Source organism: Camelus bactrianus, chromosome 25 (assembly GCF_048773025.1).
Source record: "Camelus bactrianus isolate YW-2024 breed Bactrian camel chromosome 25, ASM4877302v1, whole genome shotgun sequence".
NCBI classification, from domain to species: Eukaryota; Metazoa; Chordata; class Mammalia; order Artiodactyla; family Camelidae; genus Camelus; species Camelus bactrianus.
Genome location: NC_133563.1, coordinates 8,949,757 through 9,021,845, shown reverse-complemented (window position 1 = coordinate 9,021,845; position 72,089 = coordinate 8,949,757). Strand labels below are relative to the sequence as shown.

Here is a 72,089-nt window from a genome sequence, read left to right as displayed (position 1 = left end):
CACATGTGTGCATGTGCACATAAAAGCACATTCTTGCCAAACCTGAATATGCCTTTAAAAATACAAAAAGTAAGTGTAAAAATGTAGCCTAGGCAACCCCCACTAAGTCAGTTCGAGGATGACGTGTGTCTGTGTTATGGACAGAGCAGTGGCCAGCAGAAGGGCGAACGAGGGCTTCCTGAGCCTTCAGCTCTGCCAGACTAAGGTGAGAGGCATTGGGCACCAGGACTGTGGCGTGTTCTGAAAAGATGGGTCAGGGAATCACACTAACATTGGGAAGGGGTGGGAGCAAGAACGTCGGCTGGGGCAGGCTTTCAGTCATGCTGATACCCCACTAACCAGTGAGAGATGGCTGGGGTGGGGCAGAGGGGCGGGCTAGAGAATGAATGCTGAAGTGGGGTGTGTGACCTTTGTCAGTTCTCACAGGACACTTCTGCGGACATATATGGGACTCACAGGTGTGTGGGATAGCCAAGTGTTCAGCTTTACCCCAGTAAAGTGGTGAGGTGTCTATTCCACTTTCATCTGGAATGCAGAACTAAGGAAAGCACTTCTTAAGAAAAGATTTAATTATTGGCATGAGCATAAGAAACATATCAGAACTTGCTCCCTCCCTCTCTGTCTCTCAAACTTCTTACTTCCTCATTATTCCTGTTGATCTAGATGATGAGATTTATTATTTTACATGCCTGGTACAGAGTAGTTGTTCAACTGATATTCAATAATTGAATGAAAAAAAGCATTTCAACTTCAGGGGGAGGGGTAAGTTGGAAGTTTGGGACTGGTAGATGCTAACTACTGTATGTAAAATAGATAAACTACAGGATCGGACTGTGTAGCACAGGGAACTATATTCAATACCTTGTAATAGTCTATGTTGAAAAAGAATATGAAAAGAAATATATATGTATAACTGAATCACTATGCTGTACACCAGAAATTAACACAACATTGTAAATCGACTTCAATTAAAAAAAAAAATCTTTTCAGAAATATACTGGGAAGCAACCTGATAAAGGATGTTGAGTTAAGACCGTGACGGATCAGCAAAAGGAAGGCAGCGGGGAGACAGTCTGCAGAGCATAGATTCCTTTCCTTCCTGGCCTTCTGTCTCCACTCTTTCATTTGGGCCTTACTCCACTGCTACCTCACCTGCCAAGAGCTTCTAACCCCTTGGGAAATGGATGTCGGTGCTACATGACCAGGAATTGTCCCAGACTCTGATGCCCTGGAATGTCCAAAGCTAGACTTCCCAAGTCATTCCATGCCTGCCTGGACTAACAGGGGACAATGAAGACTCAGCGTCATGTAGGAATTCCAGCGTGATGATGTGCGGGAATCTTACATCCCTGGTCAAACCCAAGTGAACTTCCCAGACAGCAGGACGAAGTGGTCTGGAGGTTGGATCTTAGAGTCAGGCTGCCTGGGTTTGCATCCTGGCTCACCCACTCACTAACTGGGGGTCCTTGAGCAAGGTCTTAACCATTCTGAGCCTTATTGAACCCATCTGGATATGGGTTTAATCATAGTATGGACCTGTATGATCAGGCCTCCCAGGATAGCTGCTCTCTTGCTCTCTGTAATCCCCTGCTTGACCAGTCCTTGCTTCACCTCCACCCTACTCACCTGACTGACCTTCCTACTTAATCATAGAGTCCCCAGCCCCAGGTAGTGATAATCTTTAGATCAGAACATCTCCACCATGATAGCTTATCAAAGGGGCTGTGAGGGGCATGCCCCTCTGCTGGTTTCTTTGGTAACCCATGAGCCAACCTGAGTCAGTTCATCCTGTAACTGGTAACCTCCCCCACTCTCCGACAGCATAGACTGCTACCAAGTCCTGCCTGCCCTCTGACGCGCATGGTGGGGAGTCACTCCCAGACCTTGCTTCAGGCATGTGAGATCTGCATCCATTAAACCACTGATGTCTCTGTAGCTGACTTTAACCCTTTCTTCAGTCTTAAGTTTGGGCACATCCAGGGCTTATAGGCTTGTGGGGTGCAGCCCAACGGGACCTTATTGAGCTACTGTGAGGACTAAAGGAGAAAATCCATGTAAAACCTCTTAGTGTGATGTCTGGAATGCAGGATGTATTCAACAACAGTTAACTATTCTATTTCCAGATTCCTGCTGCATGGTCTTTTATCCACGTGTCCCAGGTGACATGATGTGGCTCCATCACGGTTACATTGATTCATCCACCCGTTCTTTGAACAACCCTTCCAGGGGATCCATGATTCTTTAAGTCAGTTGTCAGGCACAAACTGTAGGATACACTGAATCAGACATGGATCCTGCCTTCAGACAATTTATGATAGGAGTGACCAAAGTGTAAGATAGAAATGGAAAGTCTCTTAAAAGAGATATGAATGGCTTCCAGATGGGAAAAGGAGTCATTTCAGCTGGGCCTTGATAGATGGGCAGCTTTTGGAAATGAGTGGAGGTAAGGGTGGGGGTGAGAACTTTTAGTGCAGAAGGCAAGGGAGGAGACTTCCTAGAGTGAAGAAGGCAGGAGAAGCTGTGCTTGGCTAAGAATTTCCAAGGAAATCGGTTGGAAGGTGGGTTGCAGCCAGTTAAAGGGCATGGGCATGTGTGTATTTACTCAGCCTCCTCTTCAGAGCCTCTTCTAAGCCCCCATGTCTGTTTCTCATGACCAGGGTCCCTGGCCACAGGTGAGGTCATTGGGGTGGGCACCTGACCCAAGTGCAGATGACAGACTGGCTGGTAACCTAAAGAACAAAATCAACTAGGCTAAGTCTTCTTTCTCCAGAACCTGAATAAAAATTGTTCTGGTTACTCCTGCTGCATCATAAGTTATCCAAAAATGTGGCTGCTTTTGCTCTGCCATGGCCGAACTGAGCAACTGTAACAGAGATCAAATTGGTCTAAGAGCCTAAAATATTTATTACCATTTGACTTTTTAGAGAAAGTTTACCACCTGGGCTCTAGGAAGACCAGTCCAGGAGCTGTGTGTAGGATGGACTGGCAACCAAGAGAGTGGAGGCTAGAAGATGCATCGAGAGGCCACTGTCAGGATTGGGCAGTGGGGAACGGAGAGGGAGAGAAAAAGATAAAAGATGTGTCGCAGGTTAGTCAACAGGTCTGGGAGCTGTTTGTATAAGGAGAACTTGGAGAAGTTGAAGCCCACATTTCCAAATGGTTGTTCAAGATGTACTTTACAGATATCCAGCAACAGGTATGGTACCAAGGAAAAGTAGAGACCTGCCTTAGTATTTCCCACCAGACCTAGGGGAAGACAGATATAAATACATATGCACCCATGACCCAGAGCTCTGCTCTGGACTGATTCTGGGATCAGATATTAGCCACAAAATAAAAGTGAAAAATCAGTCCATGCAAATGATGTTAATCTCAAAATTTCTCAGATACTTTTCTTTCTTTTTTTAATGGAAGTATAGTTGATTTATATATAATTGTGTTAGTTTTAGGTATACAACGAAGTGATTCAGTTATACATATATATTTTCTTTTTCAAATTCTTTTCCATTATAGGTTATTACAAGATACGGAATATAGTTCCCTGTGCTATACAGTAGGGTCTTGTTGTTTACCTATTTTATATATAGTAGTTTGTATTTGCTAATCCCAAACTCCTAATTTATCCCTCCCCTCTTCCCTCTTTGGTAACCATAAGTTTGTCTTCTATGTCCATGAGTCTCTTTCTGTTTTGTAAATCAGTGCATTTGTACTCAGATATATTTCTTATATTTCTCAAATGCCATGAAAGGAGGACATGTGGCCCCTCTCCCCACCTACACGGCTACACTGAGTGGCCTGTAGTCCTCCTCCCAAGACATTCTCACAGCTCTAACAGCCTTCTCAGTCCTCAGCCTCTCTTCACCCTCCTTTCCACCTCTTTTCTGAAATCTCCAACACAAAAGCCCCACTGGGTTTGGCAAGGCCTCAGGGAAGGCCAGGAACTGGGCAGACCTGGATGGAATCCTCTTTAGTGGACTGAAGAACAGCCATGGACTAACACTTAGTCTCATCAAAATGTTTTTTTTTTTTTCCTTTCCCATTATTTTTTGTTGTTGTTAAAATGTATACTTTATTCTTTACAGAAATGTTAGGTTCACAGCAAAATTGAGCAGAAGGTATGGAGATTTCCCATATACACATAGCCCCCTCCCTTATCAACATCCCCTCCAGAATGGTACTGTAAGTAGATAGGGCAGGAGGTCCCCAGAGAAAGAGAACCCCATGGCTTTCTTGACGTAAGAGAAGCCATTTTGGCCTAAGCCATTTTGTGATCTAAGCCTGGCCACAAGGCTTGTCCTTGAACAGGTCTCAGTAGTTAATGATCTTAAGGGAACAAAAAATGCAGGAACCATTGACTGTTATCAGGGAAGAGAAATAACAATGACAAAGATAATGTATCTGTTGTAAAGACTCCCAGTTCTGTTTCAGTGGTAAGGATTAGCCTGGAGCACTCGACCTCCAGATCCACTGGAACCTAAGGGAAGATGATGTTGACCTTTTCTGGCCCTCAGGTCTTCAACTAAAACTCCCACTCTGTCGACTTCTGCCCCAGTTCTATGCCGAATTGTCCTCTCCTCAAGCCCCTTCATGAATACGTATGTATCCTTAACTTAAAACTTCCCCAGTTTTGCTGTTCTGGGAGAGATGCTTCCGGAAAGATCCCCAGTGTTCTCCTTACTTACTGCAAGTAATGAATCCTTCCTTCTCCCTGTCTTTGGCTTGGTTGTGTCTTTTGGCTCAACACCCACCAAGAGGTAAACCCCATTTTTCCGTTAACAGTACGTTTGTTACAATTGATGAACCTACATCGATACATCATGGTCACCCAAAGTCCATGACTTACATTAGGGTTCATTCTTGGTGGTGTTCATTCTATGGGTCTGGACAAAAGTGTAATGACAGGTATCCATCATTACAATATCATACAGAGTAGTTTCACTGCCCTAAAAATCCTCTGTGCTCTTTCCATTCGTCTATTCCTCTACCCCCAACCCATGGCAACCACTGATCTTTTACTGTCCCCATAGTTTTGCTTTTTCCAGAATGTCATATAGTTGGAATCATACTGTATATAGGCTTTCACACTGGTTTCTTTCACTTAGTAGCATGCATTTATGGTTTCTCCATGTCTTTTCATGTCTTGATAGCTCATTTCTTTTTGGCAATGAATAGTGTTCTCTTGTCTAAGTGTGCCAAAGTTTATTGTTCCACTCACCTACATTCAAATACATTATTGCTAATATTATGAACAAACTATTATCTATTCTATCGATTAAGAATAAAAAAGTTTTTATTTTACCTTTCACTTACTCCTTCTTCTATGTTCTTCCTTTACGTAGATCCACGTTTCTAACTTACATCATTTTCCTTCTCTCTAAAGAACTTCTTTCAACATTTCTTGCAAGGCAGACCCCTGGCAATTGCCTCAATGTATTTTGTTTGTCTGAGAAAGTATTTCTCCTTCACTTTTGACAGATAATTTCACAGGGGTATAGAATTGTAGGTTGGTGGATTTCTTTTTCTCAACACTTTAAAAATATTTCACTCCATTCTGCCCTTGTTTCCATGGGTTCTAAGAAGAAGTCAGACATAATTCTTATTTTCGCTTCCCTATAGGTTAGTTTTTTTCCCTTTGTTTTCAGAATTTTTTATCGTTGATATTCTCTAGTTTGAAAATGACATGCTTCGGTGTAGATTTCTTTGCTATTTATTCTGCTTCATGTTCTCTGAGCTTCTTGGAACTGTGGTTTGGGGTCTAACATTAATTTGGGGGAAATTCTCAGTCATTATTGTTTAAATATTTCTTCTGTCCCTTCCTCTTTCTTCTCCTTCTGGTATTCCCATTACATATGTTATACTTTTTGTAGGTGTTCCATAGTTCTCAGATACTCTGCTCTGTTTTGTGTGTGTGTGTGTGTGTGTGTGTGTGTGTGTGTGTGTGTTTTATTTGTTTGCTTGCTTTTTAGTTTTGGAGGTTTCTATTGAAGTATCCTCAAGCTGAGATATTCTTTCCTCAGCCATGTCTATTAAGCCCATCAAAGGCATTCTTCATTTCTGCTATGCTTTTGTTTTATTTTGTTTTGTTTCCTATTACAGTGTTTTAGATTTCTAGCATTTCTTTTTTACTCTTTCTTAGAATTTCATCTCTCTGTTTCCCCATCTGTTCTTGCATGCTGACTACTTTATCCATTAAAGCCCTTAGCATATTAATAATAATTGTGTTAAATTCTCAGTCTGATAATTCCAACATCTCTGCCATAACTCAGCCTGGTTCTGATGCTTACTCTGTTTCTTCAAGCAGTATTTTTATTTTTTTATCATGTTTTTTAATTTTCTCTTGATAGCCAGACATGATGCACTACCTAAAAGGAACTGCTGTATCAGTCTTCGAGTGAACCTATGCCTCTGAATTGTGAACTTCACAAGTGCTTCTCAGCACTTCCATCACTTTAGGTGGGATAGGATGGCTGGAGGGGGCTTGAGTTGGTTATTTCCCTTCTCCTCTATGGAAGGCTAGAGCCAGCTGGAGTTGGGTGTTCCTCTTCCCCAGGTCAGCAAGGATCTGATTAAAACCTCAGCAGGTGAGTCTCTGGTTAAATAATTTCTCCTGGGAGTAGAACTTGTTAAGAATAATGCTCTGAAATATTTCAAAATGGTTTCTTTTCCCCTTGCGCTGCCAGAAGCATGAGGGAATTTTTCTGTAATAGAGAATCTGGTAGAGGTCCAGGAAGTAAAACTCACGAAAGTGTAGGGATACCCTGATGACTGGGTTTCCCTGGAATGTTTAATTCTCAGAGTGGTCCATGTTGAGCCTCCAGCATCAAGTCATCAATTACAGTTCTGATTTCCTTAACGTGGCCTTAGTTCCCACAGAGGGTTCTGCTTTGGTAAGTTGTGATTCTCTGTATTCACCTGTCACTCCCTCCAATTTGGAGGGCAGTGATTTGCCCTGTGACATAACTTCTATTATGGATCTAACAAGAGTTGCTAATTTTTCAGTGTGTCCAGCTTTTTACATGTTGCTAGGATGGAGTGGTGACTTTTAAGCTCCTTACATGCCAGACTAGTAACTGGAAATTCCATCCAAATGTTTTGAAATATAGAAAGATACCTAATATGTATTGAGTACCTGTCCTAACTCAAGTGCTTTACTTGATTCATTGTTTCATTTTCTCCTTTCAACAATCCTACGAGGAAGGTGTGATTCTCCCCATTTTGCAGATAAGAAGGTGAGATTTGGAGAAGGGGGGCACTTGCTCAGGTGTTCACAACTAGTACATGGTCTCCCTCACTCCAAATCCCATCTGCTTCCAGCTATGTTCTTGTTCTGGAAATAAAGGAGGAATAAAGGGCAGAAATAACTGAAGCAAAAAACCATTTTTCATGTTTGTAAAACCAGCTCATACTGTAATATTTATGGATCAAGGACCCTTTGTGTGATTAGATTCTAAAGAGACCAGTGTTGGGAAAGCCCCAGGGATTGAGTTTTCAGTACACTGCTTGGTACACATAGACTGGGCATTTAATAAATTCTTGTCAAGTGAATGAATGAATGGGTGTTCCATTCTGTGTGTTGTATGTCATCAAAGAATTCTTTCAGTGGGACTGGAACCATGCTAAGTGCTTTGCATTCTTTATCTCATGTAATCCTCTTAACAACATAAGGAAAGTGCAGTTATTTCCCCCATTTTTCCTGTGGAGGAACCAGAGACTTAGACAAAGTAAATAACCTGCTCAAGGTCATATAATTAGTAATTGTAGAGGTGGGGCTCAGCCCAGACCCGTCAGGCTGTCCAGTTCATGCTGTACACCTGGGCTTTCCTGCCCCCTGAGAGGAGGGTGGGAGGGTCTTACTCCACACCCTCACCTGGGGCTGGCAGGCATCCCGGCTGATGCTCCCACTAAGTGCCTCACATCCAGGACAGACACAGACCTTACCTCCCCCAGATGCCATCTCTCACCACACACTGCTGAGGGTGTTTTAAAGCTTCCCCTAGACCCAGGCCATGAGCCCACAAACCAGCAAAACTAGAGAATCTGGCTGAACAGACTTGCAGTGTGACCCAGGAAAGCATGGTGACAAGTAGAGTCTTGAGGTCCCTGCCTGAAAATGGACATGATACCTGCTCTGGCTTCTCCTTTCTACCCTAGAGCATCAGATGGATGGAGCACAGGATTAAAAGAAAGTCAAGCTACAGAGACCTGAGCTAGAGTCATCTTTATCATTTGCTGGCTGTGTCATCCTGGGAAAGCTCCTTAAAAAATAAAATTACTGGCCAATATCACTTATGAACATAGATGCAAATATCCCCAACAAAATACTACCAAACAGAATTCAACAATACATAAAGGATCACACACCATGATCAAGTGGGATTTATCTCAGGGATGCAAGGATGGTTCAGCATCTATAAATAAGTCAATGTGATATACCAGATTAACAAACTGAAAAATAACAATCATGCAGTCATCTCAATAGATGCAGAAAAGGCTTTTGACAAAATTTGACATCTATTTACGATAAAACTGTCAACAAAGTGGGTATAGAGGAAACACACCATAACATCATAAAGGCCATATATGACAAGCCCAAAGCTTAACATTATACTCAGTGGTGAAAAACTGAAAGCATCTCCTCTAAAATCAGAAACAAGACAAGGATGCCTGCCGTTGCCACTTTCATTCAACATAATTTTGGCAGTCCTAGTCACAGCAGTCAGATAAGAAAAAGAAATAAAAGGAATCCAAATTGGAAAGAAAGAAGTAAAACTGTCACTATCTGCAGATACCATAATGCTACTCATAGAAAATCCTAAAGATGTCACAAAAAAACTACTAGAACTCATCAATGAATTTGGTAAAATTTCAGGATACAGAATTAATATGCAGGGGGGAGGGTATAGCTCAGTGGGAGAGTGTGTGCTTAGCATGCATGAGGTCCTGGATTCAATCCCCAGCACCTCCATTAAAAATAAATAAATAAACCTAATTAACCCCCCCAAAAGGTTAAAAAATTAATATACAGAAACCTGTTGCATTTCTATACACTAACAATGATCTATCAGAAAGAAAAGTTAGGGAAACTATCTCATATACAATTGCATCATAAAGAATAAACTACCTAGGAATAAATCTAATGAAGGAGGTAAAGGACTTGTTTTTGGAAAACTGTAAGACATTGATAAAAGACATTGAAGGTGACACAAACAGATGGAAAGATATGTCATGTTCATGGAGTGGAAGAATTAATATTGTTAAAATGACCATACTACACAAGGTAATCTACAAATTCCATGCAATCCCTATCAAAATACCAATGTCATTTTTCACAGAACTAGAACAAATAATTCTAAAATTTGTATGGAAACACAAAAGACTCCAAATAGCGAAAACAACTTTGAGAAAGAAGAACAAAGCTGGAGGTTACAGCCTTAATTTCAAATTATGTTATAAATCTACAGTAATCAAAACAATGTGGTACTGGCCCCAAAACAGCCACATAGATCAATGGAACAAAATAGAGAGACCAGAAATAAACCCATGCTTATATGGGCAATTAATCTACCACAGAAGAGGCAAGAACATACAATGGGAAAAAGACAGCCTCTTCAATAAATGGTATTGAGAAAACTGGATAGCTGCATGCAAAGGAATCAAACTGGATTTCTCTCTTGCACAAAAATAAATTTAAAATGGATTAAAGTCTTAAATGTAAGACCTGAAACCATAAAACTTCTAGAAGAAAACACAAGCTCTTTGACATCACTCTTAGTAATATTTTTTGCATATGTCTCCTCAGGCAAAGGAAATAAAAGCAAAAATAAACAAATGAGACTAAACTAAAAACTTTCACACAGTGAAGGAAACCCTCAACAAAACAAAAATGCCACCTGCTGAATGGGAGAAGATATTTCAAATGATATATCTGATAAGGAGTTAATATTCAAAATACAGAAAGAACTCATATAACTCAACATCAAAAAGATAACAGCACGATTTAAAATGGTTATAAGATCTGAGTAGACATTTTTTCAGAGAAGACATACAGATGGCCAACAGGCACATTAAAAGATGCTCAATATTACTAATCATTAGGGAAATATCAAAACCACAATGCGATATCACCTCAACCCTGTCAAAATGGATATTATCAAAAAGACAACAAATAAGAAGTGTTGGCGAGGATGTGGAGAAAAGGGAACCCTTGTACACTGTTGGTGGGAATATAAGTTGGTGCAGCCATTATGGAAAAAAGTGTGGAGAGTCCTCTAAAAATTAGAAATAGAAGTACCGTATGATTCAGCAATTCCATTCCTGGGTATTTATCTGAAGAAGATGAGAACTCTAATTAGAAAAGATATATGCACCCTTATGTTCATAGCAGCATTATTTATGTTAGCCAAGATATGGAAGCAACCCAAGTGCCCATCAATACACGAATGGTTAAAGAAAATGTGTATATATATATACAATAGAATATTACTCATCCACAAAAAGGAACTAAGTCTTGTCAGGTGCAACAACATGGATAGACCTAGAGGGAATTATGCTAAATAAAATGTCAGACATAGGAAGACAAATACTATATGATTTCACTTATATGTGGAATCTAAAAAATAAAACAAATGAACAAACATAACAAAACAAAAAAAGAGTTATAGATATAGAGAACAAACAGGTAGCTGGGGAATGGGGAAGGACGAGTGAGGTGAGGGAGATTAAGAGGTACAAACCTCCAGTTGCAAAACAAATGAGTCACGGGTATGAAATGTACAGTGTGGAGAATATAGTCAATAATTATGTAATATCTTTGTATGGTGACAGATCAGAACTAGATTTATCATGATGATCATTCTGAAATGCATAGAAATAACAAATCACTGTGTAGTGTATCAGGAGGTAATATAGTGTTGTAGGTCAATTATACTTCAAAAACAAAGAAGCAGACTCATAGAAAAAGAGATCATAGTTGTGGTTATCAGAGTCAGGAGGTTTGGATAGGAAGAATTGGATGAAGGCAGTCAAAAGGTCCAAACTTCCCATTATAAGATAAATGAATACCAAGGATATAACATATAACATGATACATATAATTAACACTGCTGTATGTTTTGTATAAAAGTTGTTGAGAGTAAATCTGGAGTTGTCATCATGAGGAAAAAAATTTTTTTTAATTTGTTTAATTTTGTATCTATATGAGATGATGGATGGTCACTAAACTTGTGGTAATCGTTTCATGAAGTATGCGAGTCAAATCTTTATGCTGCATGCCTTAAATTTACACAGTGCTGTATGTCAATTATATCTCAATAAACCTAGAAGGAAAAAAAGCTTAATGTAAGACTTAGGGCTCTGTATGGAGCTAGTACGGTGCATGATATGGAATTCTCCATCTCCCTCCCCACCCAAGGCTTGCTCCTTTGAGAAAATTTTCTCCTATTTTCTCTTGATAAGAAGCAAGATCAACCAGGGCTATCACTTGATGTTGAAACATGGCTCTGAGGACCAGCATTCTGTTAGATCCCTGGATAATAATCAAGGATCCCTCCAGGATCTTAGTCCAAAGACAGTTGCCAAATGTCTCATGGCAAGTCAACGTTTAGCATCATATTTGTAATTAAATGTGTATGGATGTGTGTGGGTACAAACTATAGCAGCAACAGTGGCAGCAGGATTCCTTTTCACTCCCCTCTGCCAATTATCTATGACTGAATCTCTCATACCACTTCAGAGCAAAACACAAATAAAACAAAATCTCATCACCTGTTTATAAGTACTTTATTTTTACTTTTAGGTCATAATATTCCTTCTATTACTAGGAATTTGAAGATGGTTGGTTGAACTACATGTTAAGAACCAATGTAAGAATCTCAAATTTGTATTTATCATTTGCTCAAAAAATATTTTGCATTAATAGCTAGTAAAACACCACACTAATACTATCAGCCCTCAACACGGACATCCAAGTATTAATACTTGATTGTGGGGAGGGATAGTTACTGGCTCAGAAGAGTGGTCAGGAGAGGAGGTTATCTCATGAACAAGCACCTCCTTTGGAGTACTCTCTAAGAGTACTAATATTTTTGCAACCTTAGACTGTTATTCTAGGACCTTATCTAAGATTCATCAGCATCGTAGAATTTGCCAAGGGGGCAAGAATCTTGGGAGACCATTTGAGAATTCTGCCTACCACTCAGATGTCAGTGCCCACATATTCTTTAAACTACTCACTTCCTCTCCTCAAAGTTACGGGCATTGGTTCTGAGCCTAGGCAGACAAACAAAAATGATATCGTGTAAGTACAATGAAAAACGTAGGCACAAAGTAGAAAGAAAAAGTGGTCTCCTAAGCACAGGTGCTGAGGGGCTATTTAAGGGAAGCTTCAGAAAGTGGTATTTCAGCTGGATGGTTAGGGGAAAAACCCATGTCTTCTCATTTTTGTCTTCACTGCCTGGCACAGTCTTAAGGTACACGGCAGACAACTGTTGAATATTTGTTGAATGACGTTGTAGATGTCTTCTAGGTGAAGATGGGGAAAGAGCATTCTAGGTAGAGGGAAGTTCATGTAGAGAAGCCCAGAGGCTCAAAGCCAGCCACTATGCTCAAGGATCAGTGAGAAGTATCAGATTATCTAAACATGCAAGGCAAGATATGGCAAGAGAAGAGGCAGTCAGTGGGGCCAGAACATGGGAGGCCTTGAGTACAGTACTAAGGAGGTAGGACTTTATTTTGTAAATGAAGAGGAACACTTGAAGAGCTTTCAGGAAGTGAAAAAAAAAAAATCAGGTTTGTATTTGAGAAAGTTAGCTCCAGTGGAGAGCACAATGTGAAGGCTGGTTTGAGGTGAGGGTTAGGATGGATGGGAGTAAGGTCAACCCAGGGCTGTACACATTCGTGCCTAGGGGTCTTGTGGTGCAGGTAGTGGAGGCAGGGTGCTACACTAAGACAATGGTAGTGGGACAGAGAAGGGAAATGGCTCCCAAAGCTGGCTGGGGAGCAGAGTTGACTGAAGAGCTCGGCTAACTGGATTTGAGGAATGGTGTCATCCTGGAAGATGACCTGAGGATGACTCTGGTTAGGAGATGAGTAAGTGATGAGGCCATCCATTGCCCTTGACGTCTAATAGAAGGAACAGGTTTGAGGATGAGGATGGAAGGAAGAAGGGCAGCTGTGGATAACAAGTACCCTTTGGGACATGTTGAATTTTGAGATGCCTGTGGAAAATCCCAACAGAGAATCCAAGAGGAGGCCGTTGAGTTCTTCACTCTGGAGCTTAACAGGGATGGATACACATCGGGGTCTCCAGCTTCTGGGTGAGCAGGAAAGTCATAGCATTGGATAATCATGGAGGAATGGTGTGTAGAGTAAGAAAATAAGGAAGTTGAATATAAAACCATGAGTCACCAAGTCTACAGTGTCGAGGACAAAAAACATGAGCTGGAATCAAAGGCAAGAGAAGAGAGGCTGTGAGGGGAACTGTGAGTCTGGGAATACGTAGTCACCATAGAACATAAACAAAGAAACGAGGGACTGCTTCACTGTCGAATAAACTGTGCCTGTGAAATTCTTTGCTGCTATTTATTTCACTGGCTTGAGTTTTGGGGAAAAAAAGAAAAGGGAGGACAAGACCCCCCACACCATGTATAATTTAAACACAAAACTCCAAGTAAATTAGCTCGTGGAACAGATTGTCATAGGTTTCTTTATTGGATTAAGAAATACTTGTTTTCACTGAGGTCTATTCTTTTGAAGACAAAAAGAACTCTGAGTTAAAATGTATTATTCTCCTTTGATCTCTGTAATTAAGAGATTTTATCCAAGTAGTCATCTGCCCTTAATGAAAAATCAGTGGGTTCCCGAGACTTTCCATGGTTTGTTTTCTCATAACTTGAAGAACAAAAGCATATCTTTCATAAGATCATTAGGGGTAAACAGGATTTCACAAGAAGAGAGATCACTGTGGGAAAAATAAAAATTTAAAAGGGGGCAGATCCGTTTTCTATTTAGTTTTTCTTTGCCCATGTCAGACTCCACCAAATAACCTGAACAAATGCAATTTGTATTTGCTCTGCGCCACCAAAGTTTGGACGTGCTTCAAACGTATCCGAAGAAGGACAATATACTTACGTGAAAAAATATATAAAGACGAAGTTAACCAAGCGTGTGTAAATTCACCACAATCTCACCTCATTATCCAGAAAGGATGGCCAGTGACGGTAACTAAGTGGAGGCCAAGTCCAGCTGAAACGCAGATATTCGAGTGCCAAAAAAGAAACGTCTCTGCTTTTCTCCTCTACTCCCTGGAATCTGATGTCTTGCTAAGTAGCTGGCTAGGTATCTGCATTCTTGGTGACTTGGAGGAGACAGGAGCCATGGCAAAGCAGCAATAACACACGTGGACACACACATGTACCTCACTTCTCTCCTCTACAACCCCCTGAAACAGGCTTTTTAACTTCAGTTAGAATGATGACCCTTTAAGTCCTAGAATGAGACGGAGGACGTTTATTGACATCATCCTCTTTTTCTGCTATTCAGCTAGCAGGCGGCTCTGCGCCTGGGTTCACATCAGCAGATGGGGGAAGGCTTGGTGAGAACCTTGAACACTGAGGCCAAGGACATGGTGAAGAGAGACCCGACCTAAGGAAAGAGGAAGGAGCTAAAAAGAAACAGCAGCAGGGGTAGGAGCAGCAAGGGGGGACGCCACCAGCTCCTGGAGCCCGTGTGAACAGAAAGCTGAGGCCGGTGTCCATTAATCAGAGCAGAAGTGGAACCAAAGAAGAAAGTACATGAAATTGGAAAAAAATAGAAAGGCCAAGGTCTTTTCTTAACGAGAATAGGAAGGTTACACACTCCCCTCCTGCTCTCCCCAAAGATGACTGGAGTTTCGTTTTGTTTTGCTAACCTCCTTGAGAAGGTGTTCTGATATGCTCTCTAGCCTATCCGTTCATAAGAAAAATCTATTCATCATTCCCAGTGAAAGTGAAACTGAATGTCAGCAATACCTGGTTTCTCGGGTGGAAGTGCAGTCGAGCAGTTCTGAGTGCTTTATCTCTTGCCACGTGAAGGTTTGAAGTTCAAGCAGAGGTTAAATATGCACTGGTCCAAGTACAATCAGACTGAGTTCAAACGCTGGCTCCGTCACTTACAGTGTGACCTTGGATAGGCTCTTAATAGATCTAAACCTTAGTTTTCTCGTCTGTGTAGTGGGAATAGTAATACTCCAGATCCATAATCCCTTTTTAGCAATTCTGAAATCCAAAGGGCTCTGAAGAACTGATTTTTTTAAGTTTGCAAAGAAATTCATTTGACAGCAAAACCTGACCTGAACGAATGTGAGACTTTATGAACTTTTATTTATCCCAGTAAGCATGATTATCCATATGTTTGCTGCAGAAATATTCGCCTGTTTAATGATGAGTGGGGATGTTACGAGTAATCCAGTACATGCACAGATTCGTCTCTCACAAGTAGGAACATTTCTGAATTCTGGAGCACACCAGGGATCCCGACGCAATCTGGACAAGGGACTGGGGACCCGTTCTTTAGGGTTGTTGGAAGTACTAAGGGAGATGATGGGTGTGAGGTGCTTGTGACAATGGCTGGCAATGTAAATGCTCCGGAAATACGAGCTAGTATGTATTATTAGAAACTATTCGAATTAGGAGTGTCTACGCTTGTTCTTGTCGCCCTGGAACTCACCCAGGGGAAGCATCAGACTCTGAAGCTCTGACTCCCCTTCCACAGCCCTGTTACTGATGAGCCCATACTTTTGGGGAAAAGAACCTCCCCAGAAGGCTATGCACATGCTCCTGCTGAGGCTGTCAAACTGAGACTTAAAGCGTAAAGCCCTGAAAGAAGTTCCAAATGCACAGTATTTGAGGATCCCAAGGATGGGGAATGAATGAAGGACTGAAACTGGACATACTCCTTCCCAAAGGTGGGGTGGCCTGGTGGAAGGAGGCTTGACTTTGGAGCCAGAGAGACCGCAGTCCTAGCGCCGCCCTCCCGAGTGATGGGAACTGCTGGGTCTCAGTTTCTTCCTGTGTAAAGTGGGCTAACAGTACTTACTTGAAAGTTTCATCGTGACAGAAGAGCATTCTGCATGGGGCCTGGTATATGGAAGGGGCTCAGCAAGGGACAGGCAGGCAGACACATTATCCTGGGCGACAAGAAAACCAAAGTGCCTACTAAGTACAGCTCTGCCTTGCCCTAAATCCCTCCCCGAGGAAAAGCCTTATGTTTCCTGCAAAAGTGAGGCTAAGAGGCCAAGCAGAGGGGCTCTCTGTGAAGGGTTCTAAGCCTACAGTGGTGGGAGGTGAGCCCAGGTTCTTTTCTCCAGACAAGACAGTCACTGTGTTCCTTTGGGGGCCTCTGACTCTGTGGGAAAGCCATGCACAAGGTCAGGTTGGAAACTGCAAGGTGATTTGTGGATACATGGGTAGTCAATAAGGCTCATTTACTCCCTGAATCCAGTTTTTGGCTGGATCACTAAGTCCCAGTTTGACTCCTTATAAAAGAAGTAATTCTCAAGTGTACTTGAGGGGGAAGGGGGCTGTTTCAAATTGAATCCTTTCATGAAGGAGACCTTTCACCCACATTATCACCTTGTCCTCAGATGCCCAAATCAGGACTAACACAAAGAGTAAACAGATATTCATTACAGAGGTGGCCTTGAGATTACCCTCAGCCAATGCCTGGTTTTCTACAGTTAGAGACTTCGACCTACGTAATCATATTTTCTTCAGATCTGAGCCATAGGACTTGAGAAATGCCAAGCCTAAGACATCATCAATCTCTGGGCTTTCCTAAGCACTCCATTCCTTTTTCCTGCCCATTGTGCCTGGAGGTAAGGCTCTCCCCGTCTCCCACCCTCATATGGACCTCAGAGCTCCAGCCCCTCTTTCCAGGTGAGTCACGGCAGCAATGAGAACACACCTTCGCCATGCCTGCCTCCCAAGTGCAGCATGAAGAGGCTTCCTGGACCATCCTTTGAATGATGGCTCCCCGTGAACTCACTCCCATCTTTTCAGAGCAGTGTGGCTCAACAGGCAGACCAGCCAGCAAAGCTGGGCGGCAGCGGAAGGGATGGAGAGTGAACATGGGAGTGACAAAAGGAAATTTTTAAGAAATAATTTGACATTTGATTGATTTCTTAAAGCATCATAGTATAAAATAAATGTCCGTGAGTCCATACTGATGTAGGATAAATAACTGAATAAATAAATAAATGTAGGAGAAAGTGCAGCACTTCCATACAAAGGAATTCCACTTAATAAATGTAGAAAGAATGAAGAAAATAGAAAATCACTGTCAGAACACCACAGTAATAACTGCCGCAGGCAAGACGCATGATGGAGGCTAAAATTAGCAGGCAGAAGTTTGAAGATAAACAGGATATTTGCATTGCCTCAAAGTGTTTCTACCATCATACTTACTAATTACAAAGAGAAAAATCGGAACCTTACAGTGGAGAAATCTGGCAGACACCGCCCTGACCAAGTGACCGAGGCTAGCGTCACCAGTATTAAGACACATCTGCATGCGTTCCCCCCGAATACCTTGAACTGAGAATGGTAGACCTGCCAAAAATGCACAATTTCAATTTACTCATGAAAAACATTGAACAACCACAAATTAAAGGAAATTCTACAAAATAACTGACCAACGCTCTTCCAAAGTGTCAGAGTCATGATAGACAAAGGAAAAGAGAGAGATGTCATAGATTAGAGCCAACTAGACAGGACAGCTAAATGCAGCGTGCGCCCCTGGATCGGAGATGGGAACAGAAGAAGGACATGAGTGGAAAAACTGGTGAAATCTGAACAAAGTGGTTTAGTTAACAGTACTGCACTTGTGTTAATTTCTGAATTTTGGTCACTGTACTGTGGTTCTGCTAGATGTTAACATTAGGGAAAGCTGGGTGAAGCCTCTGTAAGCTGGGGAACTCTCTATATTATTTGTGCAAATTTTCTGTTGCACAATTTAATAAAATTATGTCAAAGTAAGTTTTTTTTAAAGCATAAAATAATGGGACTGTTGTATGACTTCCTTGCATTGCTAAATGCTTTAGTGTTAGTCCCATTGTGAATTACATACTGGGAGGGAAGATGAGGCACTAGAGTCATTTCAGGGCTCAGGGCCTCTAAGTACCACTTGGAGCAAATTGGCTTTGTCCCCAGGAAGTCACCAGGCAGCTCTGTTCCTCACCCAAGCCCTTTTCTTCCCTCCTTGGATGCTGATGGAACTTAGAAACACCTGCTACTGCACCACCACACGCTCCTCCTGGACAGTTCTAGGAGCTTGGGGCCCTGACTCTCAGGGTGTGGCCATACTTTACGGTGTCAGTAGGACAATCCCACCAGAACAGGCCATTCAGCCTTAACTCCAGAGACAGAGCAGGCATGCTATGGCAGGGTCATTTCCTTGGGGTAATAATAGGCCTTATTTTGCAGGTTGTAAGAATTGCATGAGGCAATACACGCTAGAACGTGGGTGGACCTTGAAAACATTATGCTAAGGGAAATGAGCCAGACACAAAAGGACAAATCCTATATGATTCCACTTATATGAGGTGCCTAAAATAGGCAAATTCTAGCAAAAGAAACTAGAATAGTGGTTACAGGAACTAGGGGGAGGGGGAGATGAGCTATTGTTTCATGGGTACAGAGTTTCTCTTGAGATGATGAAGAAGTTCTGAGGCTGGAGAACAGAGATAGTTGCACAACATTATGAATGTACTTAATGCCACTGAATGGCACACTGAAAAATGGTTAAGGTGGTAAATTTTACATTTTATGTATATCTTACCACAACCAAAAATGCTTAAAAATTAAAGGAATTCAATGAGATGATTAAAACCTTCTATAAAGCCCCAGCCCATAGTGGACATGGATACCATTAGCTTCTTCCTTACTAAACTTTTAGAACATAGAACTATTATGCAGTTGTTCCATGTGATTTTTGGCCATAACAGCCCCCTATGATTTTTATAATTAACCACATTCTTAACTGCACTATGGCCTGATTTTCAACGTTTATTTTTTATTCTAATGCGACGTTAAGACCAAATGATGAATTTAAAAAAACATTAGGCTCAAGTGTCTGTTTAGAATAACAGATAAAAACTGAAACTGACTAGCTGATTCCCAGTACGACTGTGAGGGAGTCTGGCCATGGCTTTAATTAAATCATGTTCCTACCCAGGTTTGCCCGATTATCCCTGATCCTCTTCCCACCTGTACTGCCACTTCTGCCGTCACTCCCACCACTTCCAGCCGAGGACCCCAAGCCACCTGCAGCCATCATTTCATATCTAGGCTCACAGCCTAGGTTTGGCATTGCTGTGACTGTAGCTGAAGTTGAAAATCACTCTTAGAGTCAGTGTTGTCAGGACATCATACTACTGCTGAGGGTGTGGCTAAACCCTGCTATGATGTTGACACACAGCTGGCGTTTATCACCCTTGTCACTCAGCCCTGGTTTTGTGACAAGGCTCCCCGCTGCCCAGTGAGATGTCATGTTCAGCCTTTTGTTAAATGAGAATTATGTGCAGGGTCCTGGCCTTGGACGCCAGGGTGAGACACTGTCTTGCAGAATACTTCTTTCTGATGGTTTTCTGTGATGGAACATTGTAGTGTTCCATATTTTAGTTTTGGTTTTGTAATCACTGATTATATAATGAATTCTGGTTCTGTGCCTGCAAAATCGGCCTGCACAGTTAAAGACACAGGGGAGGATACAGCTGCTTTAGAACACACAGAAATAGAGACTCTGTGTCCGTATGTCCCATCGCTTCCACCACCACCCCTGCTAATCTCCTGAAAGATCAGTCTCACTTTATATCACAATTTGGTGGCAATGGCAGTGCCATAGCATTACCCCGTTACTTTTTGCACAGAGTCGCGGATCCTAGTTTTGAAGTTTGCAATTTTGTAAAACATCAGCTACCTCTAGTGGGGCTAACTCCATCTGCCTTACTCACATCTAAGTGCTTGAAAGTCTGTGCCCTTGACTTCAAGATTCAAGTTTCCAACTCCCAGTTAAAGTCCAGTGGCAGATAAACAATGAATACTTTTTTTAGGGTAAGTATGTCCCATGCAAAACTTGGGACATACTTATGCTTAAAAAAAAAAAAGGATTCATTATTTGTCTGAAATGCAAATGCAGTGGGGCAGCCTCCTGTTTTTATTTGCTAAACCTGGCAACTCTACTCAAGATCAGACTCTGGTCATTGTCCTATTCTCTAGATCTGTCCTTGTGAGACTCCGATAATTCATTCTGCCAAGAAGCTTGAGACAGCATGAGGCAAAGGAAGAATCTTAATCACACTTGGTTTTTTGTTCTTATCGAGTCCCAAGTGTCACAGATATGCATTCAATTCATAAATAAATTAAAACCTTTCATTTGGACGGCTGAAGTTCAGTTCATTTTATCCTGAAACTTTAGCAAGACTAGATTCCATTGAAAGGAAAGATGATGTAAAGAGGAAAGAATGTTCTAGAGATCCAGAGACTTGGTCACTCATCCCAGGCCAAGTGGCTATGGTTGTGGCACTCTTTCTTTAGTCTCTGTTTGAAAACTTTAAGAGTTAGATTAAATGACCTCTAAAATCCCTTCCCAGGGCTAATTATTCTGTAATTCTGGCTTCAAAAGTTCCAAAACTTCCGAGGTACATTATTGAAAAATCACAATATTAGATTAAAAATTTTTTTGAACATCTGGAATTTTTTTATTTATGATGAAATTTTCTAATAAGTTGCTTACCAAATTTCTGAGAAGAGTACATATCTTGACTTCCTCAGCACTCTTGCTATTACATTAAATATTTTGTGCAAACTCTACTTAATTAGTATCCAGCTACAAGATTTGCCTGTCAGATTGCTCTAATAGAATTTTCCACATGTCTCTCGTTCTTAAATGACCTTGGTAAAATCCAGCATTCTAAATTAGAGCTCTAACAAGAACTCAGGTCATTAGCAGTTACTCTAAAGAGAGATCAATATGATCTTGGGTAAATGAAGATATTTTACAGAAACGTTCTTCATCGAGATACAAAATACATGTTAAGGAAAAAGCACTTTTTGAGCACAGAACTCGTTCTTTTCAAGTAGATTCAACAAACGTATTGATCATTTGACCATCCCACACACTCCTCTGGCTCCAACCCCATTTATATGTGTCCACGTTTTATTTCTCTCCTGAGTTTCAGAACCAAATTTCTAACTCCATACTAGAATTCTCCACCTAAATGTCCCACAGGCACCTCAAACTCAGTAAACCTAAAATAAAGTACCTACTGTCTTCCCCCCACAACCTGCTCTATTGCTCTCCTCAAACTCAATTCATGGTATTATTATCCACCATCATTATTAGCACAAGCTAGAAATCTGGTAATTACCTCCACCCTTAATCAACAGGTTACGAAGTCCACTCAGTCCTGCCTCCTCAGGGCCTCTCGACGCTGTGTCCATTCTGAGAGCGCTGCCTTAGTGCAAGTCCTCTCGCCTGGACTACTGCAGTAGGAGTCCTCGGAACCTTTCCCCCGCCATCTGCACAAAGGCAGAGTGATAGTTCTAAAAAAAAGGCTCAGATCACCCTAACCCTCCTTCACAATAGCCCTCCACCGCCTGGAGAAGAGGCTCCGGACTCTTTCACATGCTAAATGTGACCTTTCGATTTCTGGCCACAGCTGCTTACTCCAACTTCATCTCCCTCAGAACTCAACACCCCACAACTTGCCACTTCCCCAGTCCGTTATCTCCTTCTAGGCCTTGCCTATGCTGATCCCTTTACAGAAATACCCCTCCCCCCTCTTCCCCAGCCGGCCGGTTCCTACTCATCTTTCAAGATCTCGTTCAAGGGTCCCCTGTGGGCTAGCTTCTCTGCCTAGTACCCTCCCTGACTCCGCCGTGCAACCAGTTAGTGCCTCCTTCCCCACAATAACCCTGTGCTTTTCAATTACACACTTTTCATCTGCTCCCTCTACTAAACTGAAAGCTCTTCGAAGATGAGGCTGTGGTTTATTTTGCTTTGCATCCACAGGGCCTAGAGAAGGGCTTGGAACAAGGCAAGTGTTCTATAAACATTATTTGGGGGGAGGGGGGATGAATGGATAAATGAAATAAAAAAGAGGTGGCCTTTTTAGATAGGTATTGTGCTAAGTGCTTTATCTCACTTGTTTCCTATAACAACTTTACAGAGGAGGATACTACTACCACCTTCATTTTATACATTAAGAAACCAAGAGTTTAAGTAACTTACCTAAGTCCACATATAATAAGTGATAGAGCCCACACGTGGCATTTGTTCCTCCAGATTCTCTCCATTGTCAACTAGATGGGCATGTTGACGAGCAGAGGAGAGGCAGACATCAAGAGGCTGTGAGAGATTGAATAATGTGTCTCTCAATTATTAGAAACTCACTACTAATTAAATAATCTCTGAATCCCACTTAAATTCCAGGCTTCTTAGTCTTTACTTTTACTTTTTACATGTTCTATTATTATGAAATATTTGTTATTACAGAAAAGTGCATAAAACACATGTATGGTTTAAGAATAATTGTTACGTGTGTAATCTCCACCCGTATCAAGAATAGAACTGCCAGGGCCTCAGAACCTGCCCCCCGACCCCAGCCCTTTCTCTCTTCCTGAGCACAGGGGGAATGGTCATCCTGACTTCTGTGATAATCATTGCCTTGCTTTTATTTGTTGCTTGGCCATGTAGATAGAATATATAACTGTATAGCTGTGTATTCCAAGTGTTCTACTGCTGTTGTAACAAACTGCCACCAACTCAGTGGCTCCCACGTGTCCTACAGTTCTAAGGATCGGAAGTCCGGCCTGGGTCTTCAGGGCTGTGTTCTCTCTGGAGGCGCTAGGGGAGAATCGGTCCTCTTACCTCGCTCAGTTCTAAAGGCTGCCTGCACTCCTGGGCTTGGGGCCCCCTCCTCCGTCTTCAAAGTCAGCAGCACGGCCTCTTCTCTCTTCTCTGCCATTTGCTTGCTTCTGTTCTCTTCTCTCTGTGCCTCTGACTCTCCTACCTCCCTCTTAAAAAGGACCCTTGTGATTGCACTGGGCTCAGCTAGATAATGCAGAATAATCTCAATACCTCAAGATTCTTAATTGTATTTGCAAAGTTCCATTTTCCTTGTAAGGTGACATATTCACCGGTTCCAGGGATGAGGATATGGGCATCTTTGGGGGCCATTAACCAGTTTTTCACAGCCTCTAAATAATTTCCTTGAGTTATACCTGGTTTTGAACTTTATATATATGGAGTCATATGGTACCTATTATTTTGCTCGTATAATCCATTTCCACTTAATGTAATTATTTCTATATTGGAGTTTAAAACCACTGTCTCATTTGTATTTGTCCTATGTATTATGTATTGCCTTTCTTTTCTTGCCTTCTCGGATTATTCAAAAAAAATTTTTTTAATCATCTCATTCTTTTCCTTCGACTGGTATGAAAATTATATACTTTTTATTTTGTAGTTATTATTCTAGAATTAATATGCATTCTAAACTTAAAGTCTGAAATTAATCAATGCCTTTACCCTCTCCCACATAATTCAAAGAACTTAAAACATTTCAATTCCCTTTATCCTTCCTGACATGTTATTTTTATCAGATATTTTAATTGTGTCTTGTTTTTATTGTTGTAAGTTTTGCCCTTCAAGACATTATTATTATTGTTTTACGCAGTTAATGTTCACTTAGATGTATCCGTATATTTATCAATTTCTTTCCTCTTTCTTCTTCTATCTCAGATCTTCCCTTTAAGATCACTTTTATTCTGCCTAAAGGAAGGTCTTAAATTAGAGTGTGCTAATGGCAAACTTTCATCTTTGAAGTGTCTAAAAATAACTTTGTTTTGCTCTCACTCTTGGAAGATACTTTTGCTGGATGTAGAATCTACGTTGGCAATGATTTGAGTTTATAAACCACTGATTTGTATATGTGTATCAACCATTGATGGTTTTATTCCACTGGCTTCTGTTTTCTTCGTTACTTCCTCTGTTACTATTGAGAATGCAGCTGTTGTCTAGTTGCCACTACTTTGTGTGGTTTTTTTTAAATTTTTTATTGAAGTATAGTTAATGCACAGTATTATATAAGTTTCAGGCATACAATATAGTGATTCACAATTTTAAGGGTTATACTCCAGCTTATACTTCCTATAAAAATATTGGCTATATTCCTCGTGTTGTACAATATATCCGTGTAGCTTATTTTTTATTTTATTTTATTTTTTAACATTTTTATTGATTTATAATCATTTTACAATGTTGTGTCAAATTCCAGTGTAGAGCACAATTTTTCAGTTATACATGAACATATATATATATTCATTGTCACATTTTTTTCTCTGTGAGCTACCATAAGATCTTGTATATATTTCCCTGTGCTATACAGTATAAGCTTGTGTATCTATTCTCTGTGTAGCTTATTTTATACCTAATAATTTGTACCTCTTAATCATCAACCCCTATATTGCCCCTCCCTGCTTCCTCTCACCACTGGTAACTACTGGTTTGTTCTCTGTATCTGTGAGTCTGCTTCTTTTGTTATATCCACTGGTTTGTTGTATTTTTAGATGCCACATATAAGTGATATCATACAGTATTTGTATTTCTGTGTTTCTTATTTCACTTAGCATAATATCCTCCAGGTTCATCCATGTTGCTGCAAATGGCAAAATTTCTTTCTTTTTTATGGCTGAGTGGTATTCCATTGTGTGTATATACCACAGCTTCTTTATCCAGTCATTTGTCGATGCTTGCAGTTAGGTTGCTTCCATATCTTGGCAATTATAAATAATGCTGCAGTGAACATTGGAGTGCATGTATCTTTTCAAATTGTGTTTTTGTTTTGGGATTTTTTTGTATATATACCGAGGAGTGGAATTACTGGGTCATATGGTAGTTCTATTTTTAGTTTTTTGAGAACCCACCATACTGTTTTCTACAGTGGTTGCACCAATTTATATTCCCACCAACAGTGTACAAGGGTTCCCTTTTCTCCACATCCTGGCCAACATTTGTTATTTGTGTTCTTTTTGATGTTAGCCATTCTGGTAAGTATGAGATGATAACTCACTGTAGTTTTTATTTGCATTTCCCTGGTGATTAGCAATGTTTAACATCTTTTCACGTGCCTCTTGGTCATCTTCATTTCTTTGGGAAAATGTCTATTCAGTTCTTCTGTCCTTATTTTAATCAGGTTGTTTGTTTTTTTGATGATGAGTTGTATGTGCTATTTATATATGTTGGGTATTAACCCCTAATTGATCTTATCATTTGCAAATCTTTCCTCCCATTCAGTAAGTTGTCTTTTCATTTTGTTGATGGTTTCGTTTGCTGTGCAAAAGCTTTTAAGTTTAATTAGGCCCCATTTGTTTATTTTTGCTTTTATTTCCTTTGCTTTAAGAGATAGATCCAAAAAATATTGCTACAATTTATGTCAAAGAGTGTTCTGCCTATGTTTTCCTCTAGGATTTTTATGGTTTCCAGTCTTACATTTAGGTCTTTAATCCATCTTGAGTTTATTTTTGTATATGGTGTTAGAGTTTGTTCTAATTTCACTGTTTTACATGCAGCTGTCCAGTTTTCCCAGCACCACTTATTGAAGAGACTGTCTTTCTCCACTGTACCTTCTTGCCTTCCTGTCATAGACTAATTTACTGAGTATATGAGTTTATTTCTGGGCTCACTAGTCTGTTCTACTAATCTATGTGCCTGTTTTTGTGCCAGTACCATACCAGTGCAATTACTGTAGCTTTGTAGTATAGTCTGAAGTCAGGGAGCATGATTCCTCCAGCTCTGTTCCTCTTTTTCAAGATTGTTTTTGATTTTGGGGATCTTTTTTGTTTCCATGCAAATTTTTCAAGTATTTGTTCTAGTTCTGTGAAAAATGCCATTGGTATTTTGATAAGGATTCCACTGAACCTGTAGATTGCTTTGGAGAGTATGGTCATTTTAACAACATTAATTCTTCCCGTCCAAGAACACAGTGTATCTTTCCATCTGTTTGTCTCATTTTCAATTTCTTTCATCAGTGTCTTATAGTTCTCCGAGTACAGGTCTTTTACCTCCTTAGGTAGGTTTATTCCTAGGTATTTTATTCTTTTTGATGCAATGGTAAATGGAATTGTTTCCCTAATTTCTCTTTCTGATAGTTTGTTGTTAGTGTATAGAAATGCAACCGATTTCTGTATATTATTTTGTATTCTGCAAGTTTACCAAATTCATTGATAAGCTTTAATAGTTTTCTGGTGGCATTTTTAGGATTTTCTATCATGTCATCTGCAAATAGTGGCAGTTTTATATCTTCCTTTCCAATTTGGGTTCCTTTTATTTCTTATCTAATTGCTGTGGCTATGATAGTCATTGCTGTGGCTATGATAGTCATTGCTGCTTTGGAGATCGTCTTTTTCTCTGGTTGATTTTAAAATCTTATTTCTCTTTGGTTTGTTAGAGTTTCACAATGATGAGTCTAGGTGTAGATTTCTTTTTGTTTTCCCTGCTTATCATTCTTGCATCTGTAGATTGATATCTCCGATCAGTTCTGAAAAATTCTTAGCCGTTATCTCTTTAAAATTATTTTTATCCAAACCCTTCTCTCTTCTCCTTCTGAAAGTCTGATTCAGTGATTGCTACACATTTTACTGCTTCCCTGTCTTTTAACCTTTCTTTCACATTTTCTATATTGTTGTTTCTCTATACTATACTCTGAATAATTTCTTCTGATCTATATTTCACTTCTCTAATTTTTCTTTTTAGTTGTGTCTAAACTGTTTAACCATATCTATTGAGTTTTTAACTTGGGTTGTTGCATTTTTTAATTTAGAGACATTCTATTTGGTTACTTATAAAATCTGCTAAATCACTTTTTATCATACCCTTTTCTATACATATATTTTCTATTTTTCCTTTGAATTTAGTAAGCATAGTTGCTTTTATGGATTGTCTAGCAATTTCAAAATCTGCAGTCTTTGGAGGTCTCTTTCTTCCAGTTCTCATTCTTGATGGCTTACTTCCTTGTAGGCTTAGTCTTTTTTTTTTTCTGTACATTGTTTATTGTCCTTGAGATTTTGTTTGGAAAGATTCTTTAAAGCCTAGGGTGACATTAATTTTCTCCAGAAAGAACTTTTATTTGCCTGTGATAGGCACACAGGGACACTTTAAACTAAATCACTTTAAACTAAATTTACAACTTGAGAGGGTTTAATATATTATGGTTTCCTTTTCTTTTTGTTTTTTGTTTCTGTTTTTGTTTTTCATCATCCAACTGATACAGATTTGGAAGCTGTGAAAGTACCAACTTGCAGTTATAACTTCTCAGGGCAGTTCACTGCTTTTACCACTTTCCCTGCTCATCATAAGGGCAACTTTTCTTGTGATCTCCTGGGCCTGAGGGAAGAGGCACATTTACTTTTGTTTCACCCTTACCCTGAGAGTTTTACCTGTGTTAGTGAGGGGAGGAGCAGACCCTAGGCTTTGATTCTGTCCTCCTTGTCCTCAGAAGCCCTCTGAACCAAAGTTCAAGTTTGCCCTAATTGACAAATGTCCTTAAACAGCTTTAAGGTGACACAACTTTCAGAGACTTTTTCTTCTCTCTGATTTTGGACTTTAACTTCTTACTATCTTGCCAGATCTTTGATGCTTATAAGAAGTTATAATTTTTTTTTAAGTTAGTGTTTTTGGTTGTTTCTAGTAGGAAGTTGGTCTGATTTGTATCCTTCCTTATTCCTGGAGATGGAAGCCCTTCCCTCATCTTCCTAGGCTTGTTTGTTTTTTTTTTAATTGGTATATTTTATTCTTACTCACTTTTTTGTTTTTTGTTTGTTTTTGTTTGTTTTGGGGGGGAGTAATTAAGTTTGTTTGTTTGTTTGTTTTAACAGAGGCACTGGGGATGGAACCCAAGACCTTGTGTATGTTACTTGCTCTCTACCACTGAGCTGTACCCTCCCTGCTTCTTAGGCTTGGTTAAACTATATGCTTAGAAACTAAAAATCAACATGATCTACTCTAAGCAAATTAACATATGAAAAAGCAAGCATATTTTTTAAGTCTCCTATACTTCAGGAAAAGAATCATTGCAAGGTTCCCTTCAATAGAAGACAAAAACTGAATTCCATACAAATTTTCAGGAACACATCTGAAATTTTCTAAGAAATGTTTTCCAAAAAAACAAAAATTAAGTAATTTTCTAACCACTACTAGATTATTTTAAAATTGTAATAGTTTATCCAGAAATTACTTTTCCAGCAAACTCGACCACCCAAGAATCCAAGAGTAAAAGTAAATAAAATGACTCTACATAGTCCAATTAGATGGCAAAAGGGTTGTCACATTATTTAATGTACTTTATTCATCAGAAAGTCTTAAAGGCCTCATTCAGAGTTGATTAACTCTTATTTTATACACAGTTCAAAGAAACCTCACTCTGGTTTTTCTAGCCCACAAATCCTTAGGAAGAACAACTTGAAAGAAAACACGCATTTTGAAAAGCAGGCTTATTGTAAGAGCCAGGAATGGTTTCTGACAATTCCACGAGTGGAGGGTAGACTGGACTGTAAAAGCCTGTCCAAAAAGGTCAAGAAGAGGCATGAAGCAGACATTTAGCCTAACGTTCTACAGAAGCCCGTGGGAGGCTCGTTGCACCATCCCCAGCTTAGTGGACGAACATCTACGCTCGTGGTGCTGACCCTGCAGCAACATCCAGAGATGCGGTGTCTTCAGTACATCTTCTCTATTTATTAAACTAAAAATTACTTCTATGGTAATTTTTTTCATGTTTAGAGAATCTCACTCACCAGCAGGGTCTGATAAATAAGCATTTCTATATGATAGCCTCTTAAAATCTAATTTCCCTCTAAGACTGAGTTCAGAAAATTCAGAGCTTATGAATACCCTCCATGTACCTTTAAGTCCTTTAACTTTCAGTCTAGCAGTTGAAAGAAGAGGTGTTTTTCTCAGTGTCACTGAGCTCTGAAATAGAAACTTAAGAGAAATCAACTAGAATGGCCACGTTTGAGAGAAAGAGTCAAAATGGAGGGGGTTGGCTTTACTCCAGAGCAGCCTCACCTTGGGCAGGTTACATAGGTTCACAAAAGAGAACTTCATAGGTGCAAAATGGAACTGCCAAGATCTTTAAGTGGTAGGTAGTTACCAGGGTTCAAAGGGTGCATGGGGAAGGAGAGGTAAAGGAAGTGGGAGGAAAGAAAACGCTCCCCAGACATCCCACCACGAACAATGCCCTCTCTGCCTCCTGATGAAACTTAGAAGACACGGCTCTCAACGTCACACATTGATTTTGGATCCCACTGAAAGGCGGGCCTGTTTCTGTGGTACAGGAGAATCATTGCTTGAGAAGTTTCAGGCTTTGCTGATCCCACGAGAGGAAATGCTGAGTTTTAGTATCATTCTCATTATTACATCACTAGTATCATTCTAGAGTCTCATGAGCCGGAAAACACAGACACCTGCTTATTGCAAGATGCTGGCTTCTCTGTATCCTTCCAGTGTAATTCCCTGTACCTTCCCTTTAGTATTTATCCTATCAACTTAACTTTTTCAGTGCTTAATTTGTATTTGTGGGTTATTTTCTTTTTTTTTTTTTGAATTCTGTAAGTGGAGCTAAGAACTGAACTATAGTGGGAGCAAAGGACTTCTGTCCTGTTTAAAACTGGCAAATAGGTTTCATTTTGCAAGACAATTCTGGTTGGTTGGGTGGAAAGCCATATTTTGAAGAATATCAAAACTGCTTCCAGGTTCAGGAGGAAAGAGCTCTGAGATCCATGAGTAATGTCTGCTCCAGCACAGGACTGGGACTACAGTGTGCCTGTCAGATATTTGTTATCCCTGGCTTAGTTCAACAAATATTCATTGACTGCCTAGTATATGCCAAGTAGTGTGCAAAGTGCAGGCTCTTTGTTTATTGGTTTTGTATTGTTTTTGTTTTAAATAAAGAAGACATTGTTCCTTTATTTATCGTGATAAATGGCAGACACATGAAAATTTAGCGCAGAATAGTAATGAAAGCATATCAAGGTCCAGGGAGTCAGAGAGAAAGAAATGGGGTGAGCACATCAGGGAAGGAAGGGGTCTGGGAGAAGGAGACACATCAGCAATTTCAGAAGGCTGGATGGGCTCAGCTTTGGTCTGAATCCCCCGCTTCCTACCTCAACCACTTGCAAATGGCAGAGCACCACTATATGACCAGTTTCTGGACAGATTTCCTGTAAGCATTCTAATAAGTAGCCCATATAACTTTTCTCTCCATCGTGTACAGCCTTCATCTCATTATCAGTGAATCCCAGCTGAATGCCACAAGGGGATGGACTGCCGCCCTGTGAGCTTCTGAAGGAGCCAAGGTAGGACCACACAGAAAGCGCACCAATGGATTTAGGCTTTCAAAGCACACATGCTAACAGTGACAGGAGTGGCCCATAACCAAGAACAGTTATTTCTAAAAGGCATAAGCTTTGTGAGGAGTGTCCGGATGGTCAAAATCCAGAGTAATCCAAGGCTGATTAAAAATGCTAAGTAAAAAGGGTATTTATAAGCTATGTTTGGAACAAAACAAGCAGCCATGTAAGAATGATCAATTTGGGGGAGAGTATAATGCTAACATATATAAGAAAATTATAAGAAAAAATCATAATTACCAAATTACTTCCCATTATTTTCCTCTGCATAAGGTGTTTCTCACAGGTGGTGCATCAAACTCACCTAGAGTGTTTGTAAAAATATACACTCCCAGGCCCCATTTTGGATCTACTAAGCCTAAATCTCTGGAAGAAGGTTGGAGATATGCATTTTTAATTTTTAAAATATTTTTTAATTTAACTATTTTATTTTGGCCGGAGTTGGGGAGGTAATTAGGCTTATTTATTTTTAGTTCAGGTACTGGGAATTGAACCCAGGACCTCATGCATGCTAAGCACGCGCTCTACCACTGAGCTCTACCCTCTCCTCGGAGATGTACATTTTTAATAGCTCTCCCTCCTCCAAGTGATTCAGCTGTATCCTAAAGATTTAAAACCACTACTCTTAAAGACAGAAAGACAATGGCTATAAGAAAATAAAGTCCAAGATAAACAAGAAGGCGGTGAGAGTACCAGCTGCTTCAAATGAGTTTAATTCTGCAAATCCTATGAAATACATCCAGGATAATTTTGCAGATGTGATCATACAAACATCAACATCAATCTTTAAGAAATCATGGGAATGGCCCAATTGCTGGAAACCTGGAGATAGGCAAATACTGGCTACCACTGCAAGGCAGAGAGGAGGATTCAATAAAATAGGGAATTGTCAGTTTTACATGGATTCCTAGCAAAACTTTGGAAAGAGTTAGCAAACAGTGTTCGTAAGCACTTAAAAATGGAATGTTGATCATTAACAGTCAGCCTGGAGTCACCACAGGTATATTTATATGTGTCTTTTATTTTAAGCTGCATCAAACCCCTTGTTGAAAATGGTCAAGTAATAAATAAAAAACAACACATACTAAGCTGATATCTTTTTTTTTTTTTTGATAAGTCTGCTAGCACAGCAGAATGATGAAGTTATTTTATGTTGAGTTTTTCTTGGGCTTTTAACAAACTGTGTCATGATATGTATTGAACAAGTTGGAGAAATCTGAGGCAATTGATAAACTAACGATTTATATTTCAGAGCCTACTTTATGTCAGGAACTCTACTAAGTGTTTTGTGAGTACTAATTCATTGAATTTACCCATCCTTATAAAGTAACAACAATTGTCCCGTTTTACAGATGAGGAAACTAAGCAGAAATTTATCAGATTAACTTGCCCGGGGTCATATAGTAAGGATGTAGTGGAGCTAGGGTTGAGAGGTCTACCAGCAGCACTCAGTTTCAGCTGGATGGAGTCAGAGCTGGGTAAAATGTCACATCCAGACAGAGCTGATCTGTGGTTCATGCCAACCTGAAGGAATCACTAACGGCTGGTGGGTCTATAAAATCATCCCAGAACTGCACAACACTTTTATTAGTGGTTTGGATAACAATATAGAGGTTGGGCTTATCAAATTTACAGATGGCAGAAAGCTAGAGGGAGGGATAGCTAAAACTGTAAATGAGAAAATCAATATCCAGAATGATCTTCGCAAATGAGAATAACAGACCAGAGCCAAAAAGATAAAATTTTTGAAGACCCATGGTAAAAATCCTGTACCCTGATTACACAAGTAAATACAATTAGGAACACCCAGCTTAAGTGCGTAAGACAAACTGTAGAAACCTGGGAGATTAATTAGATGTATTGATACAGTCAGCCTCCTATAGATTGGTTCAAGATGATAAATATGTGACAACAACAAAATGACTTCATGTAGTTCTTTGTCTGACTGGCTCCCCGACCCACACCCCTCCAAAGCTGAAGCTACCATATTTCACCTAATTTGAGATGCCATTGATTGCAGGATGCACAGTGGCTTAGTACCACTGGCAGTGGGGGAAGGAAAGCCATCAATTAAACTAGGACACAATGCTTTTGTATCACTTAGCATTTTTATTTTATAATGATCAAAAGACCTTTTTACACTTCACCAGCCCCTTGAGGAAGACACAGTGGCTGTTGCAGCTCCTGACCTTCAGCTGTTTGCTTTGTGCGGGAACAAGTTGGTCAGGAAGTTTTTAAGGATTCTGGAAGGACACCCTCGGAGCCAGAGAGGCAGATTCACTGAATTAGTCCCACTAACCAGAGCCCCCTGCGGAAGGAGTGGGCATCTTCATCAGAGGCACAAAAGAAAAGAACCTCAAAGTGAAAGGACTTGCTCTTCTAGCAAGACTCTGAGAATTACTTCAAGAAAAATACCGCATGCTGAAGGTTCTAGGACTTAGGACCGCTTCCAGATGAGAGGCCGGAAGTGATCATTGATTTGCACAGCTCTTCTGAGATTGTTCAACAGATTACTTCTATCAATATAGAGCCAGGGGTATAGGTTGAAGTCACTATTGCTGATGCTTAAATCAGCTATTTTAATAAACTGATTACAAGTTGCTAAAAAAAGATTTAATAGACACAGGTTTTTATCACATCAATTGTGCATGATGCAAAAGGAAAAGATAAAAGAAAGAAATAGGTTAAGGAATTCCCTAGAATTCTCATTCAGAGTCAAACTTCTGAAATACATTTCACTTCAGAGTGGAGTCTACACGTCCTGTTCTTCCAAACACAGTCGTCCTCTGTGCCACCAGGGTGTCAGTTGTGCAGGATTTCTTTAAACAGATCTTTCAAGGATTTTTTTCCCAAGGAATGCCTCTACCCCTTACCCCCAAGTTTTAATGCAGGTCCTTTCTTGATCTTTTCAGAAGGTGTCAACAGAAGATTCCAGAAAATAACCAAGACTTCCTGAAATGGTCTTAAATTGTTTGTTGAGTGAAAAGTTGATGAGTTGCTGCTGTCCATTTATACCATTAGAAATATAAAGCAAGTTGGCACACGTGCAGGCAGCCACCACTACATATTGTCTGTCACCTGGCCAACAGCAATTATAAGACACCATTGATCAGAAGAGGCATCCTGATTTCAGAAATGTTAAATGTGAAAAGATCTGTATCCGAGAATCGATAAAATTCAGTAATTATGCTCTGCTTGCAGGCTGAACCCAATCCAAACTTTGGAATCTACGTTGCCCCATGACAGGGGAGGTTTAAGAGACTCTTACATCCAAGGATTTAATACTCACAATTCCATCTAGTCTGGTGTAATGTAATCGAGTCATCCATAGTTTCGCTAAGAGAAGAACCTGAATCCTTAGTTCCCAAGTTGGGACATGAGTCAGTTACCCAGCTGGAGAGTGACTTTGGCTAACTGACATATCGTAGCCCACCTCAGTGCATCTTCCTGGTCCTTTACATCTCATGGAATGGTCAGTAGTCATCACATACTCAACAACAATCTTTCCTAAATAGCAGTCATGAGGTTGGGGATTTCTAAACAACATAGGATGACTCTCTTCTAAGTTTTATAGAGAAGAGCATAAAAATTGAACTCGGGCCAACTTGGGTTCTATTCTGACACTTACTATATGTATGATCTTGGCTGAGTTTGCCTTGCTAAACTTTAGTGTCCTTTTTGGTAAAATGGAGGTTGTCATAATTATTATTATGAAATATGAAATAAGGTAATGTGCTTAAAATGCTAAACACCATGCCTGGCACATACAGTAAATGAACAATAAATAGTACGCCAGAGATGGGTTTCAGATGGATCAAAGATTAAATGTAAAAAGTGAAATAATAAAAATAGTTGAAGATGACATGGGAGATTATTTTTAGAACATCAGAATGGAGAAGGCTTTTCTTAGTGATACATGTGAGGAAGAAGGAGGAGGAGAAGAAAAAAAGCCCAGAGTGAAAAGATTGATACATTTGACTACTTAAAACAAAACTTCTCCATGGTCGTTGAAAAATGCCATAAGGTAAATAAACAAATGACAAACTGGAAAGAGTAATTGTACCATATAACCCAAAGGGTTAATTTCATTAATAGACAAATATCTTCTAGAAATCAACAAGGAAAAGACCCATAAACTAATCGAAAGTTTTGCAAAGGATGTTTAAAAGAAATACAACTTGCTCTTAAACAGATAAAAGATGTTTAACATCACTCGTAGTAAAGTTGAGTAGACAAGTCAAAACTACAATAAGCCGCTTGTTTTCTGCCTCCTTCCTTAGATGCTCTGCCTGCCTATCTGCCGGGACCTCTGTCCGCTAAGTGCAGGGTCTTCCTCACACTGCCTCTCTTCACCTTGGGCTCCCTGTCTTGCCTTCTTCTAGGAACCCCCACTGGATGTAAGCCCATCAAAAAACTGCCCCTCCGCTGGCCCCAGGATTTCCCAGTAGCTTCCAGGTTCTGATGATTTTAGACTGGCTCCTCCCAGGGGGACTGAGCTCTGCTGAGGACAGAGCTTTAAAATGTTTCATTTTGTTTTTCTATAGTCCTAGGTTCATATCCAGGGAGCAATATTCTGCACTGATCAACTCACTGTAGAGTGAAATCTTCTGTTCCTGAGATAAAGGGCTATGAGTTCACAGGAGGGCAGCCACCAGGGTGATATATATTGAAACCACGTCATTCGGGAAACAGCTGAAAGAATTGAGGATGTTAGGGTTATAGGGAAACTACTCGAAGGAAACAGATGTCCTCCAACAGGTGGAGGGCGGTCTGTCCTGGGAGAGGGAGTTAGGCTTGCCGGGGACAGCTGGGTACAGCTGGGTAGAGCTACTGAAGGCAGAACTCAGGACAGAGGGTACAAGTCACCGGGAGAAGATCTGATAAACTTCAGAACGATCAGAGCTCATCAAAAATGGAATGAGTGCCTTTTAGGGAATAACTTCTCTGTAGCTGGACAGATTTGAGCAAATCGTGGATGAAAGACTGAGGGAGAAATCCTTCTCAGAGAGGTTACCACTGGCCGACCTAAGATCCTTCTCTTTCTCTCTGTCTCTGTCTCTGTCTCTCTCTCACACACATACACACAGACCTCTTTTACCTCTCCCTTCTGTACTTTATTTTTTATTTAAAAATTTTTCTCCTTACCTTATATCAACACCTAACTTCCTCTAGATTTTACTTTTTAATCATGTTTATTGTCAGCCTCCAGCTACCAGAAGGGAACTTCCTGGAGATGAGGGATTTGTTCGTCTGTTGCCATCCCATCACTCAGGACACACTTGGCACGTAGTAGGCATTTATTGCTGAATGAATACATGATAAGGGTTTTTCATTATCTCTGTGTCCTTTCCCGCTCTAGAATCTGAGGATGTTACAAGCCCTACAAAGCGGGCCCTGTGTCTCCTGACACTTGGAGCTACTCTTGGCTAGAGAGGAGCATTGCTGAGAAAACCATTAAGGCCACATGTGCAAATTTCTAAGCAGGTGCAGAATGTGTGTCAGTGCGGAGCAGGGCCTGACATGTGGCTGCTGGTGGTGAGGGAGGAAGGCCTCAGTGAGAAGGAGAGTCTGGGACATGAGCCACAGAGAGGAGGGCAAGGTTTCAGGTGGGACTTTCCGCCTTCAAGCAAGTTACTTAATATCTCTGAAGCTCAATCTCCTCATTTATACAAACCTTGCAGGATTGTTGTGAAAAGGAAATGTGAATCACTGGGCCCAGGGCCAGTCACAGAAGTTTGTTGTTCAGAAAGTGTTTGCTCCCCTTTTGGGGATGATTGTTGTGCTATTTAACTTGAGTTTTGACTGGGTGAGACTTTATAGAGATGTGTGAAAAGGAGTTGTAAACTAGAGGTCAGGGCCTCTGAAAAGGCTTGGATGCAGGAACACAAAAATTATGCTGAAGTACAGAGCTCCTAAGCAGGGAGTCTAGATCTAAACTGCCTGGATTCAGATCTTGGCTTTCGCGTACTAACTGGGTGACCTCGAGCAAGTTAGTTGACCTCTCTGTCTGTGCCTCAATGTCCTCATCTGTAAAATGGGGTTAATATTCGTACCTATGCTCTAGGTTATTGTGAGGATTAAATGAATTACCATACATGAAGCATTTAGAACAGTAACTAGCACAATGTGATCATTCTGTGCATGCCAGCTATTGGGATTATCATGTATTTGGAAGAAAGTCTACCACAGATCCACTTGGTTGAAGGGTGGGAGGGAGCCCTGAGGAAGCGGGGTGAAACCAGACAGGAGCGGCACACCCGTGTGAGCCCGGCCCCCTGGCTTCCTGGGTCACCTTAGTACACTGCCTTGTATTATCATGTAGGTTTTATATTTTGCGCCTCCCCCCGCCCCCCGACTCAATTGTGAATTCACTGAGGAAGGAAAGAAACTACTTGCTAATCCAGTCCCTTTGTGCTGTGCTCCGTCATGAATGTGAGGAGGACATGAGTGGCTGGGGGGGGGGGGTAAGGACAGCTTCAGAATCAGGTGGTCCTGCATTTTAATCCCAGCTCTCCCACTTCCTAGATATAGAACCTTGAGGGAGCTGCTTAACCTCAGGAGACCTCAGTTTCATCGGCTATAAAATGGGGACAATATTACCACCTACTGGATAGGGCTGTTGTGAAGACTGAGATAATGCATGAAAAGTATTTAGCACAGAGCCCATGGCCATAAAAAACACTCAGTAATTGATAGCTTTGTGCTTGAGGCAGAAGAGAGCACTGCCGAGAAGTGATCCTATCAGAATTGCAGGCTGTAGTTTGCAGTGGATTGGAGCAGAGAGCAAGGTGAGGCACCGGCTGCAGTGGTCCATCTTTGAAGCGATAAGGACTGTCAGCCTACCCTGTTCAGCCCCGCCCTCCATCCTCAAGGTGGAAGCACTGGTGATTGAATTCCATGAAGATGACAGTCTGTGTCAGTAACAAAATGAGAAGTACTTACTGGGCATCGTATCAGTATCAATTTCCTGGCTGTGATATTGTGCTCCAGTAATGCAAGATGTTACTGCTGAGGGAAGCTGCATGAAGGGGAAATGGGATGTCTTTAAATTATTTCTTATAACTGCATGTAAATTTGTAATTATCTCAAAATAAAAATCATTTACAAATAATTACCTAAACTAACTCACTTTTCATGACCCCCCCCTTTTAAGGCCTTCTTTCTCCCTAACTCCCTTTCCACAGGTCTTGCTAATATCCCTGTGTCCTGCTCCCAACAACACTTACACTGAATATCTACACCCCATCAAAAAACGTGGTGAGAAAAGAACAACAATAATGGATTATAACTGAGTGTTTATGTGCCAGATAGGTTCAAAGCATCTTCTATATGTTAGCTCTTTTTATCTTTACAAAAATCCTTGAGGTTTTTATAACCCTGATTTCACAAATGAGAAAAATCAGGCTTTGAGAAATGAAATAACTTGTTCAAGGTCACATAGCAGAGCCAAGACTCCAAACTTGCTGGGCTCCAAAACCTCCCTGGCCACTACTTGTAGACCTCGTTAAATCTGAGAGTGCAGTTATTAGAAACACCATTTTAAATGATTACCACATTAAGTTTAGTGAACATCCATCATCTCATAGAGATGCAAAATGAAAGGAAAAGAAAGGAATTTTTTCCTTGTGATGAGGATTCTCAGGATTTACTTTCTTAACAACTTTCATATGTAACACACAGCACTGTTAATTATATTAATCATGTTATACGTTACATCCTTAGTAATTATTTATCTTATAACTGGAAGTTTGTACCATCATTTCATGACGTATGTAAGTCAAATCATTATGCTGTATACCTTAAACTTATACAGTGCTGTATTCAATTATATCTTCCAGTAAATATGGAAGAAAAAACGATTTTTTTCTTTTTTTAATTGAAGTATAGTTGATTTACAATGTTGTGTTAGTTTCAGGTGTACAGCATAGTGATTCCATTATGTGTATGTGTGTGTGTGTATATATATATATATATATATATATATATATATATATATATATATATATATTCTTTTTCAGATTCTTTTCCATTATAGGTAATTATAAGATAATGAATATAGTTCCCTGTGCTATACAGTAGGTCCTTGTTGTTTATCTGTTTTATATATACTAGTGTGTATCTGCTAATCCTAAACTCTTAATTTATCCCTCCTCCCCCTCCTATCCCCTTCAGTAATCATAAATTTGTTTTCTATGTCTGTGAGTCCGTTTCTGTTTTGTAAGTTCATTCGTATCATTTGGAAAAAAGAAACACTTTAAAATGTATTTTTTGATAACCGTGGTGTTTCCTTTCTCTGTGCTTGGTGAGTTCTGTAGACAAGTCCCCAGGAACCATACAACAATAAGGAATGGCAAACTCAATCCCTCACCTCTGTCAAGGCTTCACCCAGATGTCTCCTTGACCACAAGGCCTTCTCTGACTTCCATGTTAAATGTTGGCAAACCCCCTACACACACCTACCCTTGCTAGGTGACCAGTTGTCCTGGTTTGCCGACACCTGAGGGAGTTCTCAGAGTAAAAGGATTTTCAGTTTTAAAATCAGGACAGTCCCTAGTAAACCCAAGGAGCTGGTCACCCAGCCCTGCTCATTCAACCTTACCTCCTTTCCCAGCAAGCCAGGAAGATGTCTACGGGTAAATATTCCAAGTAGAGGCCATACCAAGTACAAAGCCCTGAGGCAAAACATGCTTTGTAAGAAAAAGAAAGAGCAAGGAGGCCAGTGTAGCTGGAGTGGGGTAAACAGGAATGAGCCTGGTAGGCAGTCAACACAGAGAGCTGGAGGAGGGGCCAGATTGAGTAGTATCTCGTAGTCTTGGTGACGGCTTTGGATTTTACTTTAAGTGGGAATGGAAGCCATTGGAGTGTTTGAGTAAAGAAGTAACATGACCAAACTTACCCATGGAGTTCTGGGGATGAAAACTTGATTAGATTGGGTGTAAAGGAGAATGGGCTAAAGGCAGTGTGGTGTCCTGGATCGGTGCAAACAGAAAAAGTACACTAGTGGAAAAACTGGTGAAACCCTAATAGAATCTGGAGTGTAACAAGTAGGAATGTACCAATGTTAGTTTCTTGACATTGACAAGTATATAAACTAATCCATAGTAATCCAAAATGTTAGCATTAGGAGTAACTGGGTAAGAGATACATGAGAACTCTATTATCTTTGCAACTTTTCTGTAAATCTGAAATTATCCCAAAACAAAAAGTTGAGAGAGAGAAATGAGAGAAGATTAAAAGGAACTAGCAAATACAGACAACCGTCTTCTCTCAAGATAGAGCAGTTTATCTGTGCATGAGTTTTGGGCTCTGCTGAAATTCTGCCCCTAAAACTTTCAGCTCTTTGGCAAAGACTCTTTTTACCTGCTCTAAAGCAAATACTCCTATAAAAGATAATCCATTCATATTTATTAGTCATTTACACCTTAGTTTATCGCTGCTTTTCTGAGAGCAAGTGGGGCAAGAAGGCAGGAAGTCAGGGTTTGCTTCCTTCGTAATTGATTCTAGGACTAGACTTCTTGAGTGAGGTTCCTTATGGATGTTTAGCTTTTACTTTCATTCTTTGCATTGCACAGGTGTAAACTCACATTGTTCTTAGGCCTGCTTTTTTTCCTCTTTCTTTATTATGTTTTTTAATGGTTGCTTACAAAATTAGCAAAAATTGGAGCAGAAACTTGTTTTCTCCTTTGGTTGCAAATGGTTTTAGGAAGTTGCATTTTTACAACTGCTTTGCTTCTGGCAGTAACCCAAGGGTAATCCACTACAGAAAACCGTATCTAAAACCCCCAGATGGCACATCCTAGGCAGAGGAGGGTGGCAGGGATGGCAGTCTCTCTGAAAATTACACATTCTTGCCTTATCTCACTGGCACAGAACCTTGAACTTTTTGCTTCTCATGTTATTAGGTTGAGAGTATTAGATTCCTAGGAGTGGGAGCGAACCCATAACAAGATGAGAAAATCTTATATTTAAAAAGACTGTTTTATTGCATCCTTTTTTTCTGAGCCAAATACCATATGGGGAACTTTATAGCCCATTAATTATAAATGTTTGATGAATAAAGCAATACATACATTTTTTAATAAACCATATTTTATATAAGAAACTTCAATGTTACAAAACAAAACTTCGGCTTTTTGAGGATGAATGTATACTTCAAACATTTTTATTTCATCAAAAGCAAAAACTTTAACTTCCAAAAGTAGAGAGAAATAGATGCTAGCCAATTAGTAACTGCAGTTTCTATTAAACTTTAGAATATAATTGAGTTCATTATTACCCATGAAATCCTTAGCTCCAGAAAATGTGCATTGTTGTTTTTTATTAGAAAAAAATCCAACCGTAGTATCCTTTTTAATTTTATAATAGGTCCTTCTTGATCTTTATACTCCAAAGTTCTCCTCAGTTTACGAGGCCCTCAGAAACTTCAAGGCCAATTTATAGAAAAATGAGAACATGTCCAAGACCTCATTAGGAGAAACACAAAACCTTTTAATTTGATTGGATGGTCAGCCTAAAAACACAGTGGCAGTGGAACCAAAGATCCTTGTTTTATCTGCAATTCAAAATGCTGTGACTTTACCTGGAAAGGAGAGAGAACCCTTAGCTCACCCTTGCATGGTGATCAGAATGCTCCTTTGGTTTGGGTGGTTGGGAAGGGCCCTTCTGGGAAATTGACATTTAAGCTGAGACTGAGGTTAGTGCCAACTTCATGGGGGCATGACCTGTGTGGCCACACGGGGCCCCACACTCAGCGGGGCCTGTGCTTAGTTTAATGCTCTGCTGTCACCATCTTGAAATTCATAGTAATTTTGGAATAAGAGGTCCTGATTTTCATTTTTCACTGGGCTCTGCAAATTATGTAAGCAGTTCTGCCTGGGAGAGAATAGTGCTTTGTGGAATATTTGTTGAATAGATGATAGGAAGGAACTAGCTGTGGAAAGAACCTGCAGGTGGATGTACGAGGCAGAAGGACCAAGAAACCTTGCAGTGGGGAGGAGCTTGGCATGCATGAGCTGGGCCACCATGCCACACATTTTTGGGGCCATCATTCACCCTGCAGCATACCAAATGTCCCTCCCAGACTTACACAGTGCACAACCTGCACATCTGTACATGGTGGTCTTGAGTGTGAGAAACAGGAAAGCCAGTGTGGATAGATCATTACAAGGTAGACGAGAGCCAGTGTAGACAGATAATTACAAAGCGGAGGAGAGTGGTAGAGTCAGGCACAAATGGGAGAATCAAGCAGGGTCCAGATCACAGAGGGCCTCAGACCACGGTGGTAAGCTTGGGTTTTATTCTGAGATGAGATGGAACACAAATGAATTTTAAGTATATGAGTGACATGATGCAGTGTTCTTACAGTCATCACAATTTACAGTTATCACAAGATGACTTCAGCTTCAGTGTGGAAAATGGATGAAGGGGTCAGAATGAAAGCAGGGAGACTGACCCATAGCCCAGGTTAGTGAATGTGTCGTGATAGCTTGGACTTTGGTGGGAGCAGCAGAAAGTAAAGCAGGAGCTGATGAGGTACATGTTTTAGAACCAGTAGGCATATTTACACCTGGTTTCTGCTGGCAACAACTAACCTGGTTTGTTCTACATCATAGGAAATCACTGCATTCTCAAGGTCATACAACATGTCAGAGTTGACAGAGTCCTGTCTGACTCACCTTCTATGAGAATGCACAGCTGCATCACAGTCATGGGTTTATGAAGTCATGCTCATATATGATACAAGGAACCTGGAATTTGTGAGTATATTTATCTTTGGTTATCAAGAGTCTCTTTCGTATCAATAGGAAATGAAACCATGGGGGAAAAAACGATCTATCTAAAGTACTCAAGACAAGAACTGCTGTATCATAATGACTGTGTTCCCATAGTGATCTCACAAGATATGCAAAAACCTGGGGCCACTTCGCAGTCAGCACACAGATATGGATTGATAATGAGCCCGTTGGTGTGGTGGGAATCTGCCTGTACCTGCAAAGTCCTTCCAACAGGCAAAAACATTCACCAGTACCAGGATGTGGAAAGCTGCCATATATTCAGCTGCCTTGAAAGTACCCTGGTGCACAACTGTCAAAGATTTAGGAATGTAGGGAAAAAAACAAACAAACTGAGGACTTTGGAGATAAGCCACTTTGTATGGTGCCAAGTCCATGATCAACCTCCAGACCGAGAGGCAGCCTAGAGAATAAGGTCACATTGCTGGGATTTGTCTTTGACCCAGGTGTCCAGCATCTTCAGCAAGTCAAGCTGTTTGCACTTTAAAATGTGTGGGAGGTGGGATCAGCAGTGCAGTGGATTTGAGTCCTGCTTTTTAGTCATCAGGTGTCTCTTTCCGGCACTGGGCTGACACAGCACGGTGGGTAAGGGTGGGACAACAACTGCTTCACATTGCTCTGAAGCTGGGTGCAGGGTGAGGAATGCCGCAGGGACAAGGGCAACGTGACTGTGGAGTTCTTGGGAGGAACGGGAGGCCCATAAACCAACCCAGTGTCACAATTAGACTCATGGTGGGTCAGCGCAAGCAAATGGGAAGCAGAAAGAACCATGACAATTTTGGAAACCAGAGCTACAGATGGATAGAGAAAACAGCTTTATACCCCAGCTCAGTGTCGGGGAGGATGCCGAGGTCTCCTGCACAGACATGGTGTCAGGAGGAGAGCAGCCATGGCTGCCTTGGCACCTTCTTATGGGAAGACTAGAGCCAGAAGGCGTGGCTGGTTCTGGCTGCACTGCCTACTAGCTGTGGAACCTTGGGTATGTCCCTTAAGTTGTCTGAGTCACAGTTTTTCTCATTTGTTACCAAAGACCACTTCTGAGAATTTGTCCTATGTCACCACTGCAGCATTTGACACTGGTACCCACCCTGATCTTTAATGCCCTCTTTCCTCCATTGACTTCTCTGATCACCTGGTCTTGGCCCTAATCCCACTCTACCACTCTTCATGTGCTTCTCTTCCAGCATTCACCTTAAATGCCAGGGTTCCCCCACACTGACCCCTCTTCCCATGTCATACTCGAAGCAATCCTGTTCACACTCAAGCTCTGATCACCATGGTGTTTACCAGCCTCTATTTCCAGCACCAGTCTTTCTCAGGGTCCTCGGACAAGTATTTCCAACTGCCTAAAAATTTGTATATTTCTACCTGGATATTCCTCAGTCAACTCAAATACATTATGTCTAGGGTCAAAGATCATATTCTCCTCTCTTTTCTTTTCCCCTAGAATCTCTATCCCTGGTAACATCACCATCCACTCACCTAGAAACCTAGGAGCTGTCACTTCTTCCTCTGCCTCACTGTGGGATGAAAACAAAATCTACATCCCTTCCTCTCCAATATATGCCCACTACTTTAGTTCTGCCCCTCACTTTTTTGCCTGTCCCATTGCAGTAGTGACAGGGGCTATTAATTTTATGCCAGTATTCACTACTTGATTTTTCTTTTAGTATAGAAACCAAAGCTTTAGCTGGACTCAGGCTACCCAGTTAGAGACTACATTTCCCAAGGTTCCTCATAGCTAGGTGGCCATGTGACCACATGACCACATGACTAGGTGTCAGCCAATAGAATGTCAGAAGAAGTGAGGCATTCACCTTGCAGGCATTTTCTTTGAAAAGGAAATGATTTGCCCACTTTTTGCTTTCTTTCCACCTTTCCACCTGCTCATCCCACAGTTTTGACCTGAGAGATGAGGAAAAAATCCTAGGTGAGTGTTTCTCAAATTTGAGTGTGCCTCAGAATCACCTGGAAGGCTTGTTAAAACAGGCTGCTGAGCCCCAGCATATGCATGTGTAACAGAGTTCCCAGGTGACACTGATGCTGCTGGTCCAGGGACTACGCTTGAAGGACCACTGTCTTGGGGGAGAGTAGATTAACAGCAAAATTAAAAGGAGCCTCCGTCCTCAGGTGGTCTCCTGGAGTAGTGCCACCTCTGGGGCCCCAGACCACTCATTTTTAGACTGTTACATGGGAAAGAAAGAAACCCTCCTGCTTGGGTCTTACTTTAAGTCTCTGTGTTACAGAAGCTTGGCCTATACCTGAATGATGCACCCTGTAGCCCATCCTTATGATTCAGCTTACACAGTATTTTCAAACCTCTGATCTGACATGGCATTCCCCTGCTATAAATTCCTCAAATCTTGCCTTTTCCCTAGCACAGCTTAACTCAACTAGGATTTGCTGGCAAGTGATGAGACCTGGGACGTTGTGAGAAAGGGGCAGGGTTCCGGGCGAGCCAGGAGTTGGGCGTGAGCCTCATATTCCTCAGGCCACAGTGAGGGATTTTCAAAATCGAAGTACTCTGAGGGCAAAAGCAGACAGTGACTATCTTGTCAAGGCAGACAGCAATATTAACTAGCATCCTTGGGGTTGTATGCTGGGCATATAATCCCCCAATTGCCCTGCAGCGGATCTGCTACTACTGTTTCCCTTTTGTCAGTGAAGGGGTCAGAGCCCCTCCAGCGGAGGACAGCTGTCAGCCCAGCTGTAGAGACCCGCCTCACCCAAGGTCATGCCCTGCCTGGGCACCTGGCACCTGGGCAAGGTGAGGAATAAAGGCCTGGCCATTTCAGCCTGACACAGGGCAACATGACTGGCCATCTTCACTCTAGAGCTGCCTGGCAGGCTGGCTTTTTTTCCACCACTCTTTGATTTCCTACTCTGCCCAACCCTGTTTCCTCCCTCTTCCTAACCATTTGATTTCTTTTTTCCTGTGGGGGGAGTGGTGGTAATTGGGTTTATTTATGTATTTAATGGAGGTACTGGGGATTGAACCCGAGACTTCATGCATGCTAAGCACGCCCTCTACCACTTGACCTATGCCCTCCCCCCACCATTTGATTTCTAATAGCCATTTTGCACCCCCAAGTCCATCTCAGTGTCTGCCTCCAGAAAACCCCACCAGCGACACTGCCTGAAGTCACGGAGCTGGTAGGTGGTAGTGGTGAGGCTGGGCTTCTGACACTGGCAGTCTACCTACAGTCAGAATTCCATGGCAGGTTGCAAAACCTACTCGTGGGATAAATTCACATTCCTTAGAGTGGCATTCAAAATATAACTTGATTCCAGTTTTCTTCCCTCATCTTACTTGGCACACACCCCATCACAGGCCCTATTCCATTGCCATGTCAAGCATTTGCTCAAGTAGTATTTTGACCAGAATGCTCTCCCCCACAAAATGAGATCCTTCCAAGTCTAGTTCAGGCATCTTCTTGTCTGTGAGGCCTCTCCAAGACCCCCAGAAAGTAAAAAACAGCATAGGGTAGTAACTGCGGCCTGGGAGTCCATCAGGCCGCGTTTGAATTCCAGCTCTGTGCCATGGCTGCGCGCCCTAGAGAGAATTCTGTAACTCCTTCTCGTATCCATAATACAAGGCTAATAATAACTACCTTGCTGGGCTGTACATTAAATAAAATCTTCTCCTCAACCTTGAACAGGCATAGAGATGTCCTGAACATCTTGTTAAAATGCTGATTCAGAATCAGTGGGTCTGGGGTGGGGCCTGAGAGGCTGTCTGTCTAACAGGCACCCAGAGGATGTAGATGTTGGTGGTCCCCAGCCTGGTACCTGGCGCTTAGTAGATGCTCAGTGATGTTTGCTTTTCCCCACCCCCGGCTTTACTCCTTCCTCTTGGTGCCTATAACATTTTGTTCCTACCACTTGCCTAATGCTCACCACACAGACTTTTAATTAGTTGCTCTATCTGTGTCTCCCACCAGACGGTGAGCAATTTGAGGAGAGAAACTGTGTTATCTTGCTCTCAGTATCACCAGTACCCAGCCTAGGGCCAGGTATATAAAAAGGAATCAATCAATGTTTGATGAAGTAAGCCTATAAAATGGAAATGGAAATACCAGCCCTGTCTGTGTCAACAAGTTGTTGTAATGAGCAAATGCAATAATTTGAGAAAGCGTGGAAACATGTAGCGGGTGGTACAAATACAAAGTATTATTATCCTCCAGCTTTCCACTCTGCACCGGTTCGGATTTATGCAGTTGAAGCACGTTTACTTGTGGTGGTTGCTCAGACTCTGATGATAATAAAACTCCGATTCATCGGTGGTTTAAAAAGAAACCAAGTTCTCTTTGGGATAATAACTGTGGCACTCTGCCTGTGGTAAGAAACTAATGATAATGATGCAAATGGAAAGGGCATATGTTTCAATCAATCAGTCAAGTAGCAGGCATTGAGTACATCTCTCCAGGTGGCACTGGGCTGTCTTATCTACCTTCTCCAAATGAGCAGGTGATAACCAGCCTTATCATCTCCTGCCAGTGTGAAGGTGGGGAGATTCACACAGGGAGGGCAGGCTCAGAAGCAGGGTAGGTGTGAGAGCAGTTCAGAAAGCAGCTCAGAGGCAGGCTTGAGACCAGGGAGAAAACACATGTGTTCCTCTTGGGCGGGGTTGGGGGTGGGGTGGCTGGGCGATGTTGGGGGTTTGATCTAAGCAGTTATACATGGTGAGTGGGCATGACTCAGCCTGTGTCATAGCAGAGGGTCCCAGGAGTTTGGAGGGGGGCCTCAAAACTAGCCACCTGGAATTCGTTCCTGGGAAGAAAAATCACGGGGTTGGGGGGAGGAGCTCATGCAGTGATTCACCTGAAATGCATTCAGGTATGTTCTCCTTTTGTGTTGCAAAAGGTGATGTCAGGCAGGCTGTGGTGGTCGGTGGATGGTGGTACGAGGGGGCTAAGACAAGTCATTGAGAAGACCCTGCTTCATCCTTAGGGACCTCTGGACAAGTGTAAGATTCTGGCTGGGGGATTTGGGCCGGGGGCAAAAGGTTCATATAAAGGCAAAATTCGTAAAATATATCAACCTAGGGACCTTCAGCAAGGCATGGCTGATGTGACAGTTTTGTGTAGTTCAAGAATAAGTGGCTACAACCAATAAAATAATATTTTAAAATAATTCTGATGATAAGGATGTAATGTTCATGGCAAATTTTTCAAAAAGCGAAATACAAGCCATATATTAAGAATGTGCAAAATTAGTTGAATACATGTGTATATTGTTCACAAAAATATTAATTCTGATTATACTTGGGGGATTTTAATTTCTATGTTTGTTTTTTCTGTATTTTTTCTAATTGATATGTATTATTTTATTACCTGGGAAATGTTTTCCTTAAAAAAAGAGAAAAGGTTAGAAGTAAATGAACCTATAGATTAATAGTAATTATCTGTGAGTTATGGGCTGATTCATTTTTCTATTTCTTAATTTTACTTTTTGTATATTCTACACAAATACATGTTGCTTTCATAATTAAAAATTTAAAGTTTTCTTACGGTATATAATAGCAGTAGGAAATAAGGAAAAGTTCATGGTTGCACAGGTCCAAACCTCAAAATGATCCCTGATTCCTTTCCCTTTTATCTCCTGCGCCTAATTTATCAGCAAGCTGTGTTAAGTCTGTCTACAAAACATACTCAGAATCTTGTAATTTCTCTTTCTCCATATCTATCTCCACCTTGATTTAAGCCTATCACCTGAATTATACAGCAATAACCTCCTGATTTCTCTGATTACATTCTCTGCTCTATATAATCTCTTCTCCACATCATAACCAAGGACAGCTTTTGACTCACAAATAGGATCATGTCTATCCTCTGCCTAGAACCTTCAATGGCTCCCCATTGCCCTTACAATAAAATCCAGACTCCTCCCCCAGTTGGAGCCCATCTCTCCAGCCTCCTCTTCTCCACCTCTTCCCCTTCATCACTGCACTCTACTCACATTGTTCTTTCTGCTTCACAGCTTAGGAGAGCTTGCCTTTGCAGTTCTCTCTTCCTTAGAATGCTCACCCCACAGATCTTCAAATGCTACTTCTTTCTTCTCTTTCAGGTCTCAGCTTAAACATCACCACCTCAGAGAGGCCTTGCATGTCTACCTTCCTCTAAAGCAGCCTGCCTGTCCTCCCCAGCTTATCACTCCAGTGGTGTTTGCATGACACCCCATATTTTCTAACTGCTTGCACCAGAAAGTAAAGAGGAGTAGTCTTGTCCTTATTCACCCTCTGTGTTCCTAAAAGCCTAGAACAGAGCCCAGCATGTAGGACATGCCCGCTATTTTAGGGTAGAGTTTAGGGGAAAGGTGACTAATGGAATTCCAAGTCTAGGTTCATCAAGGCAAGGCAAAGCACGGTTCTTTTCTCTGGCCAGTTCTGAGGCTTCATGGAAAACGGGAACTTTGGGGATGTTCACAAGCCCCACAGAGTGGCCACAACCTACCTTTTTGGCCATCTTTTCCAGTAATTCCAGACACTTTTTTTAAAAAATTGAAGTATAATTGATTCACAATGTTGTGTTAGTTTCTGGTGTACAGCATAGTGATTCAGTTATACATATGTATTCTTTTTCATAGTCTTTTTCTTATAGGTTATTAAAAGATACTGAATATAGTTCCCTATGCTGTACATTAGGACCTTATTGCTTATCTATTTTATATATAGTAGTTTGTATCTGCTAATCCCAAATTCCTAATTTATCCATCCCCCCTTTCCTCTTTGGCAACCATAAGTTTGTTTTCTATGTCTGTGAGTCTATCTGTTTTATAAATAAGTGCATAGATTCCACATGTAAGTGATATCATATGATATTTGTCTTTCTATGTCTGACTTAGTTCACTTAGTATGTTAATTTCTGTGTACATCAATGTTGCTGCAAAGGGCATTATTTCATTCTTTTTTATGGCTGAGTAGTATTCTATTGTGTGTATATCTACCACAACTTCTTTAATCATTTGTTAATGACATTTAGGTTGCTTCCATGTCTTGGCTATTGTAAGTAGTGTTGCTGAACATTGGGGTGCATGCATCTTTTCAAATTAGAGTTTTCTCCAAATATATTCCCAGGAGTGAGATTGCTGGATCCTATGGTAACTGTATTTTTAGTTTTTTAAGGAATCTCCATACTGTTTTCTATAGTGGCTGCACCAAACTACATCCCACTAGCAGTGTAGGAGGGCTCCCTTTTCTCCACACCCTCTCCAGCATTTATCGTTTGTGGACTTCTGGGTGGTGTGAGGTGATACCTCATAGTTTTGATTTGCATTTCTCTGATAATTAGAGATATTGAGCATTGTTTCATGTGCCTATTGGCCATTTGTATTTCCAGACACTTTTCTCAAAAACCCTTCCCCACAGTATCCTTCCTCTCTTTTTCCCATCGCTAAATTCCTGCCTGCCCCTGTCACCAGCCTGATGTCTAGCCCAGCTGCAGGAGAGAAGCTCTATAACAACCATATCAGCCCTTCTGACGCTAATTCTCAGAACACTCAGGGTTCCTAGAGACAGATTCCTTCCTCGCCCCACCTTGCCCTACCGCTCCGCACGGGCGCGCTGTGGTGGGAGAGACGCTTGGGCAGAGCATGCTGTGGGGTCTCTGACTCCCAGCCGAAGCCTGCAAGCTTTGGGTGGTAGAGCAGAGACACACATGGCACCTGGCTCTTCTCCAGGGAACTGCGCTCGAGGAGAACTAGTCCAGCAGAAGTCCTGCCTTCGGGGAGTTAGCTGACTACTTTACATCTGGTAAGTCAGTTTATGCCCTTCTGTAGAGGTGTGATTTTAAATGTGCTTGATTCAGTAATGTATGTACATATGCCCCGGACGGTCCCCTGGGTCCCTTCTAGATGCAGCCACTACTAGCCTCTGATAGATGGGCATCTAATTCATGGGTTTTAGATAAGATTACCGGTTAAGAAACTTAAGGACAGCAAATATTTTCTCCAGCCCTTCCCATATTTATGACAATCACAAAGATACTCAGTAATGAGTATCAGACACAAAATCAGGAGACCATTTGCTGATTTCTAATTCAGATTCTTACCAGGCTGTCACCTGACTCTCCAAGGCCCCGGGTGGGCCTGTGCTGTTTACTGTAGTTGGACAGATTTCCAGAGAAACTAGAAAGTCTGGAATCTAGGACGAGCCCTACACCCAGGCAGATAACCCCCCGGTGCTGACGTCTGAGATGGCAGGGTTCACTGTCCCCCGGTGCGGCCCACCTGGGCCCGCTGTGGCAGCCACAGCTCCCTCTCCTCCACTCCGAGCAGCATGGCACGATGTGGGGTTGTGCAAGAAATGGGTGCTAAACAGGCCTGGATTCAACACCCACGTCTGCTTCCTGTGAACTGTGTGACCTGGATCTCCCTGAGGCTCTTTCCTCTCGTTTAAAATCAGAACAGCATCTACCCCTCACAGGGCTGTTGTGAGGATGAAATGAAATGATATGTGCAAATGACTCTCATCAAGTAGCCCTTCCCTAGTTTGTTAAATAACTTAGGATCCGCTGAAAATCCAGGAGTGTGTTCTGTGACCGGCCCATCTGCCTCCACGTAGCATCAGCATCTGCTGGTCTCCAGGGATGTGTCTCAGTCTTCCTGTTTGGAGCCGGAACCTCCACAGCTGATCCCATCTCATCCCTCACCCTGTCTCCTCCGGGATCTGCTTCCGTCATTGACGGTTTGTCTCCTATATCTTAAGTGTTTCTGGTCCGCTGGCTCTTTGTTCTCAGTCTTGCTCAAGCCTTTTGTGCTAAAACAGAAAGCCCATCAGTGAATCTTTTGTCCTCCACTACCTCCCGCTCTTTTGCCTTCTCTTTCAACAAGTTTGTTTTCTGACTATGAAAAATCTTAATAAGCAAACTTGAAGAAGAGCCTGGGTGGCCGGTCAGATCCCTCTGGCTGGAACAGAACTTCTAAGATCTGCTCAAGGCTGCAGGCTGAGCAGGCATCCGTCCTCCTCACAGAGCTGGCTTCCATGGTGATGGTAAATGAGGAAGCCTTTGGATCCCAGCCGAGGCCTGGAGCAGGGTGAGGAGGACCAAACAGTGATGAAGGGAAGCAACCCGGTTCCTCCTTATCCTTCCCTGCTCTTAAGAGATTCCGGGTGAAAGACCAGCCTTCCTCCAGCGAAGTCATACACACCACTTTAACTGAGTTCAAATTTGCCCAGGAGGGGGCAGCCTAGGGTGCCCCCTTCCCCCGGAAGTTAGAGGAGCACACGTTAAATAAGTCCCAAGTCACATCCTCAGTGAAACAAGCCTCGGTCCCATGGCAATGATGGGGAATCTGATACTCCGTAATGTGCTGACTCTCTAGACCCTGAAACTGGGGGGCCTGGGCAAAGTGTGAGGAAATCAGAGCAGGGGCACTAACTAAAGGGAAAGGGGCTCAGAAAAGTGGGCTGATTCTGAGGGTCGACAGATGGTCTTCCTCTCGTTCCTGCTGTACTGCATCCCTGAGAGCCGTAGTCTCTTCTGCAGAGCCCCCTAGGTTGCTGCTCCCCCGTGAGACAGATGTCTGTTGGTATGGGAGACCGGAATCCATCATCCACTGGAGGAGGGACACAAAAGATGGAGGTTAGAGCTGTCTGGTGACAGTGGAGTGATGTTGGGGAAAGAGAACAGCCCTGAATCCTCTACCAGTATTAGCCTCAGGGGTTCTTCCTCTCTACGTTAACTATCTTGCTCCCAACCGCCTGGCTCCTAGGCTAGATGGAGAGCAGAAAGAAAAGGGGGCCCGTCGAAATGGCTGTGGTCCACACCAGCAACTCAGGGTGGAGAAGCACAGCAAGGCTTATGAAAGAATGATCCACACTCACCGTCTTCCCCTCCTCCCCTCCTCCCCTCCCATTCACTCCTGCCGCCTCCCTGGAAACACCCTTCCCAGAGCTACTGAAGATTCCCTTTGCATAGAATCCAGTGGATACTTTTAAGCCTTTATTTCTTAGATCTCTCTTGGGAGTTGCCACTCCTCCTCCCTGAAACCGTTCCCTTGGCTCCAGAAACTCTCCCATCCTGCTTCTCGTCTCTGGGATCAGGACTTTAGTTCCTCTGTGTGGTTCTTCCTCTGCCTGCCCCCTAAAAGTTGCTGCCCAGGGATTTTTCCCTTGGATCATAGTCCCTCTCTGTCCTCCCTGGGCAATTTCATCCAGTCTCAGACTTTGACTACCACATCTACGTGGAGACCTTCCACATTTTTACATCTAGACTTCTCTGAGCACCCAGAAACTTGTCTTACTAAATGCTGAACATCTCCACTTGGAGATCCACAGAGAACTCAAAGTTAATAATCTTTTTATTTTCACTCCTTTCCTAAGGACAATGATATTGGAGTATGTGAGACCAGCGCCTTCTTTCCCTGCAGAGAGACCTACCCATAGAGACGAATGACAGTCAGAATGATGGAAGCCAAATGAATCCAACAACTCACAGAATCGGGCTAAAAAAGTCTGATGCCTCTATCTCCACACCAGGAAAGGGCTTGCCAATGGGACTGTGATGTTAGAAGTCTGTTAACTAATGTCCCCTCTTCCCGGGCCAAAGCCTGGCCAGTTGCTGCCAGTGCTAATCTGTGTCCTCCCCTTTTACTTCCCTGGCTGACCAACCCCTCCCCCCCCCCCCCCCCCCCGCCCCCGGTCTGGGCACTTCTCTCATTAATCCTTTAGTGAAGTCACCGCAGAAGCCTGTTAGCTGAGGCCATCCTCTGGGCTTTGGCTTTGATCCTTTGAGTGTGGATTTTATAGTTTTAGAACTCAACCTTATGTCCAGGTTCTTGTTGGAGGCCTCCCTGTAACAGCCAAATAGATACTAGAAATGTAACATTCATCTGTCATTGTCACAAACAGATGGCCAGAGCCTCACAGGAGAAGTGGGGTGAGGGGCTAGGGGGGGAATGGGGAGAGGTTTAAGGATCGAGTTCCCTCTCCCACCTTCATTCCAGCACAATTTCCAAAAGCAGCAGCCTTTTAAACATTTTCTTTAGAGTGAGACGTTGCCTCTACAGTTGTTAACATTGTGGTGAAAAGACTATAGAGGAAGTGATAGAACACGGTGCTCAGACCTCAGGACCTACAGAGAAGAGAGGCTAAGGGCGGCAGTGGTTTTCCTGTGCTTTCCCAGCTCCGGCCCCATCCCGCCATCCACCTAGGGTGGTGGTTCTCAAGTGCAGCCCCCGAACCGGCCACAGCTGCATCACCTGGGAGCTTGTTAGAAATGCAGGTTCTCAGGCCCCACCCCTGACCTACTGAACCAGAAACTCTAGGAGTCTGGCTAGTAATCTCTGTTTTAACAAGCCCTCAGGGTGAGTGTGATGTGCAAGAAAATCTGACATCTTGTGACCTGCAGCCCACACAGGGGTCACCCATATCCAGGCAGACCTACTTCCTGGATGGATTCCCCCGGACACTGAGGAGTGGCTTTACCTGGGCCAGTCTCAGGGTCCCTGTCTGATGTCTTTTCTTCTCTGGGTCTAGCACACTGAAGGTGTTTAATACGTGGCTAGTGAACTAAAATGAATTGCATAAACTGAATTACACACATTGAGATAATAAGTTTGTTTATTCCTTAGGTCTCTATGATTTGGCAATACCTATGATCTCCTCTCTGTCATATCATTTCTTTCTATTTTCCCCCAAGGCCCACTTCCCCATTCCCCATCTCCCTGACTAATATACCAAGCTGCCAGAGGGCCTGTGGTGCACAAGTCTGTTCTTTTCTAAATTCAGCCCCTCAGAAACATTCACGCTGTTTTAGGTTTCACTGCTGGTGTAACTTCAGCTATAGGATTCCACCTGAAAGTCCCAGCATACCACGCTCAATATGGCGGCCCCATGCTCACCATGGCTTTCATTCCTGCCTGCCCACCCTGCCCCCAACATCTGACCGCATTCCTTCTGTGAGTGGTCTCAACATTCTCTCACACTTTGGTTCCACCTCCTACTCTTACTGGTGTCCCCCAGTCGCTCCTCCATCGGTTGTATGCACTCTGTTGCAGTCAACACCACAGTAGCTAACATCGTAACTCCTGGACAATTGTGGTTGGCACCCAATTGTTCAAGTCTCTCCTAGCTCTGGTCTAACCACAGCTCATCACTGTCAGATTAATTTTCATAAGACACCGCTGTGGTCCTGACAGGAAGAGGGACTCTGGAGAACATTCTGTCATGAACAGACACATCCCTGTTCCTGAAGGCAGAGTTCCTGTCACCAGGGAGTTTGCACAGGTCCCTCCCTGTAGAGTCCATCTACCTACCTTGTCCTTGTCCTCGAGCTTGGCTCCTCTCTCTCCCCATTTACTCTCATTTTTTCCCCTTTCCTCTCAGACTGCCCTCTGGAACTCAGTTTATTCCTCATCACGTCAAGCCATGTGGTTCCTCACTTCTTCCTGCCATCCCCTCAGGACTACGTTTTGACCATCAAAATGGCCTGACAAAGTGGTTTGCCAAGTCCAGTTCTTTAGCTAGAGACACTTCTTTCTCCTAAAAGACATTCTGTTAACTGCTTTTAATCTTAACAATCTATTTTTTTCTCCCCACTACAGGGTAATGAAGGATGCGAGAGATTCAGACTACACTACATTATCAATATGACCAGGCCGAGTCCAGCCTGTAGGCAGAATTCAGGGCCTCCAGAGGCTTCCCGAGCGCCCTGGAAACCTGAGAGGAAAGGAGCCACCCTTTCAGGAGGTGGCGGGAAGAAAGTGCAGAACTGAAATGTAGCTGACTACACTTCCACTGAGAAAGCTGACCACCTCCTTTCTTTTGGATGCCCCAGGAGAAAAGGCAAGAATTGAGGACCCAGAGGCCAAGAGACACTCTGCCCACAGGGAAACCTCCTAACCAAAAAGGTAAGCCCAGACATGTCTCGGGAAGGTGTTCCTTGATTTGCTTGGGGTAACATAACTGTTTTCTTACTGAAAATGTAACTCTTAATCCTGGGAAGATTTAGAACTAAATAGAGATAATGAAGGAAACCTCATGGTGTCATATTTTTCTATTAAGAAATCAATATATTTGGTGTTTTAAATGCTTCTAATGTTTGATGTTTTAAACACTTCTGATTTTTAATAAAGTATCTGAAAATTAACCTCACAGTGCTTCATGTAAAGTATGTAACTGACTAATTAGTTTAGACTTTTAAGTTAAAAATCTTTTCAAGGTTTATACACTGTATTGGGACTTTTAGGAGAACTTAGAACTTACTGTATGTATTTGTTTGAGAATTAGCTTTATAAGAATTACTGAAGAATTTGGGAAGGTTTGTTAATCAGAAAATTGATGTGTTGGAAAAAAATAATCAAGTGATTAAATTAATAAATGCAGTTTGAAATGATTAACCCAGTGGATTAGACATCAGGTTGTTGGATTTATAAATAGAATAATAAAATGGGTATACTTAATGTAAAAGCTGAAGCACAAGTTTTGATTTTGACAGTAATGAATATTAATTTTTAAAAACCAAAGTAACTTCTTAGTAAATGTTTCAAGGTGAAAAGTCTTAATGCATTTTTAAAATCCTTTCTTCTTCCTTTTTTAATGCTGTCATAGAGAAAGTTCACAAGGAAATATACAAATCTATAAATGTGAATTCTTCTCAATAGTAAATTGCCATGAAAAGAGTGTTTGAGGCTGTGTGAGTAGGCAGTGAGTGGGCAGCTTGGGAAAGAGAGAGGGAGGTTAAGAAAAATGACGCAATATAAACTCTGACTTCTTACCTTCTCTTGTTTCTCTTGTTGCCTTCCACTAAATGTCCTGCACCACCTTCAACTTTGTATTTCAAAAACTTAGCTCATTCTTTTTTATCTCTAGCTCTCTACCCTTGGCCTCAGCCAAAAGGCCTCCCTTCAGAAATAACATGTTTATTGCACCACAGTCAGCCCAGCTCAACAGGCAGAAACCTTGTAGCCGATTTTCACTTTTTCCTCTCCTCCCTTATCTCAAATCCATCACCCAGTCCTGCAAGGTCCGCTTTGCATCCTATATTCTCAGTCACCCCCAGAGTGTATGACCACGTGGCCTTACACCAAGATTACTGCCAAGCCTTTGGTCAGTCTCCCCGCTGCAATTCCTTCTACACAGAGCTGCCCAGAAGAGCCATCAGACTTTGTTTTCATCTCTAATTTTTCACTTGCATTAGCTTTTACCAACTCCCCAATGTCTGTCAAATAAAATCCAAGCTTTCCTTGACACCTAAGGTCTTCTGTCAACTAGGACTATTCCTAATCTTAGCATCCTCAGCTCTTATTATTTCTTGATGGAGCCCTTCTATCTTTGTCAAGCTCATTTGCTGGCCATGCTTTTCCACGCGACACTGTGCCCCACAGGTACATCTCCACTTGGCCCATTGCCTCTGTTTTGAGAGGCTCGGATCCCTCCTACCTCTGACCCGTTGAACCTGGTTTCTTCCTTACCTAAATCCTGTTAGCATTCACTTCTTTATAATAGCTCTCATGTGGCTGTATACAACTCACAATCTCCTTGGCATCTATATACATTTCCATAATCAGTCCTCACGTTTCTATTACCCTGTAACAATGTCTTCAGTTTTGCATGTGTATTGTTTCCTTAAAGAAACTGTATTAATTCTTCAGGGAAGGAATTTTACCAGCCTTGTCAATCCCAAGAGTTGTAAAGATCAAATGAGGGAGTTTATGTGGAAGTACTTTGTCAACTACCAGGTTTTATTCAAAAATCATGTTGGAGTAGTTGTGAGGTGACTGAAAAAGCCAAAAATTTGGACTTAGAAGTTGGAATAAGAAGAGTTGAGTTCACTTAACTAGTTCCATCCCTTACCAGTTATGTTGTTTCAAGCAAAATTTAATTTTTCCCAAGTTCCAGTAACCTCACCAGTAAAATGACCACAAGAAGCCTTACAGGGTAGAGGGGGCTGTGAACGTCAAATAAATTGACATCAACAAAAAACTTTTTACAGACTTTAAAGCACCATGTGAACGTATATTTTTCAGTAATGGTGCAAGGTAAGCACGTGACTAATAAATGTTGACATAATGACCAATACATGTTGACTTAGTGACTCAGAAAGATTATAAGATGAAGAGCACATGACATGACATAAGGAGCATCACTTCACAGCTGGCGGATCATAGCAGATGCAAGGAGCTTTAGTGATTCAGACATACTGAACATCTCTGACTTAAAAAGTAAATAGGACTCCAGATAGATGTTAATGAAATCAAAAACCTCATATAGAAACACTATTTCTTTTAGAGTAATTTACTCTGTTTATTCAGTCAAGCAGGGCTATTTGAAAGGCATGGCACTTGACCAAATTCTCTCAAGTTCTGGGTGCTATATTTGAATTATATGCAATATTTGCAACATTTTTTGTTTTAGCAAATTGTACCCAACTGTACACCTAAAGCACTGTTTTAAGTCCCAGAGATACTTTGGTAAAGACAGTTCAAATTCCTGTTTCAGGGATGTTACATTGCAATGGGAGAGAGAGAACATGTACATAATTATAGATTAGAATAAGTGCTATGAAGGAAGTAGTAACGTGGGGGTGGGGTGAGGGGGGACTAGAGGAGGCAAATTCAGGAAAGACATCAGGAAAGAGGTGACATTTAAGCTGATGTTGGAGGATGAAGTAGAGAGCCACAGAAAGAACCCAGGAAGGAGCATGCCAGATGGAGAGAAGAGTCAGTGCAAAGGCCCTGAGGCAGAAAAGAGCAGGCTCTGTTAAGAGACCTAGGTGGTTGGAGCCTAGGGATTAAGAAGAGTCTGGAGTCAGATCATGCAAAGCCCAGTGGGTCTTGGTGAGGAATTTGGATTTTATTCTGTGTGCTATAGAAAGCCACTAATGGGGCTTATGTATTATTGAAATTACAATTATACTATTTTAAAAAAATTCATAATCAGTGTTATAATATCTTGGGCCACTTCACAAAGGCTAGCATGATTTGGTTCAAAATGCACTTTTAAAAGAAAAAGGTCTAGGCATATTTAAATCTGGGCCTCTGCCATAGTGGGGAGTGGTGTGGGGCACACTGGGTTGGAGCTGCCCGCTCTTATCCTTACCTGTCTTGTGAAATTAGGATTCTTCACATTTCAAATGCAAGCTATCTCACGAGCAGGGAGGCCACCTTCAGGGATCCTTTAGAAGAGATTCTTAAAACTATGCAGTCATAAGGAAGAAGACTGCTGATGTATGAATATGAAATGATCCCTAAAATATATTAGGAAGAAAAAGACTTGTGCAAAATAAAGGTGGCTATCATTCCTCACATATGCATAAAATATCTCTGGGATAAGATAATTGACAACACTGATCACACGAATGGTGAAGAGACTGGGTAGCTGGGGAACAGAGTGGGAAAGAATGCTTACTATATACTGTTTTATATATTTTTTACAATGTTTTAAACAACGTAAATACATTACCTATTCAAAAAATTTTAATCCTAAATTTTTTTTCAGTATAGATCTTTATCGTAAAAATCCTCAATGTCCCAGAATTGATGAGAAGGAATTTGCATTGCTCAGTAAACCTAACGTTATTCTATATAATTAAAAGGAAGTTTAAAGTCTAGACCCCTGCTATTCATTAAGTAGTTGCAAGTCATGTATCTATTTAACTTTGACTTTAAATTAATTTAAATAAATTAAATTGAAAATTCAGTTCCTTGGTCGCATTAGCCACATTTCAAGTGCTCAATAGCCATTAGTTACATATAACTTAATGGCTACCATATCGGACAACACAGATATAGAATATTTCCACATTGTGGAAAGTTCTGTCAGATAGTTATAGACTTATGCAAAATATCGCCAGGGTTATGATCTAGCTCTCAAAACTTAGCTGATTAATACATAGAGACTCAGGAGTACAATAACTCAAATATATTCCAGTGCTAATTTCCCCAAGATGACTCACTAGATGGCACTTTGGGTGCAATCCAGACTCCCACCATTAGGTTTCTAAGGCAGACAGGGATGTAACTTTGTCACTCTAGAAAATCAGTTTGCACTAGTATAGACACTGGCAGTTACACCCTAAGAGTTAAGACTTATGTTTCTAAATGTAAACTTAGATTAAGTAAAACTAACATACTTGATATTTACTGAATTTGATATTCTGCACTGATTCAATAAATGAGTCAATAGTACTAACATAATAAGGGTGAGTAATGAGATTCAATTATATTCAACTTCTTTAGTACAATTTGTCAACTTTTCTCCATTTTGCTTTCATTTATGACCTCAGCTTTTCACAAATTACACATTCAGCTAACTATAGTCATAATTTTCCTTCTGATACTCAAATTGACAGAAGTTAACCAATGAGTGTCCCTTTAAACTGGCTTCGGTGATCTTCCATGCAACACCATTATATTTGAAAGCTTACTTGCTTTCTGGACCAATAAAATCTTTCAAGACTCACCTTTACCTTCCCAGACCCAGACATGAGTCAGTCATTTTTCTTCAGCATGTTGGTTTCTTTACATGAAAAACTGCATCAAACCCCAACATTCACAAATTAGGAGTGCACAGCATGAGCCTCATGATGGTGGAGTCACATTGTTCCTGGGCCATTTCATTGAACAGAGCTAGAGAAGGCATACTTTATTAAATTTTATTAGTTTATATTAGTATTTCCAACTTAGTTCTCACATTACAGTATAGCTACCTCAATTTTTTTATTCTTCATCTAAATTATATTTCCTTTTTTATATATAATTCAATGAAACATTCAGTTATCACTCTGAATAAAAATGTTGGATTCTGAATAAAGTTTCCAGAATCACTCATTTCTTTTATCTGATGGTAAAAGCATAAAATAGTAATAGAACTAGTAATACTAACAGTGAAACTACTATATACTGTTCAAATTTTTCTTTGCCTTTTTCCCTTTTTCTTCAAATGTATCTCCCTGAGGATGTCCAGACCAACTATTTGCCCCTCAGTAAGGCTTCATTTTGCAAGCCTGTGTCATATTTAAAGGGTAGGATCTGGTCTTCCTGTCTTGGTCAACATCAGTCGGCAGACAACTGATACTTCTGAGTTCTTGGATGGAGTTACTTTCAGCTTCTCACTTTTTCCTCTTGAGAAACTAGGATTTTGTTTTTCAAATGCAAATTATTTTTATCAATAGTTAAATGGCAGATAAGCTATCTTCACTTTACCTTTTAAAAATAGATTTTTATATGGAAAGAAATGGACAGTGTTCCAAAATTATTAGTGAAGAGGAAATGGTATCACTGGGTAAGCCTGAAGTGATTCTCACCAATTAAAGGTCGACTTAAAATCCAAACTACACAGCTATAGATTTCCACGTCAGAGACGTACTGGACAGGTACCTATACACATAATTTTGTCACTACAATCATTCAGCGTACCCTTGTGAGGACACAGGTGGTTATCCATCATTCAGCATAAATATATTTTCTTGCTTAACCTATGGATGAACCCAAAGAAAGATTTCTAGAAAGGAGTTATTCATACCTGGTTGGTTTCCTAGAAGAAAAACTGAAATAAACCAATGAACCATCGTTACAGGAGCAGCCCAATCATTTGTGACACAGAACTGGGACTGATGATCTTCCCTGACTCTGACCGGCTGGTCACTAATGGCTCAGAGCAGCAGCAGTGCTGTCGGCGCCTCGGTAGAGAAGGTGGCGCAGTCACTGAACACACTGCTAGTGCGCCTGGGGTCTAGCTCTGTGCTCGCCTTCCCTGGGCCTCCCCTTGCTCCTCCCTGGAGTTCTGTGTTGAGTTAAACAGGCTTGTTAAGTGGTGGCTATTATTTAATAAGGGAAGCTCAGCCTGATTGCTTCTCTCATGCCTCTGGCCCCAAACACCCAAACCTAAATTCAATGCACCCGCTTTGTGTACCCAGAGTACCTTGTACTCACCCAACTCCTATACCACTTACTGTGTTGTGTATTGGCTGCTGGCAATCACGTGTGTCACCCCAGTGGACTGTACTTTCTTCATGTAGTATTTTCCCATTATAGCGGTCTCCAGAAAGTATACCTTTTTCCAGTTGGGAGTTGCTATATTCCCTCATTGTTCACATCAACTTGGCCTCTTAATGTTAGGCTGAAATACCTCATGAAACCAGTCAACCCTGATTCATCCTACAGAATAAAGTATATTGTAAGTTATTCTAGGTATAGCCTGGATAGCAGTAGCTTGAGAATTATTTATAAATCTCTAAGGAAGTTCAGTAGTCAAGTTTTCTAGAGAACTTTGCAATCCATTTGCTAAGATTAAATAAACATCCACACCAGAGGTGAACTGAATGGTGTTAATGTTATTATACATTCTTTAAGACAGGGATTCTCTTGTCCATTTCTATATCTGCAATGTTTCAAGGTTCTTAATATATCACTCAGTAAACATATATTGAATGAGTAAAGTGTGTATGTAAATATATATATATATATCTTTTTAATCACCAACCCAGAATAGTTGTCCCTTAGTCACTACCTACCAGAGACCTCAGCTTGAAACTGACTTCAATCTAACTCTTCTATTTTTTTGTTTTTTCTTTCTTTTTTTTTGTCTTTTTTTTTTTTTGCAATCTATCTTTTTAAAAAAAAGCCCACCAATATTTGAGATATGTTGCCTAAAGACTACAGGACCATCAATTTCTATAGATTTGGTAAGCTTTATGCCAGATTCAGCTCTCAACAGAAGTAATTTGGCTGGATTACAATAAGCCATTATTAAGAGTTGACAAAAGGAAAACATCCACAAGTGTTGCCACAAAACCAGCCTCTGTACCCTAATAGCCGAATTGAGAGTCGGAGGCAGAGTTTTGGGAGGACAGAAAGGAACAGCTTTATTGCTTTGCCAGGCAAAGGGAGAAACAGCAGGCTAGTGCCTTAAAGACTGTGAGCCCATTTTGGGGTTGGGGTCTTGAGGTTTTATAGAAAAACTGGATGGAACAGAAAAGGTGATAACAATCAGAGCGTTTTACAGGGTGTTACATTCTCTTCATCTTGATGAGAACTTGCTGTTGTTACGGAGGAATTTAGGAGGGTCTGCCCATTTTCTTGAGGTTGGGTCTATGACCTTCTTTCAAGACCTCTAGGGTAAAAGGATAAGTTATTCTAAGAAAAGAGTGCACAGGGCGGGGAACTTGTTAGTCGTAAGATCAGTTTAGCTAGAAGTACAGCCAGAACAACTCAAGAGCCATCTTGTTAGTTTCCTACTCTTTCATGTGAAAATTGTAACTGTATTTTTTTGTAACGTCACTAAGACATTTGCCCAGTTTTTTAGAGAATAAGCTCCCTGAAGGTAAAGACTTTCCTGGTCTATGTATTTAAATGCAGGGCCTTAAACAAACACATATTGTAGACCTAAATAAATATTTGATTTGTAGGGAACAAATGAATGAATTCTATAATTCAGTATCTTTTATATAAAGAGCTACACAATAAATCCTTTTTAAGATTTCTTACAGAAAAAAAGTATCTTCCTGAATAAATTTGTATGCTTCTTTTCATTAGACAGTAAGAACTTATTTTCTTTCTTTTTTTTTAATTTTTTTTTTTTTACTGAAGTACAGTCAGTTACAATGTGTCCACTTCTGGTGTACAACACAATGTCCCAGTCATGCATAAGCATATTATATATATATTCATTTTCATACTCTTTCTCACTAAAGGCTACTGAAAGATATTGAACATAGTTCCGCATGCCATACAGAAGAAACTTTTTAAAACCTATTTTTATACATAGTGGCTAACATTTGCAAATCTCTAACTCAAATTTATCCCTTCCCACCCCCTTTCCCTGGTAACTATAAGATTGTTTACTATGTCTGTGAGTCTGTTTCTGTTTTGTTGATGAGTTCATAGTGTCCTTTTAAAAATTCTTTTAGATCCCACATATGAGTGATATCATATGGTATTTTTCTTTCCCTTTCTGGCTGACTTCATTTAGAATGATGATCTCTAGATCCATCCATGTTGCTGCAAATGGCATTATTTTATTATTTTTTATGGCTGAGTAGTATTCCATTGTATAAACATACCACAACTTTTTAAGGGACTTGTTTTCTTTAACTCACCTTCAGGAAGAGCAAAGTGGGACCATTCCAAGAATATTTTAATTGGTCTCCCTTTGTCTCTACTCTTTCAAATCCAATACTTTTACATTGCCACCAGAATTACCTTCTGATAAACCATGAGGTCAGAAGATTAGATCCTGAGCTCCCTTTTCATTCAAGCCTCAATCTATTTTTGCAATATTCTAGCTCTTATTTATTTTCCCTTGTACTTGCTCCCCTCTTTCACTCTCTCACTTGCCTTTACTCCCTTTTGTCTGCTGTGTTTCTTTCAGCCAAAAGATTTTCCCATACCCTCAACACATCTCGCTTATTTCCACCTCCATGACATTCCTCATGTTATTTTCTCCACCTTACAATGTCCTTTCTTCTCATTATCCTAAGTATTAGCCCCCTGAATTCCCAGCTCAAAGACCTCCTTCTTTGATCATGCACAGCCTGTGTTTGAATCAAAGTTATATGACTTCTTTAAGCCTAAGTTTCCTCACTGGCAATTCTATAGTTTCATACCTGATAGGGCCGTTGAGAGGAGGCATGTAAGTGCTCCATAGATATTAGCTCTTAGTGTTAATAAAATTTCTTCTATTTACCTGAAATATATCTTTGTCATTATGCCTTAACTTACATACTTAGGTTATTTGTGCCTTAGGAACCAAGGTCCTAGAGTAGAATCCATTTCAAAGTTCTCGCGTTGACCCCTCCCCACATAATCCATACCCTAGATAGACAATTGACTTTAGTTTTTCTGTTGTTGTTGTTGTTACTCATCTAATTTTAACATGATTTCAATGCAGCCATTGCAATTTTCTGTTCTCCAAATTAGTTTAGGACTGTGATGGTTGGGTCTTTTGTATGTCTGTTTGTCTCTGTGTAATACTTCTGCCATGAATTTTAGTTTATTATCTGCCAAATCTATGTGTGGTTATATTTACAGAAATAGGAGCTGCTCAATAAATGGTAGCACTGTACGTCATGTAACTTAAGTTAACATATGGTATCATATTCGGGTCTCACAATAATCCTGTTAGGTAGGTGGTGCTATGACTGTTATTGTAGTAGCCCTGTTGTTACCATTATGACAAACACTGGTTTAACATGGACGTCTGTGCCATTAGAAGAGCATTTTGTAAGAAACCCCAGTATTCTGACATTTCTCTGAGTTTCGTATTCTCTTTCACAATAAAGCCATTAGTGATCCTTTTCTCCCAATATTGTTTCTCTGCTTATGAGTCTATGTTCATGACTTTAAGTGGGTTTTGTTTCAAGATCTATGTCTTCTTACTTGGCAGCCATTTTCTCAGAAGTAATGTCATGTTACATCATCTGACACACAATGTCAGAACCAATTTCAAACTCTAGACAAATTCCTTACTTTGTTCTTTTGGTATGAGGAAAATATATAATGCATAGGGAAAAAACAAAATCTGAATGGGCTCTTATAGGAAATCTTCTGATCATGAGCATGACAATTTACAAATTTGAGTAGATGTTGTGTTCCTCAACCAACCCAGCAAACCAAGGAAGCAGATAGCTAAACTTAAATATTGTATAGTTTGGGTCTTATCATGGACATTGTTGAATATTTTTCTGTTTCAAGGATATACAGTAAGTATATCCCTTTAGTTAGGAGAGGGCTGCTATATTCCCTTATTATTCAGCTCAAATATATTTCTCAGTATTACCTAAAGATCTTAAAAAACCAGTCAACTTTAATTTGTCATACATTATGTGAAATAGCATAAATTATTCTGGACATTTTCCAAAAAGATCCTGGATATAGCCGGGAAATTATTTATAAATCTCTAGTGAGGTTCAAGTGAACAAGTTCTCTGGTGAACTTTACATTTTATTCACTAAGATAAAAACAGGTTAATTGAATGATGTTGATGTCATTAGGCATTCTCCGGCACCCGCAGTGAGACGCTGCAGATAGAAGGACATTATTCTGTCCCACAGCTTGCAATCTAAAATTGGATATTCACAGGCAAGCCAGATAAACATAGCCAGCACATTTTTTTAAGACCAAAAAGAAATGATGGGAGAGAAAAATGAGAGTGGTGAATCAGAGTCAAAGGGAATTGACAGATATTCCATCTTCTGCCTTTTACTTGTGAACTTAATTACCTCTATCAAAAGTGATCACACTGTTAAAGAGCAAAGCTGTCTGATAGCCTCTGAAGGGTGACAGGACCTCCACAGGATTGCCGTGGTGTGGTGTCCTCAGCTTTGGAGGTCCAGAAATTCTTTTTACCCAGCAGCCATGACTGTCCCTACTTGCCTGTCTCCGGGTGCTACCTCCAAGCTCAGCACTGGAAATGACCGCCCAGCCAGTATTTTTGGAAATTCTCCTGCCAGTAGCCTGTGGTGTTTGGATGTGGTGCATGACAGCAGGCCACGTGGTCTGAGCTTGAACACAGCCCTAGCTGCCCACGTAAACTTCAGGCTGAGACCTCCCTATAAACCCACATCCCGTGTCATCAGTCTATAAGCCTGGCTGGCCGCTTCTCTGAGGTTAGACTTAAAAAGAAAAAAGCACCTCCAATGTGCCAGGCTTCATGCTTGGTGGTAGGAATACAGATAAATAGGATGTACGCTCTCATTTGGAGTTTACAACTGATTTTGGGAGACAGTTCAGAAACAGACTATTTTAATATAATGTGGTAAATGCAGTGGGTAGGGTGGGGCACAGAGGTAGGGTGGGGAAAGGCCAGAGGAAGGGTACCCAGCCCAACCTGGTGGTCAGTGGAGGGTGACAAGGAGACAGGGAATAGTCTGAGAGTGGGGCAGAACCAGGAGAGTTGTAGCCCAGAAGTCAAGGGGGAAAAAAGGGAGGAAAAGAGAGTTAGATTCTGTGGATGTCAAGCAAAATGGACTTGGACTTGAAGACTGTCCATTGGATTTGACAAATAGAAGGGGGATTGTTGGTGACTGTTGACAGGGCAGGTAGAGGGGCTGTGGAGATGTGAGCAGTCAGTGTTGTGGTCTTGTTGTGGTCATGTTTAGGAATTAAGAGAAGATGAGAAGAGATGAGGAGTGGAAATAAAAATCTTGGCTGTGAAAAGAGTGAATTAGAGAGGAATATGTCATTAAGGAGAAGTTTGTTTGATTTTTGATAAGAAAGACAGGTTTCTAATCTGAGAAAAAGGAGCTGGTTGGACAGAAAGAGAAAGAGGTGAATGATGGATCAAGGCAATAAGTTCCTGATTCCGGTTCCAGATCCCACTCCTGTTTCCTTCTGAGATGGGCTCTGACTCTGTCCCCATTCTACTAGCTCCCTCCCCCAGGGATGGACTTTGCTTCTAGTCTTCCTCATACATAATCAATTGTACATCTCTAAAATATGACACTGACACCCACTGAATGTCAAGAACCACAGCTGCTAGAAGTCCTGCTGGCCAACTTGTTTCCCTTAGTATTTGTTTTTTTGTTTGTTTGTTTGTTTGTTTTGGGGGGGATGAGGAGGTAATTAGGTTTATTTATTTTATTAGTATTATTTTAGTGGAGGTACTGGGGATTGAACCCAGGACCTCGTGCATGCTAAGCATGCACTCTACCACTAAGCCATACCCTCACCCCACCCCCACTTAGCATTTATTAATCTCCAAAAAAAAAGATATACCTTTCTAGTGCCTAGAATACTCCTGTTTACCATCCCTTCTGCTTACCATACCTCGAAAGAGTATCCCTTTCTTGTGTCAGGGCACCCTGGAGGTTTAGCTATTAGTTGAACTTATCAATTGGGAGGTTCCTTGTTCAAAATGTATTGTAACAGAGAGGTCTTTTGAGTTATTTAATCAAGGCGCTAGTGAAACCTGGGAGTAAGCCCTTTCTAGTGACCTGCGCATCCAAACCCACCTTAGAGAATGCTTGCCAAACTCTTGCTCTCTGACAAAATTTTCTAGACTCCAAGCAGAACATTTCTTTTTCACCTTTAAATAATAAATAAATAAAATAATGATAAATAATAAGTAAATAATATAATGATGCTTTAGTGAGGTCTGCCAGAACCTGCACCCTTATCTTTCCCTACCAGAGGTATATGTAAAAGCCTCTGCATAGATAATCTTAGCAATTACGTATGGTTTTGGGTAGTTTTAACTCTTGGTATAATCTAATTTCCAAGTTATTGGAGGTGATCTTCCTTCATATTTGTTTTAATGAGTGCACTTCTTTTATCCCTGTTTGGTTTTTCATATTGTCTTTGTTCAGTAATTTAATGAAAATATTAAAATGAAGTCACCTTTTGTTTTAAAGTACAGTAATGGAATTTACATCCTCTTATTTTTTGAAGAAAAGAAATTTAGAATCTAATAAAAAATTGTCACAGCCAGATAAAGCACTGGGATTGGAGTTTAGTGACTGTAATTATATATATGATTAACAGATCTCATCAGAAGCCTCTTGAGGACAGGAATTTGTCATCTATCTTCCTTACAGATACACGTGGTAGAATTCAACAAATATATGGATGGATTGATTTTAACCACAGAGTTCTAATAGACTGAGTGGTGATTTATCATCTAGTATCAGATGTGCCTTCCTAAAGCACAGTCCTCAGTTTTGTTCTTTTGCTTAATAAAGCATTTAAGGCAACATGTTTTCCAAAATATTACCCTCTTCCTACCGAAATAGGGACAAAGTAGCACTTACGTGGGATTCTGCAGGTTTAAATTTTAATTACAGAATAATGTACCCAGTCCACACCTGGCAATTTATTTGGCACGCATTAAAGTTTATTGAATTAACGAATGAACTGAGCAATTATTTAACTTGAGACCGTTCCTTTAATAGTAAAATAAAATTATTAACACTTGCTCCACCTCCCACACAAGATTGCTGTAGGGAACAAACGATAGGATGTTTATGCGAGTGCTTTAAAAACTGCAAAGTACATTACTACCTTAAAGTGGGATTTGTGTGTTGACTTGATGTCATTCCTATTATCGTTATTTTTTATGGTTATCAATTCATTACATTTAGCATTCCTATTAAAGCCCACAGCTAACTACAAACTTGTTTTACACTGCGTTTAGACTATTCCTAATTTTGCCTGGTTGTAAGTCTGTGGTGCCCTTATGACTGTGATAGATTCATACTTTAAAGGAAAACATTTATTTTTCTCAAGTCTTGTTTTCTACCTCAAATACATTTCTGGCAGAAATAACACTAATGAGTGATTCCAATCTAGCACCTTAAGTGAGTAGTGATCACGACACTTTAAAAAGGGAAACGGACAAAGATCCCAGAATAGTTTTTCCAAATTAAAATCACTTCGGCCAACGACAGCGTCCACTGGGGATACCGATGAGGATGTTGGGCTCGGAAACCAGAGGACCAGCAGTCGGAGGGCCCCTCCCCTCCCCCCTGCGCTACGGGCAGCACCGCGGGGCGGCGACCGGGCTCCAGTGCCAGGACGGTTGGGGGTCCTCGAACGGGCGGCCAGTTGGGGTCAGCGAGCGCCGCTGCCGTTGGGGACTCCAGCTCCCAGCAGCCACCGCTTCTGCGGCCGAGGCGCGTGGCGGCGCTGCTCGCTGGGACTCGTAGTGCGGTCCGGTAGGAGACCCGGAGAGCCAGTCCTACTCTTTTCACCCACATTTCGGAAACTGGGCCTGGGAGGGATCACGCCGGCCCACTCGTGCCCGGCATCCCGCGGGAGCGGGAGCGAGTGGCGCAGGGCTGGCCTCGGTGGGAAGAGGCCCGGGTGGCCGCGCACGTGGGGGGTAGTTAGCGCCCAGAAACCCGGAAGCTTCGAGCGCCGCCCACCGCCGCGGTGACGGGTTAACGCGCCTCCCGGGTGGAGGTGGGGCGGGGTGTGTGGAAGGAGGGGCCGTCCCACCAGACTCCTCCGAGAGCCGCCCGCGAGCCGGCCCTCCCCTCCCTTCCCCTCCCCCACGGGCCTACACAGCGCAGGCCCCGCCCCGGCCGCGGCGCGTGCGCAGAGGCCCCGCCCCCGCCCCAGCCCCACCCCCACACCCGCAGCAGCCGCCGCCGCCACCTCTCCCTTCCTCTCAGCTCTTTCCTCCTCCTGTTTTCTCTTCCCTCCTCCCCCTCGCCTCCTTTTCTCCTCCTCCTCCGGCGCTGACGCTGGCGTAGGGCCCTGGCGTCAGACGCGGGAGGGCGGGGCGAGTGCGGCGGGGGGTATAAGTAGAGGGTGCAGGAGGCGGTGCTTCCCCTTCTCCCCGGCGGTTAGTGCTGAGAGTGCGGAGTGTGTGCTCCGGGCTCGGAACACACATTTATTATTAAAAAAATCCAAAAAAAATCTAAAAAAATCTTTTAAAAAACCCAAAAAAAAATTTACAAAAAAATCCGCGTCTCCCCCGCCGGAGACTTTTATTTTTTTTCTTCCTGTTTTATAAAATAACCCGGTGAAGCAGCCGAGACCGACCCGCCCGCCCGCGGCCCCGCAGCAGCTCCAAGAAGGAACCAAGAGACCGAGGCCTTCCCGCTGCCCGGACCCGACATCGCAACCCTCGCTCCCCAACCGGCAGCCGGCAGCCAGCGGCAGCGGATCGACCCCATTCTGCGGCCGTTGAGTAGTTTTCGATTCCAGTTGATTTTTGTCCCTCTGCGCTTGCCCCCGCTCCCCTCCCCCCGGCTCCGGCCCCCGGCCCCAGCACTCGCTCTCTTCTCACGGAAAGGTCGCGGCCTGTGGCCCTGCGGGCAGCCGTGCCGAGATGAACCCCAGCGCCCCCAGCTACCCCATGGCCTCGCTCTACGTGGGGGACCTACACCCCGATGTGACCGAGGCGATGCTCTACGAGAAGTTCAGCCCGGCCGGGCCTATCCTCTCCATCCGGGTCTGCAGGGACATGATAACCCGCCGCTCCTTGGGCTACGCGTATGTGAACTTCCAGCAGCCGGCGGATGGTGAGAGCCGGGCCCGGCGGGCGGGCGGGCGGCCATGAGGCTCAGGCGGCTGCGGCAGGCGGGCTAGGCCGGCGGGCCCGGGGGGAGGGGGCGGGAGGGCATGTCACCCCCCACCCAGAGCCAGCGGGGAGAGGCTCAGGCGCCTGGACTCCGGTTCCCCGTGCCCGCGGCACCCGCGCAGCCGGCAGCCGCACGCCCCTCGCACGCCGGGCCACTTCCTCCTTTGCGACCATTTTCTGGGCCTTAGCGGCTCTCAAACTTTAGGGTGATGACGCTCCGGCAGATTGGGTGAGATTGGTTTCTTCCGCGGCGCTCCAGCCGGTAGCTGCCGGATTCTGGGGCGCAGAGCGCCGAGCCCCCTTCCCCGATAATAGGTGGAGGCGCTCCCACCACCCGGGGCTTTTACCGGCGCCCCAGGACCGGGAGGAAGTGCGTTTCGGTGCTTGAAAAATACCACGTGTTGAGCCCTGTAACCTCACAGGCGCGAGGCCTGTTCCTGCTACTGGCCCAATCGCCTGGGGGAGCCACGGGAACTTAGAATAAAGTTAATACGGTGTTCTGGTGGTGGCTATCAGGTTTATGATTTCATTCTTAATAACTTGTCAGTGACTGATGGTTCTAGAAGTGTAAACGTGCTTTGGGGGTTTTCCCCTAGTTGAGGCATTTCTCACTCATTTCTCACTCAGCATGAACAGCAGCGTAGGAGGAGGGATGTGGAAGATGACCCTTTTGAAGGCCATCATTTTCTCAGGCAATTCAGATCGTTTTGGGTTTTTTGATCAAATTAGTTTCATAGTACTGGTAATTTGTTCAGAATATTTTTTCCTTTCTGAAACAGTTTCTACAGTTATGAGGGGTTTTACTTTAAAATGTTCACCAATTTTGAGTGTACTGTGGACTGGACCATTATAGTAGTCCAGAATATCTATACATTATTGGGAAAGATTGGTCACAAAGTAACAGAATTAGCTTGAAATTTATGGGGAAAAGATGCAGCTAATCTTGTATTTTTGATTTGAAGTTAAACAGTTGCAGAAAAATCCAAAATTTGGCAAACATAAGAAATATGGCCTGATGAGTTGCCAGGATTTTTCTGTCTGGATCAATTGACTAGAAAAATAATTTTCACTTGATTTTATGGCCCAAGTTTGCCCTTTTTCCAGGCTGCTTGAATACATGTCAAGTATAAAATATGAGGAAATTTTTTTTTTTGTAGGAAAGGCCATAAGGGTAGAATTTAAAGTTACTTCATTAACAGATCTTAAGTTATTTAATGATAAATTTTTCACTAGAGATTTCGGGGTAGGCAGGCTATTTAGTGACACCGAACCAGAAGTTACAAAACTGCACTGCAGGTTTCTTGCCCTTTTGCTCCATAGGCAATAGCTCCAAATGTCACTCTTTAACAGTTCTTCCCAACTGTGGACAAGGTTTATCACAGAATGGAAGATGAAATAAGATCAGGGAAGATATTTTGGGGTCAAACTAGGGTTGACAGAGAAAACTAGAATAAATTCTAGAGCCTATAAAATGGAAATTCTTGAAAGTGGCTGTTATTCTTTCTAAACTTAACAATTTTAAGTCTGAAAAAAACAATTCTTAAAATTTGGGATTTGAAAAGTTGAACTTCAGGTTACCATGGTTACAGTACACTATTAACAGTCTATGCTAGTAGACCAGTACTGTAACTGCTCAAAAGAAGGTAGCATCTTTCTACCTTCTATTTATTTCATTTTTATGTATACAAAGTATCCTCTTAAATTTTCCAGTGGTTTTCAGTTTTCCCTTCTCTTGTTTATTGCTACATTTAGAGTAGTTTCTGAAAGTGACCAGTTTAATAGGAAGAGGTGACTCATTCAAAAGAAGCTCAAGCAAAGTCAGCTAAAAAACTAGGGGAGCTGAGTAGGTGTGGTCAGTTGATAATGAGCTGACAGCTGATTGTCACTATCTTCTAGAAA

General features: G+C 41.7%; 1 protein-coding gene and 1 long non-coding RNA gene across 3 annotated transcripts in view; both read left to right on the top strand.

Annotated features, from left to right (window-relative positions):
* The first annotated feature begins 27,803 nt into the window (after window positions 1–27,803).
* Window positions 27,804–55,317, top strand: LOC141574997 (uncharacterized). The gene is made up of 4 exons (XR_012502205.1): window positions 27,804–30,383; window positions 42,050–42,193; window positions 49,907–49,979; window positions 54,773–55,317. It is a non-coding gene; the product is annotated as an uncharacterized LOC141574997 (long non-coding RNA).
* A 14,103-nt stretch (window positions 55,318–69,420) lies between these two features.
* Window positions 69,421–72,089, top strand: part of PABPC1 (poly(A) binding protein cytoplasmic 1) — a 16,588-nt gene continuing 13,919 nt past the window's right edge. The window contains exons 1-2 of one of the 2 annotated variants that reach the window (XM_074353121.1): window positions 69,421–69,792; window positions 69,903–70,131. In XM_074353121.1, coding sequence (XP_074209222.1) covers window positions 69,939–70,131 — 193 coding nt within the window. In that variant the 5' untranslated portion in view covers window positions 69,421–69,792; window positions 69,903–69,938. Of the gene's footprint in view, window positions 70,132–72,089 lie in introns of both variants that reach the window. The other variant, XM_074353122.1, reaches the window with a different exon arrangement.